Below are 71103 nucleotides of genomic sequence, written 5' to 3'. Positions count from 1 at the left end.
CTCTCCTTTGACGAGGAGCTCAGAGATGCTGAGTCAGTCCAAGAAACATAAACGACAGGGGATGTCATTCCATGGTTGGGTACAAAGATGGGAGAAGCCAGTATGGGCTGGGGAAGAGTGAAAGCAGAGGTGGGAATTTTTCTTTGTTTTTCTTGCTACTAATTGTTAAGTAATTACTATGCACTAGACACTGTGCTAAGTGTGTGATGCACTTTATCACACAGAATCCTCACAGTAATTCTATGAGGTTAATATATGAGCAAACCAAGGTTCAGAGAGGTTAAGTGGTTTACCCAAATTCACATAGCTAGTGAATTCTGGAGCTAAGATTTGGACCTGGGTCTATCTGATTTCGAAGACTTTGCTTTTCATCACTGTGTCACACTGCTTTGGAGTTGGGCCTTGAATGACCAGAGCGGTCATTTTAAGAATGGAGGTCAGGGCTTCCCTGGTGGCGCAGTGGTTGGGGGTCCGCCTGCCGATGCGGGGGACACGGGTTCGTGCCCCGGTCCGGGAAGATCCCACATGCCGCGGAGCGGCTGGGCCCGTGAGCCGTGGCTGCTGAGCCTGCGCATCCGGAGCCTGTGCTCCGCAACGGGAGAGGCCACAACAGTGAGAGGCCCACGTACCGCAAAAAAAAAAAAAAAAAAAGAATGCAGGTCACATGGGGTCTGTGGATGAGCAAGGCCAGGTGGTGGAAAGAAGGCTGGCTGTTCTAGAAAACACCTCCTCCATGCACACGCTTCCTGCTCACTCCAATCTCATTCTTTGCTTCAGTGCCTCCGAGTTGATCAAAAAAACAGGTCTTCTCCTGGGCCTGACAACCCAGAATCCAGCTCCATCCTTAGGCTGTCTTGGCTGGGCCTGGGCAGCCAGGCTCCCGTGGGCCACCACTCGGGGAATGCCCCAACCCCTGTTCTAAAGCCCCTCAGTAAAGGGGCCTCCCCTGCTGCTTCCCCTCTCTCCCACCCACTCCCAACTCTCCCCAAGGCCCATAAAGGTATATGAGAGCCCAGCGTAAGGCTCTGCTGCCCCGCCAACAGGGGAATGTACAAGGGAAAGGTCTGTCACAGTCTCCCTGACAGTGTCTGCCACGGGCTCTGCCTGCGATTGTGGAGACTCTAGCCCCTGGGGCTGGTCCTGTCTCCACTCTCTCCCTCACACCCAAAGGCCACCAGATTCTGAATTACTCCCTAATCCTCTTCCACCGCACCCATTCCCCTAGGTCTCAGCCCTCGCTCAGGCCTCGTTATTTCACGCCTAGAATAGCGCGCGAGTCCCCTCAACGGTCTCCTGGCCTTCACTGTCTCCTATTTTACCCTCCGCACACAAATGTGGGCACAGCCCAGCTGAGAGCCCTCCCATCGCCCTCAGAACATCGGCCAGCTACTTTGGGGGTTAAAGTCTCCTTGTCATCTACACCTGTTGACCTCTGTAGGCTTCCCTCTCTTTTGGCTCTTTCGTGTATAGACTGTAGCCCTGGATTAGAATCTTACCCTCACTACTACGCACAGAATGACCTGGATCAAGTTACCCAACCTGTAAATCTATAAACTGGGGGTCATAACCTTGCCTAAATTTCTGACATCTGAAATCAAAAGATATAATCAAATGATTATTGATTTAAACCACTAAGCTTTGGGATAATTTGTACACAGTATTAGAGAACTGAAACAATGACCAGGGGCTGTCTGGGCTTGCAGAGAAAGTCCCACCACTACTGGTATTAAAATTAAAATACATATATATTATTAAACACCTAATAATAAGATGTTAAAACAAGGTTTTCTTAAATATTTAAACAAGTTATAAACTCAACTAAACACACTTCTTTGCATAAAGTGCAATTACAAATTTTGTAATATATTTTTGAGTCCTCCAAGCTCATGAAACAAACCGATAAAACATACACAAAACAGAATTATTAAAACTTGTGACTATGTTGGCATTTATCCTCATCCTTAAACATCTGTTCCATGGCTTAACTTATTTCTTCATGATTTCTATACTTTGTACCTTCCTAGTTTCTTAGATACTTTATTTTGACACCTAGCTAGGGTTGCAGTAACTTTCCAAATAGAAAAGAAAAGTAATACTGACTCAGACTAGGATCTGGGTTTCCAGCCATTTTGGTTCTTGACTGGGCATGGAGTGTGGTTGCTTCTTCCAAAGGCTTTGAACAAGAGCTGCTGGTCAACAGACTGGCCTCCTTTTTTTTCTTTTGAATCTTCTCTTGGTATATCAGGAGAATCTGTACATTGGGATCTTTCACACAGTCTTCAGTTTTCTTGTAACCCGGTGTCTCTCCTCCTTCATACATTTCAACTCTTACTTGGTTAGCATTACATAACCCCTTGTCCTGTCATTGTGACATGTGGATCTGATCCATGAATGTTATTTAAGACTTCTAGATACTTTTTATTATCTTATAATTAGTGGGGTCAAATAGAGGTTTCACAGGAGTTGAAGGATTGGGCCTGCATGTTTTTTCTTCTCTATAAAACTTTTAGCTAATCCATCACCGTGGGACGCCTGGCAGAATGCTCCCTCTGTTCTGCTATCAGGTCCACGGGCCAGTGGGGCTGGCTCACCTCGAGGTGTCTTCTATCTGATTGTTAGTGAGGCTAGTTGTTTGGGTTCTCAACACAGTTCCTGCCTTTTCCATGGCTTCTTGACTTACTCATGGCTCCCTGTGATTTTTCTTTCCTGTTTATGTAGCTAGAAACAGATACATGACAAAGCTTTATAAAGACATATATTTACTAGAAAAATAAAATGTCCATATGTAAATATTCTCCAACTTATTGAAATGATAGAAATGAATAGAACTCATTACATTCACATTTTAACTACAGCCACCTTTTTGTATACTTTATACTGACTTTTTAAAGTGTCATGAATTCACAGCCTTTCGTTAACTTACCTCGTTCTAATAAACTGTATTTCTTCCTCTTCTTGCCTCCCTTCTTTTTGAAGATCGGTTGATCACAACATTGCCAGTGGAAGGCTCTTGAAGCTGGCCCCTTATCTTTTTAATACTACACTGATATCCTTTATACAGAAACAATGCTGTTTTCTGGCAAAAGCAGGGAGCCCCATATCCATCCGTACTTTTCCTTTTTTCTTCAGGACATAGAACCACCTGTTCTCTAAAATATACTGATTCTTTTTAGTGGAGGGTAGTGTTAGAGACCTGAATGTGGGCACAACGTGGACAGATGTAGTCTTGGTTCTTCTGTGACCCCAGCTCTTCTGTTTGGGTCTCATGTGATGCCGCCACATGGGGACCAGAGGCAATCATGCTTCAGACCCACAGTGCTCTGTTAGGATGTGCTCTTGGCTCTAGGAAGTGATAGACATGCTCTTTCCTTTATCATACTGTCTTAACCTTCTCTTAATTTCTCAAGAAAATCAGAGATTGTCTGCAACGTTTGATTGAAGACTCAGAGATGATGGAGGGGCATTCAGTGAAGAATAACATAGCATAATCTCTACTAACTGTGGCTTCAATTAGAGCCCTAAGGTCTATATCCATTCTAAGATCACTTTCAAAGCATTCCCTGCCTACCTCCTAGTCTGTCTCTGCAGGGCAGAGGCTAGCTCACACCCTGCCAATACCTGTCCCTAACCAGGAATCCACTGAGACGTCTTCGTTAGAATTTTGGACCAAACATCAAAAGGCCTGATGAGTATCGGATGCCAGTATCAGATTCGATGGCTGCCTGGATGGTTGGCAATAGGAATGTCCACTTCCTAGCCTTATTCACACCAATGAGGCCTTGTCCTAAGTGCCCCAAAGACAATCATATCAGAAAGCAACAACTGAACAGCGATCAGCATGTTTGCCAGAGCCTGGGTCATTTAGCATAAGTAGCCTGTGGAGGACATCCATAATTAGTTCAGCTTGAGCTCTGTCTAAGCCAGCCCGGATAATCGTTACCACTGGTCCTGCGAGTATCACATCTGGACCTCTCTGTTTTTAGCTTAGACTATCTAGCCAACTATTATCGAATAAGAATATGCACGCACACAAGCACAATGAAGTCTAACTCATACAAAGCAAAGAAATATTAATCATTTTTTCTATCTTTTTGTTTTTTAAAAAAAGGACAATAAAATCTACAGAAACACAGCACTCACCATAACACTTGTGACAACTGACATGACCAAATATCTACTTCAAGCTACTTAGACGTTCCCCACAAAAGGAATTGGGAGTATTTGCTTTATAAGATGTTACTAAATGGCTAGTGCTAGCGTTTTCCCAAAATAATTGAATATTCTGCCCCAGAATGATACATGGATTTTAAAAATGTAATGCATTCCCATGACTCCAGCTTCAGAAGTTACAAAAGGGTACACAGGGAAAAGTTCCAGGCCACCCGTCTGCACCCACCCAGCCACCCCTGCCTAGAGAACCTATTGTCACCAATTTCTTATTCCCCTTTCTAGAGATATTTTATGCATTTTTAAATGAATGTGTATCCATGGTCTTCCTCCATTCCTTTTCAACACACAAAAGCTCAACACTGTGTTCTTTCTGTACCTCGTCTTTTTCACCTAACAATGTATCTTGCAGATCATTCCATAGTATCTCCTAGAGAACATTCTTATTCTTTTCCATGCCAGAGAATAACATTGATGAATATACCTCAATGTATTTAACCATCCCCTATTGATTAACATTTACTTCGTTTCTAAATCTTTACTATTATAAGAGATGCTACAATGAACAATTTCTGTGCACACATGCTTGTGTATAATTGCATCTGCAGAATAAACCCTAGAGGTGGAGTTGCTGGGACACAGGGTAGGTGCAGATTACTTTGATGTTTCCAAACTGCCCACTAAGGGAGCTGAACCAGTTAACATTCCCTGCCCCCCACCCGACCCTAGCAATGTGGGCTGTTGGCTTCCATATATCTTTGTCAACAGAGTATATTATCAAACTTTTTGATCATGACCAGTCTGATAGGTGAAAAAAAAATCTTAGGGAAGTCTCAATGTGCATTAATTTAATTATGATCATGAATATTTTTTTCACATGTTTAAAAGAAATTTACGGAATATTTCCTTTCCTAGGAATTATTTCGTTTATCCTTTGCTTGTTTTGGAGGGTAGGGTGGGGTGTTGATCTCTATAATTGATTTTCTGAGCTTATATTTTAAAGGCAATTTACTTTTGCCTGTGATACAAGTTGAAAGTATTTCCCCCAGTTGATTATTTGCCCTTTAATATTACATTATGAATAGTTTTGCATGTTTACTTTTCCAAATGAACTTTAGGGTTTGTATAGTTCAAAAAATCCTATTGATATTTCTATTGAGTGTTTTGGTCATGAATAAAATTTATATTTTCATAAAGTCAAATTTATCAATTTTCTTCATTAGTGGTTTCTCAGTTTTATCATATTTAGAAAGTTCATCCCTGTTCTGAGACTCTAAAATCATTCTCCTTCTATGCCTCTTATAGTACTTTTAGTTTTTACATTTAAATCTTCGATCCAGTTGGAATTTATCCTGGGGTAACAGCTTCCACACTATAGTCTCCTGTGTCTGCCTTGCTCCCCGCAACAGACCGTGGTGCTCTGCAGCAGGCACCATGTCTGAGATATGATCCCTGTTGCTAAGATCCAACCATATTGCTAAGCACCCAGGCAATGCTGGCTGAGCCCATGGCAGAGGGCAGACTGACCCAGGTTTCTTGACCTTGAATCTGGTAGACCTTAGAGACCTCAGAACACTGGCTGTTGAGAAGAAATATTTCAGAGACTCCCCAGTCTCTGATGAGGACTCTTATAGGCTATTCAGAGAATCATTTTTATCCAGATTTACTCTTTTTTCCCATTTTTCTTTTCTCTAAGATTATTCTGGTAAATTGGGGGGTTTATTCCAAATACTAAATAAATAAATAATAAACCAAGCTTTTTAGATTTTAGGAAATAAAGAAAAGGGGAAAAAAGGGATCTCCCAGAACAACCTCTAGGAATATTTCAGTCTTCTCTCATAATCTTTCCCCATGTATATATTTTATATAGTTGAGATAATACTTCCTACACATGTCGTAATCTGTTTCTTTACCCCAAAATGGCTTAGAAGTATGTCCTCACGTTATGATAAAGCACTGATTTGCATTATTTTTAGTAATGCATGCTATTCAGACACGAGGATGTACCATGATTTACTTAGCCAGTTTTCTATCGTTGGGGGGGTAGGTTGTTTCTACCTATTTGCTTTTATGCACAATGATGCACAAAGAATCTTTGTATATAAAACTCTGTACACATGATGGGATTATTGGAATACTTTTTAAAGGACTTGGTCCAAACTTCCAGAAGAATGCCTGTGTTTTCAGAGAAGAAGAAATGGCAGCTGAGTATAAGTGAAAGACTTGCTTCCATTCACATCGTTTCCCCAGTAGCCCTACAAGTTCCTCTGGTAGAGGAACCCTGCACGGGCACCTAAATAATGTTGTTGCTGATGAACTATTTGCTATATTTTAATAACAATTGAAATTAAAGATAATGTCGAGCAGAGAGGAATACAGCTGGAGAGGGGAAGGGAAAGACAGATCAAAGGTTAGGGGAAGATACCACTTTGAACTGCATCTACTACCCTCCCATATGCTGTAGTTTTCTATCTTTTTTATTTTATTTTTTTAACATCTTTATTGGAGTATAATTGTTTTACGATGGTGTGTTATTTTCTGCTTTGTAACAAAGTGAATCAGCTATACATAAACATATACCACCATTACTCCTCGCTCTTACATCTCCCTCCCACCCTCCCTAATCCACCCTTCTAGGTGGTCACAAAGCTCTGAGCTGACCTCCCTGTGCTCTGTGACTGCTTCCCACTAGCTATCTATTTTACATTTGGTAGTGTATTTATGTCCATGCCACTCTCTCACTTCAGCCCAGCTAACCCTTCCCCCTCACCGTGTCCTCAAGTCCATTCTCTACGTCTGCATCTTTATTCCTGTCCTGCCCCTAGGTTCTTCAGAACCATCTTTTTAGATTCCATATATATGTGTTAGCATATGGTATTTGTTTTTCTCTTTCTGACTTACTTCACTCTGTGTGACAGACTCTAGGTCCATCCACCTCACTACAAATAACTCAATTTCGTTTCTTTTTATGGCTGAGTAACATTCCATTGTATATATGTGCCACATCTTTATCCATTCATCTGTCAATGGACACTTAGGTTGTTTCCATGTCCTGGCTATTGTAAATAGAGCTGCAATGAACATTGTGGTACATGACTCTTTTTGACTTACGGTTTTCTCAGGGTATATGTCCAGTAGTTGGATTGCTGGGTCGTATAGTAGTCCATTTTTAGTTTTTTAAGGAACCTCCATACTGTTCTGCATAGTGGCTGTATCAATTTACATTCCCACCAACAGTGCAGGAAGGTTCCCTTTTCTCCACACCCTCTCCAGTATTTATTGTTTGTAGATTTTTTGATGATGGTCATTCTGACTGGTGTGAGGTGATACCTCGTTGTAGTTTTGATTTGCATTTCTCTAATGATTAGTGATTTGAGCATCCTTTCATGTATTTGTTGTCAATCTGTATATCTTCTTTGGAGAAATGTCTATTTAGGTCTTCTGCCCATTTTTGGATTGGGCTGTTTTGTTTTTTTTTTTGCGGTACGTGGGCCTCTCACTGTTGTGGCCTCTCCCGTTGCAGAGCACAGGCTCCGGACGTTCAGGCTCAGCGGCCATTGCTCACGGGCCTAACTGCTCTGCGGCATGTGGGATCTTCCTGGACAGGGGCACGAACCCTTGTCTCCTGAAACGGCAAGCAGACTCTCAATCACTGCGCCACCAGAGAAGCCCTGCTTTTTTTGATATTGAGCTGCATGAGCTGCTTGTAAATTTTGGAGATTAATCCTTTGTCAGTTGCTTCATTTGCAAATATTTTCTCCCATTCTGAGGGTTGTCTTTGGTCTTTTTTATGGTTTCCTTTGCTGTGCAAAAGCTTTTAAGTTTCATTAAGTCCCATTCATTTATTTTTGTTTTTATTTCCATTTCTCTAGGAGGTGAGTCAAAAAGGATCTTGCTGTGATTTATGTCATAGAGTGTTCTGCCTATGTTTTCCTCTAAGAGATTTACAGTGTCTGGACTTACATTTAGGTCTTTAATCTATTTTGAGTTTATTTTTGTGTGTGGTGTTAGGGAGTGTTTTAATTTCATTGTGTTACATGTAGCTGTCTGGTTTTCCCAGCACCACTTATTGAAGAAGCTGCCTTTTCTCGATTGTATATTCTTGCCTCCTTTATCAAAATAAGGTGACCATATGTGTGTGGGTTTATCTCTGGGCTTTCTATCCTGTTCCATTGATCTATATTTCTGTTTTTGTGCCAGTACCATACTGTCTTGATTACTGTAGCTTTGTAGTATAGTCTGAACTCCAGGAGCCTGATTCCTTCGTCTCTGTTTTTCTTTCTTAAGATTGTTTTGGCTATTCAGGGTCTTTTGTATTTCCATACAAATTGTAAAATTTTTTGTTCTAGTTCTGTGAAAAATGCCATTGGTCGTTTGATAGGGGTTGCACTGAATCTGTAGATTGCTTTGGGTAGTATAGTCATTTTCACAATGTTGATTCTTCCAATCCAAGAACATGCTATATCTCTCTGTCTGTTTGTATCATCTTTAATTTCTTTCATCAGTGTCTTATAGTTTTCTGCATACAGGTCTTTTGTCTCCTTAGGTAGGTTTATTTCTAGGTATTTTATTCTTTTTACTGCAAATGTAAATGGGAGTGTTTCCTTAATTTCTCTTTCAGATTTTTCATCATTAGTGTATAGGAATGCCGGAGATTTCTGTGCATTAGTTTTGTATCCTGCTACTTTACCAAATTCATTGATTAGCTCTAGTAGTTTTCTCATACAGTCTTTAGGATTCTCTATGTATAGTATCATGTCATCTGCAAACAGTGACAGCTTTACTTCTTCTTTTCCAATTTTGATTCCTTTTATTTTTTTCCCTCTGATTGCTGCGGCTAAAACTTCCAAAACTATGCTGAATAATCGTGGTGAGAGTGGGCAACCTTGTCTTGTTCCTGATCTTAGAGGAAAAGGTTTCAGTTTTTCACCATTAAGAATGATGTTGGCTGTGAGTTTGTCATATATGGCCTTTACTATTTTGAGGTAAGTTCCCTCTATGCCTGCTTTCTGGAGGGTTTTTCTTCTATCATAAATGGGTGTTGAATTTTGTCGAAAGCTTTTTCTGTATCTATTGAGATGATCATATGGTTTTTCTCCTTCAGTCTGTTAATATGGTTTATCACATTGATTGATTTGCGTATATTGACGAATCCTTGCATTCCTGGGATAAACCCCACTTGATCATGGTGTATGATCCTGTTAACGTGCTGTTGGACTCTGTTTGCTAGTATTTTGTTGAGGATTTTTGCATCTATGTTCATTAGTGATATTGGCCTGTAGTTTTTTTTGTGTGTGTGACATCTTTGTCTGGTTTTGGTATCGGGGTGGTGGTGGTTTCGTAGAATGAGTTTGGGAGTGTTCCTCCCTCTGCTATATTTTGGAAGAGTTGGAGAAGGATAGGTGTTAGCTCTTCTCTAAATGTTTGATAGAATTCACCTGTGAAGCCATCTGGTCCTGGGCTTTTGCTTGTTGGAAGATTTTTAATCAGAATTTCAATTGTGATTGGTCTGTTTATATTTTCTATTTCTTCCCGGTTCAGTCTCGGAAGTTTTGCTTTTCTAAGAATTGGTCCCTTTCTTCCAGGTTGTCCATTTTATTGGCATAGAGTTGCTTGTAGTAATCAGTCATGATCCTTTGTATTTCTGCAGTGTCAGTTGTTATTTCTTTTTCATTTCTAATTCTATTGAGTTGAGTCTTCTCCCTTTTTTTCTTGATGAGTCTGGCTAATGGTTTATCAATTTTGTTTATCTTCTCAAAGAACCAGCTTTTAGTTTTATTGATCTTTGCTGTTGTTTCCTTCATTTCTTTTTCATTTATTTCTGATCTGATCTTTATGATTTCTTTCTTTCTGCTAATTTTGGGGTTTTTTTTTGTTGTTGTTCTTCTTCTTTCTCTAGTTGCTTTATGTGTAAGGTTAGGTTGTTTATTTGAGATGTTTCTTTTTTCTTGAGGTAGGATTATGTTGCTATAAACTTCCCTCTTAGAGTTGCTTTTGCTGCATCCCATAGGTTTTGGGTCGTCGTATTTTCATTGTCATTTGTTTCTAGGTATTTTTTGACTTCCTCTTTGATTTCTTCAGTGATCTCTTGGTTATTTAGTAGTATATTGTTTAGCCTCTATGTGTTTGTATTTTTTACAGATTTTTTTTCCTGTAATTGATATCTAGTCTCATAGCATTGTGGTCAGGAAAGATACTTGATACAATTTCAATCTTCTTAAATTTACCAAGGCTTGATTTGTGACCCAAGATATGATCTATCCTGGAGAATGTTCCATGAGCACTTGAGAAGGTGTTTTTGGATGGAATGTCCTATAAATATCAGTTAAGTCCATCTTGCTTAATGTGTCATTTAAAGCTTGTGTTTCCTTATTTATTTTCATTTTGGATGATCTGTCCATTGGTGGAAGTGGGGTTGTAGTTTTCTCTCTTAAAGTCTCCACTAGGCACTTAGGGGGTTGGATGAATGGTATGGCCTCACAGCCAGAAAAATGAGGTGTGAGAACCCCAAATGTGCCCGGAACACTGGGTAGAGTTCGCCATGGCAGAGCTGGGCTGGGCTGGACCCGTGGTCAACTGCTCTAGGCTTGGCCCATCTCACAGATGGACTCTAGGTGGCGCTGTGGCTGCAAAAGTTTTGGGCGGAGGAATTTTTGGCAAAACTGTTAGGACTCTGGGAAGAAGGAGGGAAGGGAGAGAAGCAAAGAAAGAGAAATAGTGGACTGGATTGAAGGAGGGTGGAGGAGGAAGAGAGAGAGAAATAGAGAGAGATATAGACGAACAGAGACAGAGAGACAAGAACCAGTAGAGAACCAAAGAGACAAAGGGAAAGGGGACAGAGATACTCCAGCAGGTTCTTGGTCCAGAAGTGATGAGACAGGCGGAGGGCACATTCATTCATTCACTCAACAAGCATTAACCAAGGCCCACCCTCTGCCTTTTGATGTGGTAGATGATGGGGATAAAATGGTGGACCGGGAGGCTCATCCCCAGGGTCACGTTGCATAGGAAAAGTGAGAGTGACCAACATTAATCAACCCACACATAAGGGACTAGTGGCACCGTCTAGATGGGCCCTGAAGATAGGAACGAGGACCTATGAAGGCCTATGATTAAGGAGGTGGCCTGGTTTTGGAGGAAGAGAAGGATTGTCAGAGGTGATTGCCCAGTGGAAGGTACTTGAGGTGAGATTTGAAGGCAGCCAAGAATGAAGAAGAGGGGAGAGAAAGGGGGGCATCCGGACGGGGACAATGACGTGTGCAGAGCTGGTGGTGAGAAGAGATGGGGCGTATCTGAGGACATGAAAGGAGATCTTGGCCAAACCAGAGAAAGAGAGGGAGGAGAAGAGGCTGCAGGGAGGATGGGCCCAGTCCTTACAGCACCTTATTCACACCAGAGGTTTTGGTCTTTATCTTAAGGGCGTGGAAAGGGACTGCAGGGTATCATGCAGGGTGGATGACATGCTCAGAGTTGCTTTTGGAGACCACTCTGGTTTAAGCATGGAGACAGAGTGAAGGGTTTGACTAGATACGGGGAAACTGGTTGGGAGGCGATGAAGCAACCAAATGGGTTGCTTCAGCAAAACAGCGACTGTGGCAATGGAGGGGAATGGATGAGCCCAAAATACTGAGGGGTAAAGGGGGCGAAACACGGTCAGTGAGTAAGATGACCCTACTGCTGAGGGGAATGGATGAGCCCAAAATACTGAGGGGTAAAGTGGGCGAAACATGGTCAGTGAGTAAGATGATCCTACTGCTGACTCCTGGCATGGACGTCTGGAAGGCTGTCTGCACTATCGCTGAGAGAGAGGATCTTGGAAGATAACTGAGATTGAGGAAGAAGATCATGAGTTTGATTCTGGACACATTTGTGGGGACAGCCGACCTCTCTTCCCGGTGTTCCTACACCATGGAGCCCCCAGCCTTCTGGAAGAGTCAGGAAGAAAATCTCCTTCCTCTTCTGCTTCCTCCCTCATAAGGAAGTAGATAGTGACTGATCTGTTAGAGAGATGACAATGACCAGGCGTGACCCTGCCACCTCTTTCTCGCCGGGCTCCACCTGGGGATGGCTGCGTCCTGCTCTGCCCCCTCTTTCGCGTGGACAGCACATGGGGACAGTGTCCCGCCTGCCTCTTTCGCGTGGACAGCACATGGGGACAGTGTCCCGCCTGCCTCTTTCGCGTGGACAGCACATGGGGACAGTGTCCCGCCTGCCTCTTTCGCGTGGACAGCACATGGGGACAGTGTCCCGCCTGCCTCTTTCGCGTGGACAGCACATGGGGACAGTGTCCCGCCTGCCTCTAGAGGTTATCTGGAAGTCAGACCCTCTTTGCTCCCGTTGTTGTGGCTCAGTGTAAAGATGTGATTCTGCAGAATTGCGTTTGCTCAGCTGATCCAAATTCCCCCCTGGGTGGGTCACCCCAAGGACCAGAGTCAGGGTAAGTTTTAGGAAGCAGAGTGGTGGCTGTGTGTTCAAGCAACATTTCCCATCTGGATTCACTAGCACTAAAGCTGCCATTTTTATCTTCACCGACATGATTTCTATGTCTTTCTCTCAGTTGGTTTAGAGTTGAAGAGACAGGTGTGCTTTATTGCCTTAGAGACATCCACGTGCGGATGTCAAACAGGTCTGAAGCTGGGCCATAGAGATAAATATGGTCACCAACGAAGAGGCAGAATGTAGGAGAGAAGAGGCCTTTAGACTGAGTCTTGAGGAGCTACAGCACTTAAATGTTGGGTAGAGAGGGGTGATCTTGCAAAGCAAACAAAGCAGGAAGAGTAGAAGGAAAGTCAGGTGACACTGATGCTTGTTGAGAAGGAGAGAGTGGCCAACGAGGGACATGTCTGTTAGACTAAGTGATGGGGAGGCTACTGGTGACCTTAGTAATCCATGTTTGGGAGGTTGATGGGGGCCACACAAGCCAGATTGCAGTGGAGGGCGGAGGTGGGAGGTGGAAACCACCCTGGAGAAGTTTGTGGGAGCTGTAGGTGTTGACAACTGTCATTCCTTTTGGTTGTCCAGTAACCACCTCACTGCCCTGTGGAGAGCTCCCTACCTATGAATCTTGCTGAGAAACAGAGCCTGCCTCCCACTGGATACGAGGAAGGTGCCAGATACCTGCCTTCCCAGCTGGCCTTGAGCTGGGATGAGCAAAGGACAGGGCTTGCCAACCAGAAGCATCACTTGGAATCAGGAGTTAGTGAAGCACAAGAGGAAGGACACAGAGGGATGTTTTCTGAGAGCAGCAGTGGTCATGAAAGGAAGAGCTCCTTGGCTAGTGGACCAGCGGGGCTTGCTGGTGAGAGTGGCGTGAGTGGGGCTCACCGTGGCACCAAAACAAAGGGCCATGGTGGCGATGGTGGTTATAGAAGCAGACCCAAGCTGGTCTCTCTATCCTCCTGGCAATTCTCTAAACAAACCAAATATCTACCTGCCTATCTATCGTCTATCTATCTATCTGTCTATCTATGTATCTATCATCTAGCTATATTCCTGTAACTTTTAAAGTCAACTTTAGGTATGGTAGTTTATGTACTAAAAATGAGCTTGAAGTACAGTTCGATGAGTTTTAAAAAATGCATATGCCAGTGTATCCGCTACTTGAATCAAGATTTAGGACACTTGCATCACCCCCCAAAATTTCCCCGTGCCCCTCCGTGGTCTTGTTTCGCCCCACCCCTGGTCCCAGAGACGTTTCTATATCTATAGATTAGTTTTCTGTTTTAGAATTGTACACAAATTCAACCAGTATTCTGTCTGGCTTTTTTTCTTCAGCTTTAATGCTTTTTAATATTTGTGCATGTGGGTATATGTTTACCAGCAGTTCATTCCTTTTTGTCGCTGACTAGTATTCTACTCGTTAACATATCACACTCACCTGTTCATGCACTCACCTGTTGGTGACTATTGAAGTTGTGTCCAGTTTTGACTGTTATCAATAAGGCTGCTGTGAACATTTGTGTACTAGTCTTTTTGTGGACATGTGTCTCAATACCCATTTAATCAGTTCCATTTTTGTTTAAACCAGCAAGGGCTGGCTTCTGTCACTTGTAGCCAAGAAATCTGACTGCAACAGAAGGGCAGAAGAGAAATGAGTTGACAGCTGGAAGGGGATATTGGGTCAAGGAGAGGATTTTATTTTTAAGATACAAAAGACTTAAACATGCCTGAATATTGATGCTCATGATCTGGTTGAGAAGGAACTATTGAGAGAAAAGAAATTGATCCCATGAATTTCTGTGAAGGTGGGAGGGGAGAGGCTCTGAAGTCCAGTAGCAGGAATGGCTTGAATGCAGGTGGGGCAGACCCTCAAGTGGAGCAAAGGGTATACCCAGAGGACGGGGTAGGTGGGTATGTAGGTATGGTATTTGGAAGTTCAGGGAGAATTCATCTGAGAGCTTCAACTTTTACCATGAACTAGGAGTCAAGTTAGGAGGCTGTGCTGAAAATCCTTGCCCTACCCCCAGGATCTAACCCAGCACCCTGCATGTGGCAAGTTAAATATTTTTTGAATGGGTGAATGAGTTCAGAGGTCAGGAGAAATTGGAGCTTAACACTGGTCTGGCCCAACTTCCTTATTATATAGAGGAAAAACCTGAAGTACAGAGATGGGAAGGGACTTGGCCAAGGTCACGCAAGCCAGTGGCAGACGTGGGACTTTTCCTCAGGTCTGTCTGATCTCAAGTCCAGTGTTCTTTCCACTAGTGCATCTGTCACTTTGATTGAGTAGACAGAGGTCTGCTTTCAGTTCTTGTCTCTGGCACTGGCTTGCTGTATGACTTTGGATTAGTCACTAAAATTCTGGAAAGCCTTATTTCCTCCATTTTATAGATGTGGGTGCTGAGTCTCAGAGAGGTTAAACCATAAGTGTGAGACCACACAGCCGGGGACAGGTAGAGCAGGAACTCCACACATTCTTTCGCTTAGTCAATATTAACTGGGTATTGGGATGGATTAAGTTATTGGACCCAATTCTTCATTCCCTTGTAATAGGATTATGCATCCATGCTTTTTGACATGCACTTTAAAATTTTATCTATTTAATTTATTTTTATTTTGGTTAAATATACATAACATAAAATTTACCATCTTAACCATTTTTAAGTGTCCAGTTCAGTGGCACTAAGTACATTCACATTGTTATGTAGCCATCGCCACTCCCCAGCTCCAGAGCTCTTTTCATCTTGCAAAATTGAAACTCTGTGGTCATTAAATAATGACTCCCCAACCGCTCTTCCCCAGCCCTTAGAAACCATCACTCTACTTTCTCTCTAAGAACTTGACTACACTAGGTAACTTATAATATAGAATCATATAATATTTGTCTTTTTGTGACTGCTTTATTTCACTTACCATATTGTTCTCAAGGTTCTTCCATGATGTTCCACATGTCAGGATTTCCTTCCTTTTTAAGGCTGAGTAATATTCCATTGTATATATGTACCACATTTGTTTATCCCTTCATCCATTGATGAACACTTGGGATGCTACCACCTTTTGGCTATTGTGAATGATGTACAAATATCTGTTTGAGCTGCTGCTTTCAATTCTTTTGAGTCCTTACCCAGAAGTGGAATCGCTGGATCATATGGTAGTTACTGTATAGAAATACAACTGACTTTTGTATATTGATTTTGTATCCTACAACTTTACTGAATTTGTTTATTAGTTCTAACAGGTTTTTTTTGGTTGAGTTTTTAGGGTTTTCCATATGTTGAGTGTTTTATCACAAAAGGGTGTTGCATTTCGTTAAATGTTTTTCTGCATCAATCAAGATGATGTGGATTTTTTCCCCTTCATTCTGTTAATATGGTATATTACGTTGATTACTTTTCATATGTTAAGCCATCCTTGCATTCCAGGAATACATCCCAGTTGGTCAAGCCACATAATCCTTTCAATGTGCTGTTGAACTCTGTTTGCTAGTTTTTTGTTTTTTTGTTTCTTTGTTTTTGAGGATTTTTGCATCAACATTCATCAGGGATATTGGTCAATATTTTTTTTTTTCAGTGTCTTTGTCTGGCTTTGGTAGCAGAGTAAAGCTGGCCTCACAGAATGAGTTTCGAAGTATTCCCTCCTCTTCAATTTTTGGCAAGATGAGGGGGATTGGTGTTAGTTCTTCTTTATGCCATGTACTTTTGCAGTGAGGGGACTTCCTCCTTTCATTGACACTGGGCATGGTATGTGACTTGATTTGGCCAATGGAAAGTTGGTGAATGTGATGCAGGCAACAGACTTAAAGGAACTTGATTTCTGGTGATTGCCACTAGAAGAACAGCTGTAGAAAACCACTGTACCTTCATCCTGCTACACATGGACCAGACCTGAACCCAATCTGCAGCCTGGAGCTCACCCAGATGACCTTCAACCTGAGCAGATCTACCCACCTAAATCCGGACTAAACAGCCAAGCTGGAGTTGACCTGCAGTCTCATTAGCAGGGGAATAAATGCCTGCTATTTTAAACCACTAAGTTTTGGACAGCTTGTTTATAGTATTATTGTTGCAATTACTAACTGATACAGGACCAGATCCTATGCTAAGTGCAGACTTGGGTTCCAGAAATGAATCAGATACTGTCTCAATTTTCTGGAGCTCACAATTTAGTGGGGGTGAGGATGGCATAACTCACATAATTTTAAAATTAAATTCTAACATCTAAAATTCATATCTAAATCAAAGAGGCAAATACAAATTTTTTCAATACTTCTTTTACGGCCAGCCTTAGAATATACTTGGAAGATAAAGTCAACAAACTAGAAGAGGACTTGCTGAGTATATACAGTATACAAATGGCAGAATCTAATTTGTGATCACAAGAGGCATCCAAGCTGGCAAGGTGCCTTCCTTGAAAGACATCATCTAACAGCACATTTAATGAGCCTAAAGACAAACAACTGGTTTAATGAATTAAGTTAACTTGAATTTTTACCCTTGAGTTGTATGAAAACGTAAGTATTAATGATTTGGCCATTTTTATTTTTTTATTTATTTAGTTTTGGTTGTGTTTTTGCTCAATGTATGATGACATTCGTGAAAACATATTATTTTGCAAAATACTTGAAGCAATTTTCAACAAAACATGAGTCTTTGGTGAAGGTTGAATCCACTGGATGAATACATGGCTGTGTGAACCAGGGTAGACGGGGAGGGAGTGCCTGCATCCAGGCCACTGCATGTGCTCATTCGCTGAGAACACCTCACCTCCGTGGTTCTGCCTCTTAATGTTAATGGTGTCTTTCAAAGGTAGCCCAGAGGATGGATCTTATTAAAATATACAAGTAGTGATTTTACTATTCACTCCACAGAGTAAATTGTAATGAAATTAGAATTGATTCGGAAAGCACAGATGCTCTTTGGAAAACCCATAAGAAGATGTATGTCAATGTTTTCAATCTTAGGGTCAAGTTGTTGTATTTGTTATTCCCTTGATGGCTTGAGTGATGTGCTAGGGTAGAAGGCACTTGAGCCTGATTTTACACTGAAGGAAGGAGCCAAAGAAGAGGGAGAGGCTGAGGATGGAGGAGAGGGGGAGCCTGATGGATCAAGGCCCTGAAGAATATGATGGGAGGGTGTTCAAGAGGAGGGACCAGCTTGGAAATGGAAGATTGATCCCCCATTAGTTGAGACTGGGGCTGACGATGTGGAAGTCAGTTTGGCGTATCTAGGCTGGGTTGGAGCAGGGCAGAAGGTTGAAGAATTTCACACCAAAGGCCTCAGAGAAGCAGGAGGCAAAGATCTCCCCTTGTGAGTGAAGGCCATGGGAGCAGGAAAAAAACAATAAAGGAAGTGGTAGCAGAATGAGACGATTGTCCAGGGACCAGGAGCTGACAGAAGTACAGGTGGAGTGGTGGGTATCCTGATGAGGCTGCCTGAATTTCTAAGCCCCTGTCTGTTTAGCTGTGTATCTTTGTCTTCCAGGAATGCTTATTCTTCAAGATACAGCTTCTACAGCGCCTCCTCCAGGAGACCTTCCATGATTTCATTCCCATACACACACACTCTGATTCCACAGGCTGGGTGGGCTCCCTCTGGGATGCTCTGGAAGCCCCGAGGGTTTCTTTCTGCTAGTAGCCTTCACAAGGCTTGCAGGCCCCCTTAAGCTTTGCGTTCCCAGCCTGTGCAGGACGCAGATGTGAGCCAGTCCTGGGCCCTGGAGAGTCTGGATGAGGAGGCCAATGCACCATGCCCCCCTTCCCTCAGTCAGATTCAGGCTGAACGGCTGATACAGGGCAAGTCTGCTTTTCCTGCCCGCCGCCCCTCCCCCCGCGTCTCTTACCTCTCCCGGGGGGCCCTGTCTACTTTCTCTTCTTTTTGTCTTTTTAAAGGCTTTTTTTTTTTTTTTTTTTGATGTGGGCCGTTTGAAAGTCTTGGTACAATATTGCTTCTGTTTTACGTTGTTTTTGTTTTCTGTTGGTTTGGGGGTTTTTTGGTCATAAAGCATGTGGGATCTTAATTCTCTGACCAGGGATTGAACACATACCCCTGCACTGGAAGGTGACGTCTTAACCGCTGGACCATCAGGGAAATCCCTGCTTTCTCTTCTTATTTTGACTCTCCCTTGGCCCCCATATGAGGCAAGTTCCAGCATTCCTGGAAGGAGCCCAAGTTTTTGTCTTCAGGAACTCAGTTTTCCCATCTGTAAAAGGAGGATAATAACGCATCCTCTTTAGGGTTGTGGGGAGATGAAAATGAGGCTCCAAATGAAGCACAGAGCCTGGTGCTGTGAATGGGGGTCCCAATCCCCTCAGCTGCCTCTCATTCCTCTACCCCCTGCTCTCTGGCGACATCATTAAGTTGCACGACTTTTCCCTCTCTGGGCCTCAGTTTTTCCACCTGTAAATCACCACCCTCAACATAGTTATTTATGCTTCACCAGAGTGTGAACCCCTGGAGGGCAGGGCCTGTGCTTGATTCACCACCCACAGCATCACCAGCACTCATCACAGGGCTGAGCCTATAGATGGGCTCAATCAGTGCTAGTTTCCGTGGCTGTTATTACTGTTTCTGTCACTGTAACCTGGAACTATGCCTTTGATTGCGCATGAGGTGGTAGCCCATGATTAAGAAACCCTGCCGTTAACTGGAGGTCCACTCACATGGGGCCAGAAAGAAAATTCTTCACTTCTGAGTCCGGTCATAGCCTAAGGAGCATGTATTATTTATCTGTGAGTCCTCGGGGTCTGGCCAAGCACTGACACAGAGCATACATCTGACATCTGGCCAATGGGTCAGTCCCTGAATTAGGGCCTGGGGGCCAGGCCTCCAAATTGCCTGTAATTATACGCATCTCTTTAAAAATGAAACCCTAGTTTTACCACAAACAGAGGTTTCAACATTGACACCATAAACATTTTTTGAGAGTGAGCTCTGAGCCGGACAGTGGAGGTGGAGCGGAGAACGTGCAGAGAAGGCGTGAGACATGGGGGACTGATGTTCTAGGCCTCCCGGCGCTGCTGAGTGAAGACATCAGGCACCGGAAGAAATCTGTCACATAAGGTCTGGGAGTGAATATGATATGAAGAAAACCAATATAGGATAAGGGACAGAGAGAGTCCTGGGGCAATATTTTGCATGGATGACCTTCTCTCCAAGGTGACATTCAGGCAGAGACATGAAAGGAGCGATAGGAAGTCAGCAAAGACCTGGGGAAAGAGCCTTCTGGGCAGAAGAAATCCTAACAATTGAAGGATGCTGGGATGTTCCAGGACTGCTAAGGAGACCAATGAGGCTGGTACAGAGTAAGCAAGGAAAGGAGGGTCAGGAATGACATCAGAGAGGCACCCGGGTCAGGGAGGGCCCGGTAGGCTGCGGTCAAAATGGGGATTTCATTCTAAGTCTGGTGGCAAAGCACTGCAGATTCTGAGCAGGGGACTGCCACAACCTAACTTACATTTCAAAGGATCACTTGGCCATGTGGAGTGTAGAGTCAGGCTGGGAACAACAGGGAAACCAGCTGTGAGGCTGGAGAGATGAGGGTGGCTCAGCTCAGGGGGGTGGGAGGGGCCTGTTTCTGTATATATTCTGATTCTGTACATAGTCTGATTCTGTATGTATTCTGGAGTGACAGGATGGCAAAGATATGGGAGATGAGGGGAAGAGACATCGCGATGGACTCCACAGTGTCTCCTCTGAGGGACCAGGTGAGTAATGGCATCATTTACTGAGGTGGGATGCTGGGGGAGAGCAGATTTGGGGGGCAGAAATCACAAGTTAGCTTTTGAATATGGTGACTTGGAGATGCCTTCTGACGTCCAAGTGTAGAGGTCCTGGTAGCAGCTTGATGTCAGTGCAGAGGCTGGGCTGGTGTGTGGCTTTGGGACTCATCACAGAGTATTTAAAGCCTTGGGACTGGCCGAGGTCACCAAGGGAGTGAGTGTGGACAGAGGGGAGGCCCCGGACACAGGGAGCCATTAAAATATATCCAGCTACCTATAAATGGGGTTCCATAATACTGACTGACATGAGTTGTAAGAGGGCAAGCAGTGTGCAGTGATGGGGGTCACGGGAGAAGGAAGATACCCCCAGCAATCCCGGAGGGTGGTCTGAAAGATGGAGTTGGGCTTGGGGCCAAGAGTGTGTAGAGCTGGGCAGGGCAGAGTTCTGGGCTCCAAAAAGCCGGGGCTGGGGCTGGGCCAGCCTCTGGCTTAAGGTAGTTGAAAAAGCACAGATTAGAGTCTTACGGGCCTTAATTCTCATTTTTGCAGCTACTTCCTAGCTCTGAGGCCCCAGGAAAGATCCCTCATCTTTCCAAACCACAGTGGCCTTGGCTATGCAACAGGGCAGGTAGCACTGACTTCTCAGGGCCATTGGCCATGTGGGTGAGAGAATGATACCCAGCACCCTGCCCGGGAACTCCACGAGAACGAGGGCCCTAAGAGAGTGGGTGTCAATGGACGGTTGATACAGGGCTCTTCCGTGTGGGACATGAGCTTGAGTGCCAGGTTTTTAAATCAAGGTCTCACTTTAAGACAAAGAGAAGTCATTTTCAAGGGTTTCATATAGAGAGTCCTTTGACTAAATGTTTTACCGCGCCTGCTAGATGATGGCTTGGTTCTCTTTGGACTCCAGAGTCTGGACTCTAATGGTCTACCCAGTTCAGACTGTCCACACAACAAAATTCACAGGCTTTTTTTTTTTTTTTTAACTTGGACTTTCATTTTGGGAGTGTTTGAGCCATCCCTTGGAATGAAAATTATACACAATCATAATTGGATTTAATGGTTCTGAAGTGCCTCATGAGTGACTTTTGAGATGGGTCTTCCATGCTCCCTTACAAGTGACCTGGAAAGAATAATTACCAGGGCAGCCGAGGGCAGAACCCTGTGATGGTCGGCTTTGGATTCTTTTTTGCCTTGTCCTGCCTGATGCTTCTCGTGTGGCTGACTCCACTGGCATGGTATCCTAATGTAACCTCTGACTGATCTGGTTGGACCCAGTGGGGTACAAAAAGGAAACAAATTTAATATTTTTCCCCAACCACTCCCCTCAACTGGCTCAGTGTTCCCTCCTCCTCCCTGGATGACCTCTTGTGCAGACCCATCCAATAGCTTTCCTATCACTATCAGGTATTAGAAGAGTCTCCTGGGCTTCCCGGGTGGCTCAGTGGTTGAGAGTCCGCCTGCCGATGCAGGGGACACGGGTTTGTGCCCCGGTCCGGGAAGATCCCACATGCCGCGGAGCGGCTAGGCCCGTGAGCCATGGCCGCTGAGCCTGTGTGTCCGGAGCCTGTGCTCCGCAACGGGAGAGGCCGCAACAGTGAGAGGCCCGCATACAGCAAAAAAAAAAAAACAAACAAAAACGAAGAGTCTCCTTTTCACGTATTAAACACTCACACCTGATTGAAATCAATCCAAATTTCCCATCAAATTCACGGTGGAGGCTCCTTCCCTCGCTGGAGGCAGCAATGGCTCCTGCAAGGCTGGGCAGGGAGGCGAGATGAAAGGAAGAGAGACACCAGTGCCCTCTGTGTAGCAGCTGTCCAAATGCTGGCTCTTTCTCTGGTTGGAGACGTACGTGTGGATTTCTTCAGAGCTGCCGAGCTCCTCCCTGATGTGGGCCAAGCCTCCCCTGCTGGCATCTTCCAGCCCCCCTGTGGCTCCTGCTCTGAGAGGCCACTCCTCAGTGCCTCCACACCCCCATCCCCACCCCGAGGGGCCTCTGGCCTCAGTCCTACGCATAGGTGTGTTGGTTGGGGAGGGGTGGTATATGGGTGCTGGGCCAGTTTTGCTATCCCTCAGCAAGCCCTGCTGGGGTGGTCTGGCTTCCTTCTTCTGAATTGGGACACATTGTCTTTAGCTTTGGGGCCTCAGCTATGACTCCGTGGACACCAGGAACATTTCCAAGTAACATTGTATTATACTTTATAGTTTCTTTGTCGCAAATGCTCTAAGAGTGGTTAAGTGTGTAGGCTCTGGAGTCTGACATTGGCTAGGTGACCACGGGCAAACCATCTAACTTCTTGGAACCTCAGTTTCCTCATCTGTAAAGCAGGGACAACGGTCTTTAGTCTCCAGGATGTTGTGAAGATTGAATTGTTCTTTGTCTGTCAGGTGGCACATAGCAAGCCCTCAATAAATAGAAGCAAATATCTGTGCATTTCTGAGGAGTCCTCACTTCCTCCAACCCAGACTGGGTGTCCTTTCTTGCTAATGCAGAGGTGGCTCCCTCCCGCCATCTGCCTGGCCTGCAGGGCTCTCTTTGATAAAAACACTTAGCATATCTTGAGCATCTTTATCTCATTTACATCTCATAACAAGCCTGCAGGATACATATTACGATCGTTCCCATTTACAGATAACAAAACTGAGGCTCAGAGACGTTGAGTCCCTTGCACAGGGTCAAATAGCTTGTAAACAGCAGAGCTGGGATTTCATCCCAGGCCTATTCGATTCCAAAGCCTGCATGTGTTCTACCACTCATTTTACCTCCCTAACCTCCTTGCTCTTTATCCTGTCTCTTTGTTCCCTCTGCCAAGAGCTCTCCTTCGCTCTGTGCGTATAACAGGGCATCCTTCTGAGGGAGGACACTTCCTGCCTGGAGTGCACCCTGGAAATGGATCCCTCCCTGCTCAGTAGAATGACACTTCCTGTGTTGCATGGTAACAGATCCCCATGGCAGCTGCTTAGAGGTAATATTGACAACACCCATTTCCTGTCTACTACTACTGAAGTTACATAAGGTTGCATTTTCATGAAAAGCATCTAGCTGGCATTGACTCAGCATCAAGCTTGTGTCCAACACTGGATTAGTCACAAAGGGGAAGGTGTTTTTTGATATTAAGTCTAGAATCTATTTTGAGAGATTAGATATGTAGGAAAGCCGCCAGCCATGCCAAGATGTATGTGGTAGACCCCTGTGAAGGGGTGGAGGGTGTCAGTACCCCAGGAGCTCAAAGGCAGAGCAATCTGGTGGCTGGGTGGGTGGGGACGTGTCAGGTCTGGGAGAGGAAGTCAAAGAAGGCTGCCTGGCACCTCTGGGGCTGGTCTGAGCCTTGAAATCGGTAGGATTTGTATGGGTGAGGGGAAGGAGACGTGTTTGTGGCAAGGAGCGAGCAGGGGCTCAGGCAGGCAGGAACCCAGCATGGGTGCTGGTACAATTCTTCCAAAGGAGCCTCTCTAGCTTCTCTTTTTTATTTAATTAAAAAAAAATTTTTTTTTTTTTAGGTTTTCTTTTATAACCACGAGCCTCTTTGCTCCCTGCTTGGGGGATTTTTATGACCCCATCCATCTGTTTGCAGTCAGCCTCAGGTTTGCTTTGAAATTCAAAAGCTGAAAGGGAAGTGTTGTGCTGGAGCCAGAGCAGTGGGCTGGGCAAGCTGTCTGTGAGGAGGGAGCGGCCTCAAGGAGCATAACCACAGCAGGCGAAGCACCTCTCCTGCTTGGCCTGAGTCCCTGGGAAGCATGGCACCAGGAGTGCTTGGAGGGGTGCTGGATGATTGTCTCCTGGAGGCACTTCTACCGTGGGTCTGAGCTGGCAACCTGTGTGCCCACCAGCAGGCGGCCCCCGAGAGTGCTAAGGCTAAGCGTGGACATTCTGGGGTCCTCCGGCAGGGACTTCGTGCCCGATCGGGATCGGTTGGACTGTGTTTGTTTCTCTATCCTGCTCTGGCAGACGGGCCGGGGCCCGCTGTGAGAGTTGGCTCAGCGCTCCATGCCTCCTGAATTCCCTGGCCCAGCTGCACCCCCTGCATTCCTCAGGAGCCTCAGTATCCCAGAGATACAAGGTTTTTTCCATCTTCTCAAATAAAAGACTTTTAGTGACAGTCACTGATTAAATCCAAAATCCACAGCAGGGATTTCCACGGCGCGCTCCAGACCCCTTACTCCCCTCAGTTCTACGTCCCCTAAGACTACCTCCTAGCGCAAATCCTTTGCTGGGCCCCAGGCGCCCCCTCTAGCACGTCTCTCTGTGCCCTCCTTCCTTGTCATTTACACAGCCAGCCACCGGGGGTTCAGACCCACCTCTTGGGGAAAAGTCCTCCTGAGTGGTTCCCTCTTACCGGTCCAGTCCCCCTCCCACACCCCCATGGCTCTCCTCGCCTCCCGCTCCAAACACCCCCTGAGTCTGTTCTCCATGCCACAAACAACCATGTCTGCTGGGTGTGCCTTTGGACCTGTTTAAAGATGGGCTCTGCTGGAATGGAGCTGGGGCTTCTCACCAAGCCCTAAAAGGTCCAATGCCCCTTTAAAAGCCAGTCAGGCGGCTGGGCTGGGAGCTGCTAAAGTCAGCATCGAGTTGGTGGACTTTAGCATTTGATGCAAACCAACTTTTTAGAGGGGTGTGGTTTCAAAGCCCAGGAGCTGAGCGGAGAGGTTGGAGGGTGGAGAAAGATCCTGACGTTCCGGCCTTGCAAAGCTAGAAGGCTCTCTAAAGCTCATCTGCTCTAATTCCTGCCTTCCTCAAATGGGGAAACTGAACCTCAGAAACAGGATGCCATTGGCCTGGTGTTATTTATGAAGTCAGTGGCAAGACAGGCCTGGAACCCAATTTGGGCTTGAGTTAAACATAATCCCCATTTACATCACTTAGGCTCCCTGAGTGAAGGTTGGGGGGATTGTGAAAATTCAGGGCAACTGCTTCTTTCCTCTTCCAACAACCACGATAACCTTCATTGATGTTGACCTTACATATGAAGCGCTTCTGATCTGTTGTCTCAGTTAATCACCATTCCAAGCTATGAAGTAAGTTATCTTTATCCCCATTTCCCAGATGAGGCAAATAAGACTGAGGGTTAAGTCACATGCCCAAGGCAAGATAACCAGTAAGTAGCAGAAGAGTCTTCAGCCCAGGCCTGTTGCTCTTGGCAATTTATCACACTACCTCCCTATCCTTCAAAAGGTGCTAATCTCTTGGCAAATCATGCAGAAAAGGCTAGCGTAGAAAATAGGATAAAAGGTCATTAGCTCCAGATTCTAGGGACTGGTCCAACATCATAGGATTTTTCACTTCTCAGATTTGAAAGACACATGTAGAACAGGGGTTCGCAACCAATGTCCCCTTTTATTACAAGTACTTTATAATGCTCCTTCTATACTGAAATGAAATATCTGGATAATATAACACACCTACACATATGATTTTTAAGTTTAATTTAATGCCCTAATTGTAAGGAAAAAGAAATAAAAGAATAGTTGATAATAAAATATTATGTAATTTGTTCTGTTAACGCTGGGTGTAAGAACACTAGCAGATATGATGCAGTAGTCAAAAGCTCTCACCTGTCGACTGGAAAAAAATGCACAACGTAAAAGTTGAGAATTACGTTTTATTCGGCAAACTGAGGACTTAAGCCCGGAGACAGCCTCTCAGCTCTGAGGGGCTGTTCTGAAAAGTTAAGTGGGGAGGCAGGATATAATACGAGTTTCTGCAACAAAAACCAGGCCGTAAGAGCATCAAAAGATTACTGTTAATTAAGGAAAAACCAGACATCTCCAGTTAATGAATTTAGCACTTCTCTCTGTATGGGAAGATGCAAGAGTCTGGGCTCATTCCTTTGATATGGCTGGAGAGATTGGCTAGGTGAACTGGGAAGTATGATTAATAGGGAAGGAGAGGGGAAAGGAGGGATGGAAGGGGGAGGCTCTTGTGCTTCCAGATCAACTGTAAGCCCTGAGGATGGCCCCTGCCCTCAGGGTAACCATCACCTATTGCACTGGTACTCCTCCCACCCACCTCCCCTAAGCTGTAGGCTCTCGGAGAGCAGGGTGGACCAGCTCTCTGGTTGGGAGCTCAATGCACAGCATAGTGTAGACGTTCAATAATCCTTCATTGGGTGAATGAATATTCTTGAACAAACCTACACATGCCCAGTTCTGAGCATAGGGCCTGGCCCCACTGTGGATTCAAGTTTGTAGGGGGGAAGGTTTTAGAGGCTGAGGTGAACCAGACCCTGGCCCATTGCCCTATATCCAGGTGAGCCACAGTGTGCCGAGGCCAGAAGGGCACATGGGAGCCTGGAAACCGAGCGTCTGCTTCCACCTTCAGTGTGCCAGCAGGACTTGGGCGAGTCTGCCCTCGGTGGTCCCCTTATCTGTTCCCAAGCCCAAAGGTCCTCTCCAGCTCCCAAATGGAAGCCTGGCTTCTCCAGGTCACCTGTTCAGAGCCGGAGGTCACAGCCCGAGTAGCACTGTCCCCTGGTGGCAGCTGCCAGATGGCAGGAGAGCCTTCAGCAACCAGCACCATCCGGGTCCCATCCCTGCTGAGGTTGGCCTCGGAGGCTCCCGGTTCTGTGCCTTTGGGTCTGGCTCAGGTGGGCTGCTCCAGAGAGGGTGGGGAAGGAGAGCTCCGCAGCCAGTCGTTGTTAGGGCACTCACAGAGGAAAGTCCCTGGGCCCACGAGACTTCATGTGTCATTGTGTCGCTGGGACCTGGCATAGCCTGGGGGTAGGCGGGGCTCAGTAAATAACCTCCTCCTTTGTCACCTTCAGCAGCCTCATTCACCACCACCACAAAGCACGCAGAGCACTTAGGTTCTACGAGCACAGACACTTTATCTGAAGTCCTCATGGGAGCTCTGCGGGGCTGAGGTTTTCTTCTCCCAGTTCGCTGATGGGAACAGAGACTCAGTGGGAGGAAGCGATCAGGCCCAGGCCATCAGGCTTTTACACCACATCGAGGCACTTTGTCTTAAAGCTTCCCATGGCTTCTGCTGCCCACAGGGCAAAGTCCCAGTGTCTTGCAGGTTGCAGCCCCTCACACCCGACCCCAGGCCTCGCCGGAACCCAGTCTCCTGCTGCAACCTTCCCTGCATCCTCCAGGTCCGAAGGCAGTTAGGTCTCCTCAGTTAGGCCCCCGAGGCCACCGATCCCTGTGACAGTGGGCACATCTCCCACTCCGCATCTGAGAGCTTAGGGTCAGGATCAGTCTCGGGGTGAAAATAGACTCCCGAGGGCCAGACTTGCCCCTCCACCGACCTCCCCCTTCCTGCCCTAACCCAGGGCACACGCACCCTTAAGTCTCCTCCACAGGACAGCCAGGGTGATTTGCAAAATCACAGATCCACCAAATACCATAATGCCAGGGGAACAGAGAACTTAGGTGACGTGCTCAGGGCCACACAGCTAACCTCAGTGGCTCCCATTGCCTTCCTGATAAAGAACCAACTTCTAAATGTGTGCAGCGAAGTGGCCCAGGCCTGTCCCTGCTCACCACTTGGGCAGGCAGTCGCCATTGGCTGTGCCTGGAACCCGCCCTCCGGGGCTGAAATGCTTGCTTCCCCCTGCGGGGCTGCTTCCCAACCCTCCACCTGGCTGCTGGTCTCCACTGTCTGCAGGGGCAGAGAAAACCTCTAACGTGTGTCGGGCCTTGGTTCCCAATGCATTTTTACATCCACTATCTCATTACAACCTTACTGCAACCTGTGCCGGGGCTATTTTTATTATCCCCATTATAGTGATGAGGCAAATGAGGCTGAGAGAGGCACGGGACTACTCGGGGGCAAAGCCAGGGCCAGGCCCCAGGACCCCTGACAACCAGCCCGTGACTTGGGCTGAGCCTGGAGAACCTTTGTTGGAGGATAAAGGGTAAGGGACTGCTCTAGTGAATACGGGTTAGCCAAGTAGGCAATTCGTGTTTTCAAGTTCCCCTGGGAGGGGGAGACTGCTTTCTCCCAGGTGTGCCCCTAGAGGCCCGTCCAGCAGCCTGTGCTGGGAACCCACTCTGGGGCCGTCTCACTCTGGCCGAGACCCTGCTGTGTCCTGACTCCAGGGGGTCCTGTCCCTCCCCCTGGGCCCTCTGTCATCTGTGTTTTTCTTTCTCTCCACCCAAGCCTCTTCTGACTACTCTTTCATTCTCCTCTTCATCTCTCCCCAGCATGGTCTGTCTCTCCCTTTTGATCCCTCACTCCTTCTGGATCTTCTCTCCGTCTTTCTGTACTATTTTCTTTCTTGTTCACCTATCTCCTCCTGCATTCCTCGGTCCCGTCCCCATTACCATCCTGCTCGGCCCCCTTTCCATGCTTCCCAAGTCTCAGGGAAGAGGAGGTAACGGGGGAGGGATCGTCTGGGAAGCCTGTGAGTCTCCAGTCTTTGTCTGGGGACTTGTGTCTTCAGGTTGGAAATTTTCATTTTTTGTGGCTGATCAGGGAGGAAGAAATGGAAAATACAAAGGGAGAAAGCACAGGATCTGTTTTGCAAGCCCAGAACTGACATAAGACAGGGTTTTATGAATATTTTCTGAAAATAATTTCTTTTTATGATGCCGTGTAACAGGGGCTGGCCCACTTGCCTGGCCTCCTGGCTGCAGCGAGCTGCAATTGGAGGCCCCCAACTCTCACGCCCCTCCCAGGACCATCCACCCAGGAATCATCCAGGCCAGCGTGTTTCCTCCACTGCGGCAGCCCTGGAAGGTAATGATGACGTGGAGGTGGGGGGCGTGGGGGCGGGGGAGGTCCTCGACGGCTCAGGGAGCCCTGGAGCTCCCCAAACTCTCAGCTCATGGGCTGGAAGGTCTAAGCTTGTGATTTCTGTCCACTTGCAACACAGACATGGCCGGGACATTCTGGCTCCAACACCCTTTGTTAAGATGGCCCTGGACACCAGCTCTGTGGCTGGAGTCCAAGCCCTCCTAGAGTATGTGGATTCCCTGGGGCTCACACTCAGGTGGTCTTCTTGGCCTCCAGCTCCCTGTCGTTGACCTTGCCACTTCCGCTTCACCCCCTGTCAACTTGGCAGTTGAAAATCAGCCCCTTCCGTGCCCCCCCCATCCCCAGTCTTCACAAGCAACGGAGAGTGTCCCGGGGGTCAGCAGAGAAGATGGAGTTAGGGTTCTCACTGCAGCCAGGAAATGACTACTACCTGCAGGTTCTCTCCCCACCCAGGAGGCGCAGTTCCCACCTCCCTTAGTTTCTCTATCTTCCCAGCTCCTCCCGTCCCTTCCTTCCTTCTCTTGATTCCTTCTTTCTCTTGCCCTCCCTTTCAGAAGCAAAATGACAAAATTCCTCCCCCTGGTCATACAGACGATCTTCCCTCCACCTCCTCTGACGTGGGAGAGGGTGGTGATTTTCCTTCCTACCTCAGGCGCCCAGGAGTCAGCCCTCCAAACGAAGAGGGAGGTTGCTCTTTCTCAAAGGAATTTTAGTGACTACAATTGACTCCACTTCCTTTCGTGCAAAGAAGGAGACAGGTCTGAGAGGGGCAGAGCTTGCCAGAGGCCACAGAGCCGGCAGGGGTCACAGGCCACAGCAGGGATCTTCACACTATTGATGTCAACCCTAAAGACCATCACGGTGGGGAGGGAAGCAGGAGGCTTCTTCTCTGGAGCCTCTTCCAGAGCTGGTGGGTGGGACAGAGGTCTGGGCCGGATCCAGGACATGGAAGAGGCTCATCGCCTTGGGCCTCGGATGGTACCTAACCTTACCCACCTGGCCTGTGAAATGGGGATGCAGAGGCCTCCTTGCCCACCTCACAGGCTGCAGTCCACACATGACAGCGCAGCATGGTTGAGTACAGGTTAAGAGAATAGTCCTGGAGCTTAACCACTTGGGTTCCAATCCTGGCTCCAGCATTTACAAGCTGTGTGATTGTGTACTAGTTACTTAACCTCTCTGTGTCTCAGTTACTTCATCTGTAAAATAGAGTTAAGGAAGAATAGTTGTGAGAATAAAATAATTTAAGACATGACTGTGTAGAATGTTGTCTGATGCATAATAGATGCTCAACCAACGTTAGCTTCCAGCTGCGTCACCACCTTCACCTGGTGGGGATGGCACCCATGTGCAGTCCGCATTACTCTTTTTTTATTTTATTTTATTATTTTTATTTTTTAAAATTTATTTATTTAGTTTTGGCTGTGTTGGATCTTTGTTTCTGTGCGAGGGCTTTCTCTAGTTGCGGCAAGTGGGGGCCTCTCTTCATCGCGGTGCGCAGGCCTCTCACTATCGCGGCCTCTCTTGTTGCGGAGCACAGGCTCCAGACGCGCAGGCTCAGTAGTTGTGGCTCATGGGCCTAGTTGCTCTGCGGCATGTGGGATCTGCCCAGACCAGGGCTTGAACCTGTGTCCCCTGCATTAGCAGGCAGATTCTCAACCACTCTGACACCAGTGAAGCCCCCGCATTACTCTTGTAGGAGCCAGCAAGGACTCATTAACTACGGCCAATGAGTTGCCTCTGGTGAAGGCTCCAGGGTTTCAGAACTAGAGACTTCGCCCACTCCAAACCTCTCAGTAACCTGCCCCCCTTCCCCCACCAAGTCCCAGGGGCTATGTTTTCTTCCCCGGTGGACCCTGCAGCACGGACCCCTTGTGCAGATCCCAGCCCGCTAATGCTTGAAATGTGATGTCTGATATGATATAAAAGCTCATCTATATTTTACCTGAAGTCTTCCCTCCCATTCTTCTTCCTTTCCTTCTTCATTGACTGTGCCTTTCTTCCACGAGCACCCACTAGATGTCAGATCCTGTGCTTTGACAATACAGAGATGACCAACCACGGTGCTGGCCCCTGGAAGCCAAGGCGAAGGACAGGCACACGAAGGTCATTTCCGTACAACCCAGGTACACAGCGGATGGGGTGCTGTGGTGACGGAGGGGAGGAGGGGCTAACTTGGCTTAAGGAGTAGGGGAAGCTTCGCGGAGCAGATACCACTGGAGCTGGGTTGCGCAGGATGTATACGAGTGATGAGCGAGGGGTAGAGATGCAGAAAGACAAGGGGCGCTGGGGGAACAGTGTGTGCAAAGGCAGAAGATGGGGACAAGCAGGACGAGTTCAGGAAACACCGAGGCAACCAGCAACCCTGGAGTGTTGAAAACCAGGAGAAGAATGGGTAAGATGGGAATTTCGTGCTGGGGACATGGGCAGGGACCTGGTCTCAGAGCACCTGGTGTGACCTTGACCTTTGTCCTGGGAACAGTGAGGAGACATGGATGAGTTTTAAAAAGCCAGGGAGGTTCGTGGTCATTGCTGTGGTTTACAGAGCTCACTTTAGCTGCAGGGGAGAGAGTGGGCCGAAGGGACACAGCTGTAGGTGGCAGGGGAGGGTGAGGAGACCTGGAGCAGGGTGGAGAGAGGTGGAGGGATTAATGAAGCTGAATCAGTAGGTGTTGGTGGGTGAGGATAGAGAGAGAGAGGGGGCCCCGAGGGCGAAGCTAGGTTCTAGGTTGGTTGCTCAGGTGAACATGGCTGGAGAGGGCTCTCCAGACCCCACTTGGCATGGAGCCTCTTGAGCCACTGGACCCCTGCCCAAACTACCCTCCCAGCACCTGCCTGTGTTTTTGCGTGGAAAACGGGCCCATGCCAGTTCCTCTGCATCACCACCTAAGGTCCTGGCCCTCCCAGTAAAGGCGATTTCCCACACGTTCCCCGGCAGTAGGAGGGGAGACATCGGCATGCAGAGACACCATCACGTTAAAGTCATCATGTCTTTTATTAATATATTATGCTACAAAAATATTTTTGGCAAAATAACATTAATAGCATCTTTCTTTGTCTTCTATTATATTCTTAAAGAACTCTTCATGAGAATTCACAGAGGTGAGGGGAAGAGGTGATTGAAAGGACAACAGCACGAATACCTTTCCAATACATTAAGATTTGAAGCTTCTGTCACACAGTGAGAGTCAGGCCAGGACGTCCTGCAGTCTCTTTGAGGCCCAGGAATGGGGCAGGGGCTCTGGCTTCCCCTGCTCTGGCCTAGGACATCATTTGGCCAAGAATCAGTGGGGGCCCAATGGGGGCCCAAGATGTCTGAGAGCCCCGCTGGAAACTTCTTTGACTTGGGTCTTGTTGAAAGCCCACTTTCCTCGCAATGGGACTTGGGATGCAGGGGCCCTTTGAGGCGTGCTACTCTTTACCTCCCTTTCCTGCCACACGCTCCCTATCCCGTGGCGGCCCACGGATCCTGGGAGGAAAGCCGAGCACTGGGCCTGGGGAGGGAGGGGCGGCACCTCACCTTAGCAGAGCCTCAAGACTGTGGAGCCCCAGTGCTCCCCCAGACCCCTAGAACAGTCCAAGCAGGAAACAAAGTCTCTGCTTGACAGATGAAGAGATAGAGGCTCAGAGAGGGGCAGGGACTTGCCCCAGGTCACTCAGCAAAGTGAAGGAGTATCTTGACTATATCTGGTAAGGAAGAGCCACGTCTGGAGACAGAGTAGGAAGAGCTGAGGGTGTGCTGATGCCCCTGGGAAAGGGCCAGGCAGGGCTCAGTCAGTTCTCATATCCCCCTTTTCTCTCCCCCAGGGTCGGGGGTGGGGGGCAGGGAGGGAAGGAGCTCTGGGCTGGGAATAGGTGCTTAGGTTCCGGTCCAGCCCTCCCCCACTGCCTAGAAGTCCCCCTGCCCCAGGGCAGCAGGTGAGCCTGCCAATTCTTGTCAGGCCCGGCTGCGCTGTTGAAGAAAGGGGGTGGGGGGGCGGGGAGGTGAGGCTGGACTGATTTCTGAAATGTACTGGTTTAGACAGCCAGGCCGGGTGATTTTTTTGGCTGCTTAGATGAATTTTGGGAAACATAATGTTCAAAGAACCTGAGCATTCAAGAGCCAGGAGGGACCCTACCCCACTCCCTTGCCAAGACTTCAACTCTCCTACCACATCTCCAGCCAGTGTGCCTACTGCCCCTGTTCATACACTGCTCCTGACGGGAAACTCAACACTTCTAGGGGCACCTGCCATCTTCCGACAGCTTTGCCTTTGCAAAGACTATTCCACTAGCAGAGTTAAGGTCTGCCTCCTTCTTTCTTTCCTTCATTCCTTTCTTCCTCCGGTCCCTCTCTACACATCTCTTTATGTCTGACGAGGACACAAAGATGAATTCACATGATCCTTGCCATTGAGGAGCTCACAGTATGATAGGAGAACAGAGGCATAGACGGTCTCAACGCAGAAGGCTTCCTGTAGGAGGTGCGATCTGAGTTGATCCTCAAAGTATGAGCAGTTAAGGGTAATAGAAGGGCGTTTCCAGGCCTAGGAAGCAGCATGTGTGAAACATCCTGTCTATTCTGGAAATGACAAATATGCTTCAGTCTGGCCAGGCACAGAGTGGGAGAGATGAGAAGCGAGGCTGGCATGGTCAGCAGGGTCTGATTGTGGAGGGTGTAGAAAGCCAGGCTGAGGAACACGTCACCAGCCCCTGTTCTGTTCTCTACCACACAGGGTACCAGCAAAACTGCAGTTCCCAGGTAGAACCTCTCTTGTCCTTCGTGGCATTTTCCTATACTTTCCCTTTGGTGGAGGACCTTTCTTTGGGACCCCTTGTGATCATGGCCCCAGGATGGAGACTGGGCAGGTGGGACAAGGATCCTGAGTCCCTAGGCTAGCCCAAATCCAGCTGAGGCCAGGAATTGGGTGACACAGCATTTAGTGTGAGGAAAATCCGGTCATGGTGTTTCTGTGCAAAGGCAAACTTGCCAGTCGGCACAAGCTTCCATGCTTCATAGACTCTAGATCTTTGACTGTCAGAGCTGGGGGGCCCTCAGTGGCCCTCTGCAGCTCCCTGCAGCTTGACTTATACACCTGTACTGTCCCTGCCTTCACCGGGCTGCTGGTGCTCAGAACATCCCAGAGGGAGATTAGGAGACAGGGCCATTCTGAGCTGACCCAGAAAACCCCTTGGTCATTTAGTCAGCCATCCTGAGAGACGGAACCCAGGGCCACCACTAACATGCTGGCTCTCAGTCCCTGATCTTCTCTGCCTGCCTCAAGGTCAAATGTAAAAGTCTTAAGACATGGACACGATGCTCTCAGAGCAACAGGGGTATTTTATGAGGCGAGGCACACAGAATGTGCTGGAAAAAATGTCAGCAGTGGTGGATAGATCATCCAAAGCACATGAGTGGCTGTGGATGGGATGATGGTTCCCGGGCCCAGGAAGAGAGAATTCAAGGGCCCCAGCCATGCAGATTTTTGTACATGTGCCTCGGGTCTTCTGCAACATACGTCAGCAAGTTCAGTTCATTTCAAACCCTGGCCAGCGGGTGGTCCTCAGGGACCAGTGAACTTAGGCTACAGATGTCTGTCTAACTCACACTGGCTCTGGCTGTCCCATCAGCACATGTCTACCTGATCAATTGGCCCGTCCATCAGCTACCCACGTGGCTTTCTTTAAACACTCAAGTGCTTGGTGGAGGGAGAGTTTGGGATCTCCCAACCTGCCCAGAGGAGGGATCTGGGGGCTTCTGCCTGTGATCACGGACCTGGACAGAATGACTTTGAAGGTTCCTTCTAAGAACCTAGGATTAGGCTGCTTGTTGCATCTTGATGAGTTCCTCTAGGCCAAGGAAGGTGGCTATATTTGGCCCCAACACAGAGCCTGGCACTGTGTGTGTTTGATAATCACACACTACATTAATTTACCTCTTTGGCCCCGTGCCTGGTACAGATCTGGGCATGCGGTCAGATGCGTGGACTGTTTACCAAATGCTTCATCTTTAATTAACCTCAAGCTCCATCTCAATACGTCTCATGCCACACTCTGCCCTGAACAGCGGGAAATCTGGCCTGTGTGTTTCTGATTCCTTTACATTTATCTCATCCAAATAGCACTCTGCACAATGTATTTGATGTCCAGCAGGCCTTCTGAGTCTGCTTTATAAGTCAGCTAAGCCCTTTCCTGCTCAGAAATAGGAAGTCACATTTCTGCCAAGGATAAACGGACTCCAGCCTTGGCTGGGGTCAAGTTCAGTTTACATTGTGGTACCCATGGGGCTGGCTGGACCCTCTGAAGCAGAGCTCAGGGCTCCTGCCAGATCTCAAGTTCAAACACATCCATCTGGGTCAGAGCTAAAAAGAATTCAGCTGCCTGCCAAGATGCCTGTGGGACTTCTGACTATCCAACGAGCTGCCCAGAATTCTACTGTTTCAGAAGGGAGACAGCTGCCAAGCTGGGCACAATGGCCCTGATGCTAATCAGACACTACCAGGCCTGCCAGGGAAGCCCATGGCGCAGTCATGCCGGGGAGCACTGAGCTGGGAGTCAGCAGACCTGTTCAGCTGTGCAGCCTTGGGGAAATGCCTCACCTCTCTGGGCCTTATTTTTACTCTCACTGTTATTATTTGTCAAACGAGGGGCCCTTTCTGCTCTTGGGTTCCAGGACTCTGTAATTGATGAGCTGCCAGCCCAGTGAGGGTTCAGGGCTGGGAGACAACCAACCTGCGTCCTGTGGCTTCTCAGCCACCACCTTGAGGACAGAGGAGCTGGTCAGTTTCTCTGAGTCTCCCTGGCCTGCTTGCCCCTCTTTGGCTGCTCTGCCTTACCAGGCCCATCACAGCTATCCTTCAGCCTCTCTGATTTGGCAAGAAAGCCTCTCATCGGCTTCAAGATAAGACAAGTTGGGACATGGGACACGTGGGAGAGCCTGTTGCCAGAGCCCGTTGGCTAGAGGGACCAACATGATTACTGTAGCCAAGTGGTCTCTTTGGTTGGAGTAAGAAGTGTGAGCTGGCCCATTTGGGTGAGACCTGCCTCCCTTGGAGATTCCCTGTGCAAAGAGACCACAACAGACTATGGTCTAGGAGACAAGCATTGCTTTTGAATCACACTGATCTAAGGCCACGTCCGGGCTGGGTGACGTTGAACAAGTCCCTTTATCTCTTATGGGGGTTCAGTTTCCTCACCTGTGAAACGGGGCCAATTATATCTCACAGAACTGGCGTGAGGATCTGTGATAAAGTGAATGTGCAAAATGCCTGCCACACTGCAGGCTCCGGACAAATGGCAGCTCTCATTACAAGTATCATTACTGTGGGATTCCTAGAGGCCTTGTCTCTAAAACTGCCCTTCAGTGCCCACTCCTGTCCTTCGGTTCAGCTCACCCCACTTGGCCGTGACTTCAACAGCCTCTCCTGTAAGCCAAGCTGGATTAGCGATACCAGAACAGGGAGGTCTGGACTCATGGCCCGGATCTCCCACTTGCTTTGTGACCTGGGGCAACAACCTTACTCTCTTTGGCGAGTTTAACCATCTGTCACATGGGGCTGTGGGACCACTTCCTTCAGCACCAACATCCCTTCCCCCACCCAAGAGCTTTGGCTGGAACACATACCAAGAAGTCTGGAGGGCCAGTTCACAGACACTCAGGGTTTTCAAAATAGCAGCATTCTCTTTCGTAAAGTATCTTCCCAGCCCTAGGATGCATCCAGGGGAAGGAAGGACCGTTAGCGTTCACATCTCTGGCTCCCAAATCCAGCTTCACAAAAGCTAAGCCTGTCTGCCTGCCCCTCCCTCTGAGGTCCCTACAGTGGGAGAAGCCAAACCCGGATGCTGGAGGCTTCCGCTGATCCAGAAGCAAGCCAGTTCGAAGCCACGGTCCCCATGAGGTGGCAGACGTCCTGGCAACGTGGGTTCACCTCCTGGGTTGGCGATGGGGCTAGTTAAAGTGTTATTAACATTGGCCACATAAAAATAGTTTTATCAGTAGAATAAATACATTTTCCTTTTTTAATATGGACACATATTTTACAAAACAGCCCCATAGCACTATGGGAAATTAAGATCCTTCTACAAAAAAGAAGATGTAACTCGGGTACAATAAAGCTCTAGTGTTCTAACGGATCCCGTCTGGACTACCCATGAGGTGTCTGGCACCCCTGGAGGTGGTGGCAGGGGCTGTGGGTGTGGCCGCAGACCCTCCCATCGGTTTCTCTGGCTTCTTTCTCTGCACCCGGCAGGGAGGTGGGCGGCCGAGGTCAGGAGAGCCTGAGGGTGTGCAGCAGGAAGGGGGCTGTGATGCTGGCAGCGATGGCGGGGAGGAGGCCCAGGGTGGGCTGCGAGCGGCTGGGCGCTGAGCTGCTGGCCAGCCCTGGCTCTTCCTGCTGCTGGCGCGGGTCGGAGAGCTGGAAGGGGGGCTTGGCTGTTCCGGAGCTCTGCGTGGTCTGGAAGGGCAGTGGTGGTGGCGAGGCGGTGGTGCTGGGGGGAGAAAAATACATGGAACGTGGAACAGCCTCTTAGCAGCCTTGTCCTGGGCTGTGGTCTTAGGGTTCAGATCCAACTTTTTATTGAATCTGTTTTTTTCCACATAAAATGGAGAAGGAAACAAAGGGCTCAGACAAGGAAAGTGAGCAGCCCAGAGCCACACAGTCGACCTCAAGGGTGACCACTCAAGAGTACTGGGTCCCAGGCAGAGAGAAGTGAAGTGTTTCAGAGAAGATCCATCTGGGGTCACGCTGCAGCAGGCAGCCCTCTCACCTCTGTATGCAGGTGCCCCTGGCCTCCTGCTGCCCTCCCCTCCCCAGTCTGAAATAAACAGAAAACAAAACAAAACACACAAACAACCACCCCATCTCACCCTCATTATCACGGCTATCGTTTACTGAGAGCCCACTGGGAATCCGCACTTTATAAGAAGCATCTCTGGTCCTCAAAACAAACGTTCAATGCGCCGCACTACCCCCTTTCACCAGATGAGAAAATGGAGGCTCAGCGAGGCTCCCTGGGCCAGGTCACAGAGGGAGTGGGGCGGCGCCTCGGAGGGCAGGCGCCTCTAGGGGCCTCACTCTGCCTAATCACAGGGAGTGTCAGTGAAGGTGGTCCCTCATGAACTTATAAAAATAGAAGCCAATTTGGAGGTCATGGGTGAGGTTCTTGGCTCAAGGAAGCCTACGTGAAAGAGAGGGAAGTACTGAGACAGAGAAATAAAAAGAGATGAAGTGCAGAAGGAATTGGCGGGTCAATGTCAGCACTTGGTGGCATCGGGAAGTCGAGGGGAGGGCAGGGGCCAGGACCAGGTCACTGGCTCAGGTCCTGGAGAGAGAGATAGGAAATGATGAACAAAGAGAGGGGCAGAGGGCAGGACAGGGACTGGGGAAGAGAGTTGACAATGACGGAGGCATAACAAAGAGAGACCAAGGGGGAGAAGGCTCTGGGATGAAGGAAAGGGCTGGGCCCCAGAAGCGATGGGCTCACACCTGCCCTGTGCAGCCCCGGGGGGCAGGAGGCAGAGGGAGATGCAGGGGGAGGACCCGACAAAGCCCATCACCCCAGAGGGTCAAAGATGGGAGGGGAAGGCCAGGGGCAGGGGGCACACAGAGGGGCCCCAACCCAGTGTGGAGCCCGGATGGCCTCCAGGAAGAGGTGACACTGCAGTCAGCTGTGAAGGCCGCGAGTCCAGCTTGCACGTGGCTGAGGGCACTCCCGGCGGCGTCTGTGCCCAGCATGTAGGACCCGTTAACATCTAATCCTCATGACAACACTACGAGGCAGGTAAGACTATTATCCCATTTTACTTGTGAAGAAACCAAGGCACAAAGAGGGTAAGTAACTTGCTCCAGGACACACGGCAGGGACAGGGTCTGAACCGGGCACCCAGTGGGTGCTCACCAGCAGTTGATGGCGGGGCAGGAAGCTTGCCCCTCCCTGGGCATCTGCAGAGTGGGCAGCCTCCTCCACGTGGGACACTGCAGTGCTTACCCTCCCTCCCTGATGGGCCGTTCACTCCCCAGGTCAGCTGGGATCCCCCCCCCTCCCCGGTCCCACACTGGCCACGTTTCCACATGCTGGGCATGAGGCCCTGACAACTGGCCATATCACCACGGTGAGCTCTGTAATCACCACCACTGCAGCCCAGCCCCACCTCTGTCCCAGCCGGACCCTCTCACACAGCCTGGTTCGGCCTCGGGGGGTGGTGGGCAGGGCAGCCCGGGGGTCACAAGCACATCCCTGCCTGCACGGGGTCTGGGACACCTGCTCTGGCATCCGTGTCCGTGTGCCCTCAGAAAAGGAGAGGCTTGTCACTCCCTGCCCTGTCCCTCCCCCTCTCCTCTAGTCCTGGTCATGCTGTGGCCACAGGAACCCACACATCCTTGTGTGAGGTCCTTCTCACCCTGGACTCTATAGTTGTGATGTGTGTGTTCCTCTGTCTATAGAAATTCCCATAGAACTAATCAGGAGAGGAGGGAGCAAATGCTTGTCACACACCATGGGTGGCGGGAAGGTGTTCCTGAACAGAGGTTGTGTGGGAAGCACCGGAAGGGAGGGGGCAGACCAGGCAGCTTTGAACGCCCCTTATGACTCCCCCAAATCCGGCCCGTTGTACCTCCCACCCCACGCCGGCCTTCAGAGCACCCGAGACCTCTCACATGGCCTGCTGCGGGCTGACCTCACCTTTCTGGGCTCTCCCAGCACACACCACCATCCCCAGTCACACCTAATGTCCTGCTGCCATTTTCTGACTCACCTTTGAAGGCCTGATTCAACAGTCTCCTCACCTGGAGGCCTCTTTGATTTGTCCTCCTGCCCCTAAGGCCACCTGGGAGAGTTGAGGCTCCCATGAAGCCTTGCGCATTTCTCACTGGTCACACTGTGTCATTGACACCTATTTATGCGCACGAGGTTTGAATGGGTTTCATATGTAAGGTGCAGAACATTGCCAGGCGCACCGGAAGTGCTGTATGGTGTTGGCTATTTTTAGCACTATTATTATGTGTGTGTCCTTGTCTCTCTCACTAAAAGCATCCTCCATTTATGGAGCACTTCCTGTGTGCCGGCAGACACTGTGCTTGATGCTATACACGTGTCATCTTATCATTATTCCCATTTTCAAGATGGGGAAACTGAGCCTGAAGACGTGCACCAGGCTGTCTGCCTCCCCGGCCCCAGCTGGGCTGTGGTGCCATCCCTAACTGCGCAGACGGAGAGCACGGGAGTGAAGCATGGTTCTTCCTGCCGAGACCTCGCACACCCGTGGGTGGAGGCTTGCCAGGGTCAGAGAGGAGGCCCCCAGTGGCCTCAGTCCCTGGAGGGTATTGTGCCCACGCCCAGCAGGATCACTACCACAGTCCCTTCCCTCCCCTTCTTTGCTAATGAAGGGTTCCTCCCAGCTGCTGCCCCCATCTTTCCAGCCCGAGCAGCTGGGAGGCCAGGAAGGCTGGCCTCAGGAGAGAAGGCTGAGCTGCCACTTGGGGTGCCCAGAGAGGGGCCCAGCAGCCCCCGCCGTCAGAAGAAGGACCAAGTAGGAATCATGAAAACCATGTCTCACAAGGTGCCCAAAGGCATTTGCTTTCACACTTTGAAAACCAAAGATGCAAACTCCCCCTTGGAGCCTGAGTGGGGGAATTATTGCTTGGAAGGCGTCCCAGGAAAACGGGGTGAGGTTAGTGGGGTGTGGACAGAAAGCCCCTCCAAATGCCCCCACCTCTTGGACCCACTCTGCTCACAAAGCCCAGTCCAGATCCCAGCCCCACCCCCCCAGGCCCTCGCTGGGGAACAGCGTCTCATGGCAAAGTGGCCTCGAAGCCAAACCAAACACTCTGAGTGTTCCTCTCCGCAGACGGCTGGCACCAAGGGCCGAGTGCGCTCGGAGCCGACAGGGCCCCTTGTGTGGGAAGGGCCCCTCTGCCTGGGTGGAAGGCAGAAGCCCGATGTCCCCGTTTGTTGCGTGACTTTGGGCAGGTCCTGCCCTCTAGGCCTCAGTTTCCCCGTGTGTACAACGAAGGAACAGCATCAGACCCTCGGACTTTAAAATGTTTTCTAGCAGCAGAAGCCAGAAGTGAGATCTTAGGCAGAAGCCCGGGTATAAAGCACAGGAAAGCAGGGCTAGTGCCTGAGATGTGTCAGCTGGCTGCCCCAAGGCTCATCTGTAGGGCTTCCTGGAGTAGGGCCCCAATCCTGCACTAGGGGGTCTCTAAGAGCCATCAGGGCTGGGGCTGGGGAGTCCTGGGGCTGTGGCTTTCTTGCGATACAAAGGTGGTGGGCCGCTCAGTGGATTCCGAGGAGACAAAGTGGAGATGGAGCTGGGGGCACGAGGGCCTGGCTGACGGGTGGCCCTGCTGGCCGGAGTGGAGCTTGCGATATGACCCAGCTGGAACTGTCTGGGCAGACCGGTCAGACGCAGGCAGAGATCTAAAGGGACCGGCTTGCCCACAGCTCCCTGTCCTGGTATCTAAGGCCCACGCCAGCCTCCAGGCCTTTGGCCACATGGTCTTCTCTGCTGGGAATGCCTTCACTCTCCCCTCACTGGGTCACTTCGACTTTCAGGGCCCTCAGCCCTCCATCCCCCGCTGGCTGGATTCCTCGCCAGGCAGAGGCAGAGTGGCCGTGACTCCAGGGCTCTTTCGGCTGCACCACAGCAGGGAGCCGTCCCTGTCCAGCCATGACCCACGACTCTTCCTGCTCTATCCCCACCAGCACTGGACACGGGCTGGGCACCCGGCATGTAGCCAACTCGCTTCTGTTTAATGATGTGCTCACCCAGGGGCTCATTTAAGCCTAATATGCACTGAAGGCCCAGGAGTCGCTTCCTGCTGGGAGATGGGGCGTGTGGCATCCTAGACCAGACTCTGAGAGTCAGCCACCAACACTGGGGACAGCTGTTACTGAGTGTCACCGGTGGTCTGAGGCCAGCTCACCGCTTTACAAGCACCATCTTTTTATTCTAAGCCTCCGAGTGAGTACGAGGAGGGGCTGGGGATTCTGCCTGAATTCCTCTGTGCTTTTATCCACTGAGTGACCCTGTTCCCCATTTCTCCTGGGGGCATCGTCCTCTAATCAGACGAGGTCCTGGCCTCATGCAGAGATGCTGAGCACCCTGTATGGTACCAGGAGAAAGCCTGGCTGTGCTGGGGGAAAGGTGAGCTGGAGAAACTCAGGGCAGGATGGTAGGTCAGTGGGAGGCGGGCAGAGCCCTCCCAGGGGCCCAGGGGGAGGGGAAACGGTTCTCTTCCCCTCTGCGGGGGCTCGGGCCATCTGCTCAAACCTCTGGAGAAACCAAGGCCCAGGAGGACAATGACCCTCTGTGCACGTGCGTCCTGCACCCCCGTCCCTGCATGGTGGCACCTACAGGGCTCTGCAGCCACCACATACAGACGCCCACCTCTGCACCTGGCCTCCGTCCATGCCCGGAGCCCGGGAAACGCTCTCTTCCCTGCACCTGCCCCCTCATGACTGTCCTTCCCGATGGCCCAGTGCTCTGCTCCCTTGTTTATCCAACCCACTGGGGGACTGGGGGAACAACAGAGCTGGCATGACCCCCAGAGGCCAGTCAAGGCCCTAGCTGTGCAAAGTACAAACCAAGGATTGTCACAGATCCAACTGATTGGGGCAGTGCCCTGCACACAGTTAGCGTGGCAATGGTCTCCTCCCTGGCGTGCCCCCTGGCCACAGCCCTGCTGCCTGCTCCTGGCTCTCAGATGCGGGGGTTCCCTGAGACCATTCTGCCGCTGCTACACAGCCATCTGCGGACACATGCCGGGCCCCTTTCACAGGTCCCCATAAATCATCCTGCCACGGGCTGCTGCTTCTCTAAACTTCCTTCGATGTGTTTACATCTGGAGTAATGAGGGGCGAGGCAAGGCCAGCCTGCTCCAGGTGGCACTTCGGCCCTCTCTCCGCTCGCTCCCCCTCTTCTCTCACTCATGCATGCAGTCGACAAACCCTCAGCGAGGCCTCCGGTGACCCAGAGAAGTCCACCCCAGCTCTGGTCCCCAGGGCCTCCCGGCCTAGAAACACAAGCAAGCGACTGCCATCTGTGGACCTGTGCCAGGACAGGGGCACCCACGGGATACCCACGGTCGGCGGGGGGAGGCTATGGGATGCAGAGGAGAGGGGCACAGGGAACACGCTGTGGGGAGGATGGGGAGAAGGGAGGAGACGCTTGCCAGGCGAGGGCAGCAGGGGCGTCTGCGTGGTGCTGGACGAATGTGACCCCCAGCATCAGACAGCCCTGATTCTGTAGGTTCTGACTCCATACCTGACTTGCTGCAAGGTCTTGGGCAAGTTACCTGACCTCGCTGAGCCTCAGTTTCCTCCTTGGTCAAGCGAAGCCTACTTCCTGGACTCTTGACAGGGCTGGGGGATGTGAGGGATGTCAGTGGCTGGCACAGCAGGAGCTCAGCAAGTGTCCACTCACATCCACCCCCCCGCAGAGAGAGAAGCAAGGACAAAGGTGGGGGTGGGCCGTGCATGGTCCACTGCAGGGCAGCACACAGCTTGGCCAGGACGGGTCCCAGGTATCCCACAGGAGGAGGGCCAGCAGGTGAGGCGGGAAGGAGGCAAAGGCTCTGCATCCAGGCTGAGCAGCAGGAAGTTTACCTGGTGGGGCGGGGCGAGGGAAAGCACTGGGAATCTCAGGCTGAGGATGGTAATGTGCTGGGACACGGCTAGGAGCCAGAGACCCGTTAGGGCCCCGCCGTAAGATCACAGGTGGGAGATGAGCTGGGAGAGGGGATGGAGAGCAGGGGATGCATCCGGTGGGATTTAGGGGGAAGCAAATGAGAAAACTCTGAACGGAATTAAAGCTCCAAGGAAAACAATATTGTCAGAAGGGCTACAGATGGGCCCCAGGTCTCCCTCCAGAGAGCTCTCCTCTGCTCCCTCTCGGAGAACCGGAAACTTGGGATTGCTAGGAGGATGGGTGGGCTGAGACCCAGGAGTGACGGAAGCTGTGCCCTGCACCTGGGCCCCTCTGGGACCTCAGGGCCGGCTTCCCTGCGACGCAGAGAAACTTTCAACAAATAGGCTGCCTGTTGGTGGAAATTTCCTTCTCCAGCCCAACCAGATGGAAGAAAGTTATCCAGCCACAATTTACCTGTTGGGACTGAAAAGGGGTCCCTCTTGCCAAAGAAAAGCTGTTTTCTTCTCCTGAAACCAGGTTCTGTGTTTCAGAGAGACGTGTTTCCTGTGTTTCAGGAAACCGTGTGGAGTCATTTGCCGAAATTTACCTTTCAGACGTGGTTAGGGGTTGGGGGTCCGTGGCTGGAGCTGGCAGCCCAGCCTCCTGTCACCCTGTGGGCTGGGCCCACTGCTGGCCGGGTCTGGTTGCCCGGCGGGTTGATCGGGGCCCTGGGGGAACGGTCTGATTGCAGTTCTTTATGGGCCGCCAGTGCCTCCCTGGCAGCCTGCGAGCCTCCCCAGGACTGAGAAGTGGCTCTTGGTAACTCTGTGCCCTCACTCCCGGTGGGAAAGAAGCAGCCCGTGCCGGGCACACGAGCCAACTGTGTCGAGGCCAGTATAGCTACAGCGGTGCCTCCATCTTGGGCAGGCTGGGCCGGTGGGGCCTCTGCAGAAGCACGTCTCCCGGGAACCCAAGTTAGGCGCTTTGAAGCCAACACAGGCCCAAAGGAGGAATGGACTCTTACTTTACTTGCTGGAAGTCTTTTTAAGACAGCGCACACCCTGCAGTTTAAGACAGTGGGTTGGACTCTGTCAACTTTTTGTCTATGACTCAGAGACCTGGCTGAGGGAAGGTCATGAAGGGGGTTCCTGTACGACCCTGGACAAGCCCCCATCCCGGGCCTTGGTTCACCGTCTATAAATGCAGAGCTGGGTCCGCGTTTCCCCAAGCTGCTCAGAAGGCTCCAGTGCGCATTCAGCACGTGGCTTCCCCAGCCCCTGTGCCACACATTCCAATACACGGGGTCTGTGGTGGGGCCTGGGGTATTATTTAACAAGTACCCGAGGTGATTCTTTCTGGGGATGCTGAGCAAAATCCCAGATGATGATTTTTAGGGTTCACGTGGAGACTCTTGAGTCTCCGAAGGCCCAGTGCTGGATCACAATGTCCAGGGCAGGGCTACTGCAGTGGGCAGGGCTCTGTCCTTCCCTGACAGTCACTCCCTGGGTGCTCTGGTGATGCTGTTCACCAGATGTGGAGATTTCTGCCTAAAAGTGGAATCAAGGGAGACCGCTCTGTGCTGAGCCCGCAGGTGGAGGTTGGAAGACGGCATCTGGGTTACAGCAGGAGTTTTGGTGACAGACAGGCCAAGGGAGTGGTGCAGGCAGACACACAGGCAGAGGACAGACAGGTATCAGTACGGTAGGACGATTTCTGCACCAGCCCGTCTCCAACAAGGTTTTATCACAAACCCCCCAGCCCCTCCCAGGACAGAGCCCACGCCATCACCCGCCATGTCTCTCCTGCACGCGGGATACCTCTTGCAGCCTCCCTGCCAGCGGGTCGGCTGCTCAGGCCGTCCAGGCCCAGAGAGCTCACAGCTTTCTGGTTTGGCCGTCCTGCTTTCACCTTCTGGCCCATGGGACAAACGGGGTCTGCTTCGCACCCATCACGCATCCAAGAAAGCTAAGGGCGAAGCAGACTTTTGTCCACTGCACCTGAAGGAAGCTTCTATTCCTTCACCTTCAAATGGAGAAAACTGAAAGGTCAGGTGTAAGCGTGCTCTACAAACCCCGAAGCATGAACAGAAGGATCCTCTGTGAACAGGGACAAGCCAGTTTCCGATCGAGTACCCACCTGCCACGCTTCCTTAGAGCCGCGCACGCGGACAACAGAGTGTGTCCGGCCCTGGGTGGGTCTCAGGTAGGCAGACCAGAGAGAGGCCCAGCTCCCGGTAGACCTGCCCCTCCCAGCTCACCTGTCCTCGATGCGGACCCAGAGGTCATTGAACTGCCGTGGCCGCTGGGGTTTGTTCTGTCTCTTGTGCCATTTCTTCTGTCTCCCGAACTCCTCCAGCTGGCTGAGGCTGTCGGGTAGCAGGAGGTGCGGGGACAGGGCTGGGTCCTCCTCCTCAGGCGGGGCAGTGGGGGCTGCCGAGGGGACCGCAGGGATGGCAGCAGCTGGGGTCGCCTGGGCGGGGCTCGCCGAGGTCCCCTCGGGTGGAGGTGCCGGGCTCCGGGCAACAGGGCTGGAAAGGGGCAACCGCACGTGAGGCACGCGTGTTGGGGCGTGTCATTCAGGTGCGACGGGGCACGCAATTCAGTGGGAAAGTTGTCACGGCAGGAGAAGATGCCAGGGTGCCCGGCTGAGGGTCACCCAGGAAAAGCATCTCCTGGTGTTGCGAGATAGAGCTTTGGTTCGTCCTTTCATTTATTGATTCAGTAGATATTTATGGAGCATCTACCTGGCACCAGGAACTTTTTAGGTAATGGGTATTAATAGCGAACAAAATAGACAAAGCCCCCGTCCTCTTAGCACTTACATTCCGAAGCGGGAGACAGAGAGTAAGATGGGCCGGATGTCAGATGGTGATAACTGCTGAGGAGAAAAATAAAGCAGGGGCAGGAGGGAGAGCGTGGGCCGTGGGGGGAGGGGGCGTTGTTGGCAGGGAGGACAGTCTGGTCCCTGTTGGTGACATGTGAGCCCAGACTAGCAGGAGTGAGAGGGTGAGCCCTGGGCAGGTTTCTGGGAGCATATCTGATCTTGGTCAGGGCCTCGTTCATTCAACAAGCTCTGGCTGAGGGACTTGAGGTGAGTTACCCAACTTCCCTGTGTTGTGCCTCAGTCTCCTGCTCTGGAAAATGGGGATATTACAGCTGGTACTTTCCTAGCGGCATCACGATGATTTTGTGAGTTAACACAGGCAAAGCACTCAGAACGGTGGCTGGCAAATAGCAGCTGAAACATTTCAGTAATTAACTGGCTTAAATATGATATATTAACATTATTGCTGTGCCATTCGTCCAAGCATCCACTCATGCATTCAACGCTGGCCTCCTGAGCAGCTTTCCAGGGGAGGCAGGACTGTGTTGAGCACGTAGAACTCAAGGTGGAGGCAGACGGACACGGGTTCACATCCTGGCTCTGCACCTTCCAGGCTATGTGACTAAGGGCAGGGACACAAGTGTCCAAGAAACAGCTGGCTATAAACGGAGTTAATACTACTCACTTCATAGGGTTGTCATGAGGATGAAGGAGACGAGGTCTTAACATAGTGCCCGGCACAGAACCGGCCTCTCTTTAATGTCACCCTCGAGCAAACAGAGCTGTCTGCAGCAGGCACTGACGTGCGATTAAGTGTGTGGCGTGGACTCCACATGCCATACGGCGGTGCGCAGGCACCCCTCAGCCTGGGAACACCCTCTGCTCCTCTCCCTTTTATTCTTCCCTCTCTGTGGTCCAAACGGAATTCCTTCTGGGGACATCTGACCCTGGGGGAAGTTGGTCCTGGTCCCGAGAATTGTAAAGGCAAGCCGGCACCCAAGGGAGGCTGTCCCCCAACTCCGCTCCCGCGTGCACGATGTCCTTGAAGGACAGAAGGCCATCAGCTCAGCCTGTCCTCCTCCAGCCCTCACGGCAACCCCAGATTCCCAGGGTCCAGGAGACGCCGCAGCTGCTGGGGAGATAATTCAAAACAGGCAGACAAAAAGACGGGTCCAGGAAGCACCTGTGGCTGATGACGGCTTTTATTGTTGGGGCCTCCTCGGCATCCCCACCCCCCTCACCCCACCCACAGGACTTCAGCCTGCACTCAGAGACTCAGGCTGAGAGCGGGGCCTGCGGGGAGTGGGGGGATACCTGTTCTAATGCCTGGGCTCTGAGACGAATAGGAGCGGAGGCAGCCCCGCCGGCCTGCCCGCCCCCCGCGCTGTCCGGACCCACACAATGAGCTTTGAGGTGGAGGTCCTTGGGGCTGTGAGGAGGAGCTTGAGGAAGGTCTTGTCCCCGAGGCTACCTTGGGTCCCTCGTCCCTCCAACTGACGCCTACCCTTGGCCCGGTACAAACTGATCTGTGCTGGGCTCCGGTGGTCAGGAAGGGCGCTCAGGTTAGGCTGACTCAGATGAGAAGAGGGAGGAGTCCGAGGTGAGAGCGTTTAAGTTCCTCCAGAAGTGCCATAGAGACGGGGGAGGGCATCAGCCTGGAGCTGGGAGACCAGAGGCTCAAGGCCCCAGGCCTCATCTTTGCAGAGTGAATAGCAAGGCTGCAATCATTCCTGAGCACTCCCACCCCTGAGCCTCGCCCCCAGCCCCTGAGGCAGTACAGGTTGTGGTGAGGACCTTAGGAAGGCCCTAGAGCTAGACTGGCATTAACATGAGCTGTGTGTCCTTCTGCAAGTGGCTTTGCCTCCCTGGGCCTCAGGTTCCTCAGTTTTAAGGTGGGGCTACTCATAGTTCCTGCCTCACAGGGTTGTTGTGAGGATTTAATGAGTTGAAAGCGCTTAGAGCCCGACACGGAGTGAACAGTCAATAAGCATTAGCTGGGACTATTCAAGCTTCTTTTGGACGCTGGGTTTTATAACGTCATGGACAGGGGCCGAAATCCCACTCCGGCCATCCCTGTGAGGACGGTTCCTGCACAGGTTGGTGCACAAGTTGCATGGAAGCCCTGGGTTTCAGGATCCTGTTGTTGTCTTCTAGGGCTGCCCAGCACGTGCCGACACCTCTCCGTGCCCGGCCTGGTGCTGGCACTGTGGACCATGGGTGAACCCAGCTGGCCTCTGCCCTCAGGCATCTTCCAGCCTGAGGGGGGCAGAAAACCCACACAGGAAGCGAGGATGGCCACTGTGCGCAGTATATGTCTCTTTGGGCGGGGCGAGTGCGCCCTGGCAGGGAGGTCAGGCGAGGGAATTGCTGCCAAGAGGCAGCAGTGAGGAGGTGTGGTCAGAGGAAGGTGAGGACCAGGTGTGGGCAGGGCTGGGACACAGGGAAGAGGCCTGGCCAGGGCTCGTCCTAAACGTGGCTCCATCTCGATTCAGGGCCTGGGCATCCACCAGGTCCTCTAGGCAGCAACCCGGGAGTCCTACAGAGTCCTTGCGCCCCACCGATCGCCAGTCTCTAAATCCTGAACATCTCTCAAAACTTAACGCTCCTCCCATTCCCACCTTCACTGCTTTCCCACCGCCCTGACCTCCTGCCACTACTGCACACCAAGCTCCTTCCCGGTCTCCCCACCTCCAGCCTAGCCCCCACTCTTGGGTGCCTGGCGAAGGCCAGTCGCTAGGAGGCCCCATCTCACCAGAGGCTCCTTCAAGACTCTGCCCCGCAGGCCTGAGCGGGAAGGCGGGGTGCAGCCTGCCATACAGCACGTGGTCAGCAGGGCCCGTGGACCAGCATCAGTGGGCCAGCAAGTCCCACGACCCCAGATGTCCCAGCTGCTTACCTGTGGATGGTCTGTCCTGCAGGCGTGTGCTCCACCTCCAGCCCTGCCTGCCGAAGGACGTCGATGACTGTGTTGTTCCCCAGAAAGTGACCTGGAACACAAGAGACAAAGTGGGCTCAGCCACATAGCAGGTCATCAGCAACTGGGGACAGCCTCAGGCCAACGACCTACACCAAAGTCAAGGGCAGGCCTCCCTGAAAGGCAGTATGGAGTAGCTGGAAAATGGGCTGGTGCCACCCTGCCTGGGTCCAAATCCTGGCTCTGCTGCTCATTGGTTGTACCACCCTGTGCCTCAGTTTCCCCATCTGTAAAGTGGGAATGTCTGTATTAGCAGTCTCTAGGGCTGTTGTGAGGACTCCGGGAACGGTGGCTGGCATGCAGCAACGGCTCACAGTGTTTATTTACTGTTGCATCACTGTGCCCCACACCATCAAACTGACCCCAGCCCTGGACTGTCCAGGCAGGGACAACCTCCAGTAGTCAGACAAGGTCCAGCTCTGAGGTCTATGGCTCATCCTTGTCAGTTCCACCAGCAACTTGAGGCTCCCTGCCTTAGCATGGGAATGGGGTTCTGTGTGGGCATGTCTATCTCCTCACCAGGCTCCATGGGGCAGAGACCGCATGGCTACTGCCCCACACGTGCTCAGTATGTGTTGGCTGGATCTAAGACTTCGAAGATTCATTTGTTCACCATCTATCCAACATTTATGGATCACACACTTGACCCAGGCCCTGGGGCGGGCCCTGAGGACACAATGAGGTGTAAGATTCTGGGGAAGGAGTAATAGGACCCTGTGTGGGGCGCGGAGGGGGCTGGTCTCCATCTCACACTCCACCCCTAACCATTCATTCAACAGACGTTTATGATGCGTTTGCTCTGTGGCCAGCCCTGGGCTAGACACTGAGAATATAGAAATGAATCATTTGGTCCACAGCCCCAGATGAGACCAGGCACGCCCTCTGGCTGGACGCAGGCTCGAGGTCTGAGAACACGGTGGAGGCTCTCCCAGGCTCCGGTTAGGGGAGGCCAGTCGCTGTTGGGAGTCAGCCCCGGACAAGCCCCTCCTCCTCGCTGGGCCTGTCTCCCCACTCATTCAATGCAGGCAAAGTGGTGGTGGCCCCTGCGCCCTCCCAGCCCGTGTCCTTCCCCCGAAGCCCCACTTCCACAGGCAGTTCACTCCCCTCCTGCTCACCATTCATCCCAGAACCTGGGGGGAATTCCTGCACTATTATTCTAATTGCCTGTGACGGGTGGTGACAGGTGGGAAGCTGGAAGGTCAGCATGTTGACAACCCCAGGGTGGTGGACGAGCTTTTTGGAGAGGCTCCGGCGCAGAGGAAGTGAGGCTGGGAGTGCACAGTGGCTGGAACAGGGGGGTGAACCCCATAGCCCACAGCCGCCCAGCCCTGCACACCTCTGGGCTGGTTTCAAGACTCCCCAACAAGTCCCCCACCCAACAGTCTCTCTCTCGGTGAATTGTCACAGTCCCTGAAATCCCACCTCTGGATCACAGCAAAAAAAAAAAAATCACAGGTCTGGGAATGGGAGACTTGGACTAGAACCCACCACACTCGCTCTGAGACCTTGGGCAGACCCACCAAGAGCCTGTATGCTCTTGGTGTCTCTGTGTACAGGGAGGGATTGGGCTGCACCATGGGCTCCCCTCGCTCTCACATTCATGGGGAAGGCATTAGCTTGACTCCAGAGACCCTTATGAAATTGTACTCTCCCTCCCTCCCTCCCTCCCTCCTCCTCTCCCTCCCTCCCTCCTCCTCTCCCTCCCTCCCTCCTCCTCTCCCTCCCTCCCTCCTCCTCTCCCTCCCTCCCTCCCTCCCTCCTCCTCTCCCTCCTTTTCTCTACCTATTTATTGCATTTATCTGACGAACACTGATTGAGTGCATATCCAGTGCTGGATGGTGATGAACAGGTAGGGGCTTGTTCTAGGCACTCACGGTCTTGAGAATCAAGGTCTTTTGATCCAGGGTAAGTACTATGCCGAGGGAAGCACACAAGGTGGTGAGCGTGCACAGGAGGCCGCTAATCTAACCTGGGGGCAGGGTGGACTCCCTGGAGGAGGCATCCCTAGCTGAGGGATGGGATCAGAGTTAACTAGGTGAGGATGAGAGTGGGGTGGCACAGGGTGGGGCGGGGCATGTTCTAGGTAGGGGGAACAGCATGTGCAGAGACTGTGAGGTCAGTGAGGCTCACCTGGGAGCCAGTTGCAGAAGACACATGGACAACGACCTCGCAGCTCTGGCCCTGACCCAGTGCTGGCTGTAGAGGATGGAAGACCTAGGCTTCTGCCAAGGCTCTGAGTCTCCCGTACGTGATCCTGAGCAATCAGCTGCCCTGCTGCCAGCCTCAGTTTCCCTGTCTGTCAGATGGGCCTGGATCCCTGTGGCTGCCTCCCTGGGGAGGCTGTAAGGTCCCAACGAGGCAGGAGGAGTGAAAGTCCTTTGGAAAAGCCCAGCATGCACACTTGAGTGAGGGGCTGAGCCATCCCTGGCTGTGGCCACAGAGTCGACCCCACTCTTGCCTGCCCCCCGAACTGATCAGGCTAGAACTGGGCGTGGTGGCCTCCAGCGCACAGGCTGCAGGAACTCCCTGCCCACAGCTCTTGGAATGCACTCCTGGCAGCAAAGCAATTCCTTCCCTGCCTCCATGGAGACCCATTTAAAGACAGGGGCCTCCAGGCCCAGCCGTGGTCCACGCAGATTTCAAGAGCCGTAGGGAAAACAGGCCACCTCAGGCTATACCGGAGTAGCACGAATATTTACTGATGGCCGTGTGGCCACTCTAAAAGGAGCATTCCAGGAGCTGGCAGAGGGGGCATCCGGAGGAGCCCAAGCCTTACAGGATGCTGGCCGGACCCTGAGCACTGCCTGACAACGTTTCAGTGTCTGGTCTGCACCCTGCCCGTTCCCTCAACCTCAGTGGTTCCAGGCCCTTACTGTGTATTTTAAGACCCTAAACAGAAGACTTCAGATACTTGGAGAAATGAGAAGCAATCAGCAATGATTTTTCCAAATTCCTATCCCCTCCTTCTCTAAGCCACACTGGCCTTCACCTCCTTCCCTCCAGGGTGGGGAGGTGTCCGCCCCCTGCCAGGGGCAGCTCCTGCAGGAGGCCCCTCCCACGGGGTTCCTGCCCCAGGACTGTCCAGAGCAAGCCCTCACTCCCGAGACCAGGTTCCCATCGCGACCCCCTCTTTGCCCTCTTTGGGGCTTGTTTTCCTCAGGACCCCACGACACCGTTCTGTCCTGTTTTCTTCGTACTCCTCTCACGGCTCCCTCTCTGTCCTCCTCGTAGGTTCCCCTTTCCCTTGCCCGATGAATGTGGGTGTCCCTGGGAACCCTTTCCACAGCCTTCTTTTCTTCTCACTCTATTCACAATCGGTGGAATGTGAATCCATCCATTCATATGGCTTCAGTTACCACTCTGGACCTGCTGCCCCAGCCCAGACCCATTTGTCCAGCAGCCTCCTGGGCATCTCCACCCAACATCCTCCAGAGCCTCCCCCTCCCCTCCTGGATGTGTCTCAGCTGAGTTCCACCATCCAAGTCAGATGGGCGCGTCTCCACTCCTCCTTCCCTCTCTTCATCCTCATCCATTCGGTCACCAGAATACCCTGGATTTTACCTCCTAACCATGCTTGGCCCTGGCCCAGGTCACCATCACCTGCCTGAATCACTGCAGACAGCAGCCTCCTTGCTCTTTCCGGTTCACCCTCTTCACCATGGCTGGAATGAGCTCCCCACACCCTGGAGCTGCCTCTGTCAGAATGTGTCCCCAACAAGCCACTTGAGGGGAGACCAACAGCTTTTCGAGGGCAGGGGCCACGCCTGATCCAGCTTTGTCCCCAGGGCTAAGATCAAGTCTGGCACAGGGCGGTAGCTTCATGAATGTTTGTTGAATGAATGAATGACAGAATCTGTTACTCCCTGTCCTTTCCATGATCTCGTCTTATCCCCAGGAGACCTGAGCTTGAGGATCCCTTCCCCTCACAGCTGTGGCCCAGCCCCTTGGTGATCCTCCTGCAGATCCCACCAATCCCAGGAGCTTGGCTGTCAGAGCAGCCCCGCAGTCAGGGCCCAGTGCATGTCGTCCCCAGGGGCTGGCAGACAGGGCTTGGGCTTGCCTCCAAGGTCACAAATCCCGAAAAAGGCACCACATCCATCCTGGAACCTGCAGGGAAGGTGTGGAAAGTTTCCAAAGGGGCCCCTCGCTGTCACAGCTTAGCCTACATGGCTCGCCCAGGCTCCCGGCGTCTCCTGGCCACTGTTCAGCAGCTCCTTCCAGCATTGACGGCTGCTCTCTGGCCAGCTGTCTTCAGGAAGGAACATCCCATTTCATCTGCTGAGGCCGTGTGGACCAGGAGAGGAGGGAAGAGAGGGAGGACAGTGGGGGCGGGGCACACAGAGCCACAGAGCGGGAGAGAGGGACACACGGAGAGAGGCAGAGAAAGAAGAGACGCTCAGAGACAGACAGGGAGGGGGAGAGAGCTCCAGAACACAGGGAGCCAGAGAGAAGAAAGAAGAGAGGAGGTGACAGGGGCTGGGAGACAGGCTGCAACAGACACAGAGACACAGAGGCAACAGGAAGGAGAGAAGGAAAAGGAGAGATGTCGGGACAGAGAGAAAGAGATACAAGGAGACACAGGTAGAGAAGGAAGGAGAGGAGGGAGAAAGAGGAGAGAGGAGAAGGAGAACCCAGAAACAAAAACAAAGGGCACGGGGGCTTCCCTGGTGGCGCAGTGGTTGAGAGTCCGCCTGCTGATGCAGGGGACACGGGTTCGTGTCCGGGTCTGGGAAGATCCCACATGCCGCGGAGCGGCTGGGCCCGTGAGCCATGGCCGCTGAGCCTGCGCGTCCGGAGCCTGTGCTCCGCAACGGGAGAGGCCACAACAGTGAGAGGCCCGCGTACCGCTAAAAAACCAAAAAAACAAAGGGCACGGAGGAGAGATCCATACACCAAAGACACCAAGGAAGGCTTCCTGGAAGAGGGGCCCAGGAAGGGTGGATTCAAGCAGATATATTGGAGGGGGTAGAGTTGGGAAACAGGCAAGGGGAGGAGCAAGGGCCTGGAGGAGGATTATAGGTTTGACAAATTGTAAGGCTGGTTTGGTGACTGTGTCCCCTGACCACGCAAGCCAGAGTGCCACTTAAGGGACATCATATACAGGCAGGGGAGGTGTCCTGATCTGAGTGGGCGGAGCCCCGTGATGTTGTAGTGCAGAGACAAAGGCTCCGCTTCTTCCAGGCACAAGCAGGCCTGTGCTAGGGCACAAGGCTCATCGGCTGGGCATAGCCCAACAGCCCCCATTTACCCTCTGACATGAAAGGCGGGGTAGGACAGAGCTAAGAATCCTGTCCTGAGGTTAGGACAGAAAACCTGGCTCGACAGCCAACCAGCTGTGTAACCTCAGGCAGTCTCCTTCCCCTCTCTGTCCCAGTTTCCCTACAAAGGTCTCATGGGTCCTCCCACCTCTGTGATTCCATCATGTGATGACCTGAAGGCAAACTCCTCCTCAGTGAGTCTCCTGGGCACAAGATGCTTTTCAGATATTATTTCATTTCATCTTCACAAAAGCATTTCCAGGTACTGCCAGTTTGCGATGAGGGAGCTGGAGCTCAGCTAGAGGACGGGACTTGCTGAAGGTCACACAGCCGGTAAAAGGCAAAGCTTGGGCTTCCATCCAGAGATGTCCTAGTTGGCTGCATGGCCGGTACATCTACTCTGAAGTACTGGATGCTGCGAGCGATCCTGAGCTCACGTTCTGGGGGCAGCGAATCGTCAGAAACATGTGTCCCCTCCAGGTTTCACCAGATCAGAGAGGAGAGTGTGTGAGTATTCAGCTCGAAGAATATGCCAGTTAACAGGGCAATTTCAAGACAGTACTGGGGGGCTTAGTGGAGGGGAGGAGGGGAGAACCAGATGTTCCCACAAAAGCTCCAAAGTAACACGGGCTCCCCTTGGCCAGCACACATGTTTTCTCTCCAGTGAGTCCAATGGGTTTCCAGTTTTCTCTTCCTGGAAGAGGGAGTCCAAGCCCATATTTATGTTCCGTCTGAAATTAATGCAAGGGGAACTATCAAGTGTTACTCTCGCTGCCAGGATCAGCCGCCAGGTATCAAGCAACAGCGGTGTTTGTTTACCCGAGGAAGTGTGACAGGAGAGCTAGACAGATGGACAGGTGGATGGAGAATTGGGGGGTACCTCGGGGCTTCGAACCTCCCAAGGAGGGTCCGTCTGGGAAACTGGCAGAGCCGAGCTTTCGTTCTCCTGCTCTGCCGGCCAGGCAGGGCTGGACTGGGGCCTTTTCAGTTCAGCAAGGACTGAGATGATGTCTCCCCTGTACCCAGTTTTGTGCCAGGAGCTGAGACACATGGTCCCCACCCTGGAGGACATCACAGGGTGGAGGTGAGACAGACACGCAAACAATTACAGGGCAGTGTGAGCTATGCAGTGAGGGAGGGACGCCGGGGCTACGGGGCTGAAGAGGAAGGGACAGGACACAGACTAGGGGTCAGCCTCCTCCTTGGGCCCTGCCCTTGTCCCACAATGAGGACATAAGCCCTGGGGGTTTTGAGGAACCTGTACCCTGGAGGGGTACAGGCCTGAAGCCGCAGAGCCTCCTCCACAAGCCTTCACTGGGACCTCCTACATGTCGGGCACGTGCCAAGCCCTGGGGACCCTGAGATAGGTTAGACGTGGGGCCGTTCCCTCCTGGGGTCTCAGGCAGTGACCACGCAGAGTGGTTTGAGGTCAGCATGAGGCACTGTGGGGAGAGCCCTGGAGATGGAGCCTGTGATGGGTTCTGTGAACTGCAGGGGGCAGTGCCCAGTGCAGGGCTCGCTGCGGTCATGGTTACCACTCTATAACACCCAGAGGCTCCTTTCCCAGAATGTCAGCACCCAGCACCCCAGGAGAGCACCGTGTTGGCCAACCATGCAGGCAGGGACAGGGCCCAACGTCCTGAGCCTCACTGTGCCTTGGAGCTGAGACCGGCCGTGGGGGTCTCCCTGCAGGGTCCCAGCTGGGTCCTCAGAGGCCACCGAGCACTTCTGCCCCATCCCCTGGACAGCCCTGCTCTCCCCTGGGTGGGAGTCCCGTTCTTGGAGGACCGTGGGCTCTGAAATAATACTGACAGCGCAAGAGCTCACGTGCACCAGGCCTGAGCTGCACGTGTGCTGCCCACTGATGCCAGGCTCCTCTTAGAGGGACCCTGAGGGCCAAGAGAAGCCAAGTACCTGGTCTGCCCAGGCTCCTTCCTACGAGGACAGGCGCTGAGGTCCTCACGCAAGCAGTCAGGCTCTGAAGCCCATGCCCTTCACCTAGGACACTCTCTCCTCCCCCTGCCTTCCCCACATGCCCAGCAAGAGTGCTGAGCCCTTAGCTGACATTCCAGGTGCCCTAGCTCACAGACAGAGGTCCAACCTGGTCCAGAGGGCAGGGCTGGCTCCAGTTAGGGACAAGCTAGCAGATGGGATGCTCCTCTGGCTGGCTGGATGCTCTGGGCTGAAACAGGAAGGGTGACCCTGGCCAAGGATCTCAGCCTGGAGCAGGCGTGCCAGCTGCCAGATGTGTACATGGTGGGGCGGCCGGGCCCTTTGAAACACCGTCGGAAAACTCTGAAACACTTCTGGATGCTGTGGCCTCATGTTCCAAAGTGGGGAGAATGGCAGGCCGTGCGCATTTGCCCGGGAGGAGAGAAAGTGGCTGGGCATGTGCTATTTGCTGGGTCCCTCGTTCTAAGGTTACCAGGGCCCTACATGGGCTGTGGCTGCTCTTCTGAGCTCAGCCATGAGCTCTGAGGAGTTTTTGTTCCTGAGGCCCCTGAGTGGAGAACCAGCGGGGGAAGGAGGTGGCTGGGGTCTTGCCCTGAGGACTGTAGGGATGAAGAGAGGAATTGGAAGGCAGCTGGACATGCATCAGGGAAATTTCAACCAACCAATTCTCACCTCCTCCAGGAAGTCTTCTCTGACCTACCCTCTCCTTCCTAGACTAGGAGATGACAAATGTGCTCAGCATGAGCAGAGCTGTGATAGGGAAATCCTGTGGGACTATGGGATCCCAGAGAAGAGGTCACAGAAGGCCCAGGCAGGAGAAGGGAAGGTCATTCTCAGGAGAACAGAGGGCCCAAGTAGCAGCTGGATGGCTTTTTAGGGAGATAGGCATCAGAAAGAATGGCCTAATCAGTGTTGACCATTGTTCCACTCCAGTTCTAAGATTCTCTCACTTCTCATCTCCACCTTGATTTACCCATCTGCCAAATGGGATAATAAATACAATCCTGTCTCCCTCCAGGAGGCACTGAGGACGTGAAAGCCACGTAAGCTGATGGATATGGGTGTTCTTCAAGCAGGACGGTGCCCACTCTCCAAGGAGCAATTGCTGTTATTAATTTTTAAATGTTGCTGGTGTTCTGTGTGTCGGCTTCTATCTCGCCCTTCTCTCAAGCCCGGGTCTTCACCATGAGTCGACTTCTGTGTCCCAGCCCCACAGGAGTGTTCCTGATTATGGGCCTGTGGCACCTCAGCTGGGGCTCAAGAGAGGCTGGCGCAGCCTGGAGGCTGGGTGTGCTGGATGGGCAGGTGCTCGGGGTAACAGCTACAGCAACTCTGTCTCCGATGCTCACACAGCCTGGCTTTTAACTCGTCAAATCCTGCTTTATGCTTGGACTTCTGCTTCCTGTGGGTGGGTGGTGTGGGAGACAGGTGGCAGCAGTCCTATGTGGAGGAATTTCCAGGCCCTAGCGGGCTCTTAGCTCCATACTCCTCCCAAGGAATCCAAGAGAGACTGAAGCAAACTCTGCTAGAGGGTTAGAATTCTATGATGATGGAAGGCTGGAATATCAGAACCACAGTCTTAGAACAACAGGCCGTTAGGGTCAAAGGACTTTGTAAGGTCAGAAGTTAGAATTATATTCAGGCTGTAGCACACTGGGGTTACAGAATATACCAGTGGCTCTCAGAGTTCAGAATGAATGGGCCCTGCAGGCTAACTGGTCTACCCTTGAGTCTGGCTTGTGTCTCCAACCCAGCTCAGCCAGCCCCCACATTATGCATTCTGTTCCAGATCTCAGGATGGCTGAACAAGTGAACACAACCTGAGAGCCCCTCTCCCTCCACCCCAGAGGCCTGGGGCCCAAGAGATACCATGTGACTGAATGGAGTGAACTTGTTTCTGGGTGATTTGGTCTAGTATGTCTTTATAGAACATCTCCTGGGTGTTGGCAATTCTGCGGAGATATGGGCCTGCCCGGGAGTAGTTCACAATCAGCGGGATGCTTATTGAGCAGTGGGTGCTAGGAAGAAATCAGGAAAAGGCCTGGAGTGTAGATGCATCTACCTTTACACCCTGGATGTCCAGTGTTGCTGTAGAAAATCTTACAAGCTGTGATTTGGGACTGCTGCAGGTTCACAGGCCCTCAGTCACCAATCAGTATGGTCTATGTTCCCAGCAATCAGAGCAGATATGGGGCAGGCATGTGGCCTAATCCAGGTCCACAGCAGACACCCCTAATCAATCAGACCTCTTCTCTGCTGAGCTTCAATATGGTCTTGTCATCCTTTATATACCACACTCCAGGCCACCATACCAATCAATCACAGTTGGCTCATGATATGAAATTCATTTAACTTCCTGTCAGTGTCAGTTCTTGTGGCCAATCTCTCTTACATTTACATCAAATGTTCTCCTGTCTTCAAACCAAGAACCAGCTCCCAGGCCCCTCTTTCTCCGCACATGACTTCAACCTCTGCTTTACAGAGTGGAGCTCTGATTAGAAGCCATCAGGTCACCTTTCCACCACCAAATTACCTTCTTGCCAGCCTTCTCCCTTCTCCAACTATAGGTGAGGAAGTGCCCTTTTCTATCCAAGGCCATATCCTCTACCTGAGCTCTGGCCCCCACCTTTCCTGCCTTCTTGGAAACTTGGGCTAGTCATTTCCCCCAATTTCTCTCCTGTATCATTGGCCTCACCCCTCCTATTGTATGCTTTTCAGCATGTTTTAGGCTTGCTCGATTCTCTCCTATCTGAAGAGAAGGCGGGTGGGTGGGAGAAACAATACAGTTACCAACTTTTAATTTTGCCAAATAAGGGCTCTGAAAGCCCTGTTTGTCTCATATCACCACTATTTTCTTTTTAAAGAGAAAGATATTTAACTTCAAACACAGTAGAAGGAAGATAATTTCAGAATATAAGCCTGTAAATTTAATACACTTCATTAATAAAAAAATTCACCATGTTGTACTTATTTTTCTCAGTTATTCGTAGGCCAGAGGAAATCCGAGGACGCACTTAAGATCTCTGAGGACACGTAGGCTCAGCTTGTCAAACTGTATGGGCCTGGCAGTCTGGAATCAGCCCTCCCCTAACCCTGGGCTGGTGCACCCCTCCATGGCAGTGGCCTGGCTCCTTCCAGAACATCCAGGTTTGCACACTGGCCACAGTCACCTCCCAAGGAGGCAGGGCTTCCATCTGGGCCCCCAGCTGTCACCCAGGCCTGCTCAGAGTTGTCACACATGTCCACACCCCAACTGCCCTGGAACCTGCTGAATAACTTCCAGAGGAGGTCAAACAGCTCCTGAATACAGAAACAGCCCAAACGCTAAGGAGAGTACTCTTCTGTGGGATGTACCAGCTAAAAAGACACTCTCCTACAAAATCGTCAACCTTTCTGGAAGTATACAGCAAGGGCACCATGTACGGGGGGAAATGGCCAGGACCAGGACCCAAGAGGCCAGGATTCAAGTTGAACGTCTGCCTGCAAGGCCTTGAGGAAGCCATTCATCTGCTCTGGGCCTTAGTTTTCATCTGCAAAATGAGTATAATAACCCCCTTCTCGTGGGCTTATTGTGAAGATCAGAGGTAATGTAATCTAAGAGCCTGGAATGGTGGCTGGCCCACAGGAGGGTCTCTATGATAAGGATCCCTCCACCACAGTAGAGAGTGTAATGCTATTATCTAAAGTACATCTAGCACAGTCTGATGAGGCAGGTGTATTATCCCCATTTTACAGATGAGAGACTGAGGTCCTTGGAGGTGAAATGGCTTTCCCAAACTCTCTTAATTAACAGTGATGGAACCCGGCTTTATGCCCAGGCATCCTGACTGCAAAGCTCTGACCCTTTGCATCAAATCTCCCTGTAGAGCAGAGCAGAGGAGGGACCAGTCAGCCTGCAGCACTGGGAATCCCAGTCTGTGCTTGTGGACTCTCAGGAAGGGGTTCTGGAGCAGGGGTGGGCTGGGGAAGGATCTGGATGGGCACGGGGGGTGGCCAGGCAGGTGGAGGCTCTTTCTCTCCCTCACCCTAGTGAGCCTGACGCTGGTCTCAGGCTGGTAAAATGACAGAACCTCAGGCTATAGAATGACAGGATGGGCAAGGCCAGGCTGTGGGTGGCTGGGAGTCTTATAATCATATTTCTGTCCTAAGCTATTTCCTAGAGACATTCATGAAACTGGAGCTGAGAGACTGATGCACGAACAGACACCCTCTGGGGGATGGCGAGGTGTATTTCCAGGGGCACAGACCCTCCCTCCCTCCCTCCCACAGTGCCTTCTTTGAGGGCCGGACAGGGGATGGGCAACGAGTCAGGCTGACTCAGGTCCCCAGTGCTCGGGGGTCTGGGAAGGCCTGAGTTGGAAAAGGCACCCAGACGGGAACGTGTGCCATGGAGCCTGTGCATCTGTAGGTTGCATGCTGCCGAAGAGTGCTGGGCCTGTCCCTGCATGTACGTCCTCAGACTGCCTTTGGATGTGGGACTCAGTAGCTATGTGGCCATAAGGACACAGCAAGGCAGGCATGGACTTCTGTCACCACGAGTTGTGTGTGGACATGTCCCATGCTGACACACTGTTACAGGTCCTCTCAGCTGGCTCCCTGAACGCACATGAGAACAGAGCCCCTGGCCACAGCTCTGGGCCACGGGGACCAGTCCTGGCTCTGTCCCCAACTCGCCATGAGCTTCACCCACGTCCTGGCGTCTGTGGAACTCAGTCTGCCCATGGCTATGATGAGGTGGGCAGGCTCGAGCTTGGAGGCTGAGTCCAGCTTTGAAATGCTCAGGTCGAGGGTAGATGTGCAGCACCGAGCAGGCCTGCTCCAGGTGTTGCTGAGCCAGAAGTGGCAGCTGCTGGCAGGACATGCCCACAGCCCCGGGCCTGTTGCCATAGGACAGACGGTCTCTAAGAGCCAAGGTGGGGCTCCCATTGCCCTCACTTTACTGCTGGGCTGCTCTAAGCTCTCCAGGCCAGGAGACCAGGATTGGAGGATCTGGTCAACATTCATTCATCTGTTCCTTCCTTCACTCATTCATTCTTTCATACCTTCACTGAGCTCGAAACATATTACACATGACTGAAAAACACAGGCATGATGAGGTGAAGACTGCCTTCCTGGAGCTCAGGACGCTGGCAGGAGACAGAGCCAGCACCCTGCACTGGCTCCACCATGGGGAGCAGCCTGGAAGTGGGGAGAGGACCAGGAGGCTGGAGCTGATGGAGGCTTTGGACCAGGACAGTGGCAGTGGGGATGGACAGAGTAGACAGTGGTGAGGTCTTTTTGGTGGTCTGTCAAAAAAACTGACCAGGCCCGTGCTCTCCGACTGCCAGCGATGGCGGGTCTGGGCACCACGCTCCAGCGCCATCCATTTTCAGGGCTAGTTGATTCAGCAGAACCTCCAGAACGAACATGATCCTGCCAACATCTTGATTTCAGCCCAGTGAAATCCATTTCGGAGTTTTGAGCTCCAGGACGCCGTGTGGCTGACAGGGTCTTGGTGCTCCGGCCTGGTGTCAGACCTGAGCCTCTGAGGTGGGAGAGCCGAGTTCAGGACATTGGACCACCAGAGACCTCCCGGCCCCACATGATATTAATCTGCGAGAGCTCTCCCAGAGATCTCTGTCTCAACGCTAAGACCCAGCTCCATCCATCGTTCAGCAAACTACCAGTGCTGGACGCCCCATGCCAAACAACTAGTAAGACAGGGACACAACCCCACCCATTAGCAGAGAGGCTGCCTAAAATCATAATAAGTTCACAGACACCCCAAAACACACCACCGGACGTGACCCTGCCCACCAGAGAGACAAGATCCAGCCCCACCCACCAGAACACAGGCACCAGTCTCCCCCCACCAGGAAGCCTACACAAGCCACTGAACCAACCTCACCCACTGGGGTAGACACCAAAAACAACAGGAACTATGAACCTGCAGCCTGCGAAAAGGAGACCCCAAGCACAGTAAGTTAAGCAAAATGAGAAGACAGAGAAATATACAGCAGATGAAGGAGCAAGGTAAAAACCCACCAGACCAAACAAATGAAGAGGAAATAGGCAGTCTACCTGAAAAAGAATTCAGAATAATGATAGTAAACATGATCCAAAATCTTGGAAATAGAACAGAGAAAACACAAGAAACATTTAACAAGGCCCTAGAAGAACTAAAGAGTAAACAAACAATTATGAACAACATAATAAATGAAATTAAAAATTCTCTAGAAGGAATCAATAGCAGAATAACTGAGGCAGAAGAACGGATAAGTGACCTGGAAAATAAAATAGTGGAAGTAACTACTGCTGAGCAGGATAAAGAAAAAAGAATGAAAAGAATTGAGGACAGTCTCAGAGACCTCTGGGACAACATTAAACGCACCAACATTGAATTATAGGGGTCCCAGAAGAAAGGGTCTGAGAAAATATTTGAAGAGATTATAGTTGAAAACTTCCCTAACATGGGAAAGGAAATAGTCAATCAAGTCCAGGAAGTGCAGAGAGTCCCATACAGGATAAATCCAAGGAGAAACACACCAAGACACATATTAATCAAACTATCAAAAATTAAATACAAAGAAAAAATATTGGAAGCAGCAAGGGAAAAGCAACCAATAACATACAAGGGAACCCCTGTGAGGATAACAGCTGATCTTTCAGCAGAAACTCTGCAAGCCAGAAGGCAGTGGCAGGACATATTTAAAGCGATGAAAGGGAAAAACCTACAACCAAGATTACTCTACTCAGCAAGGATCTCATTCAGATTTTTTTTTTTTTTTTTTTTTGCGGTACGTGGGCCTCTCACTGCTGCGGCCTCTCCCGCCACGGAGCACAGGCTCCGGATGCGCAGGCCCAGCAGCCGTGGCCCACAGGCCCAGCTGCTCCGTGGCACGCGGGATCTCCCTGGACCGGGGCACGAACCCGCGACTCCTGCATTGGCAGGCGGACTCTCAATCACTGCGCCACCTGGGAAGCCCTCTCATTCAGATTTGATGAAGAAATTAAAACCTTTACAGACAGGCAAAAGCTAAGAGAATTCAGCACCACCAAACCAGCTTTACAACAAATGCTAAAGGAACTTCTCTAGGGGGAAACACAAGAGAAGGAAAAGACCTACAAAAACAAACCCAAAACAATTAAGAAAATGGTAACAGGAGCATACATATCAATAATTACCTTAAATGTAAATGGATTAAAGCTCCAACAAAAAGACATAGACTGGCTGAATGGATATAAAAACAAGACCCGTATATATGCTGTCTACAAGAGACCCACTTCAGACCTAGGGACACATACAGCCTGAAAGCGAGGGGTTGGAGAAAGATATTCCATGCAAATGGAAATCAAAAGAAAGCTGGGGTAGCAATTCTCATATCAGACAAAATAGACTTTAACATAAAGACTATTACAAGAGACAAAGAAGGACACTACATAATGATCAAGGGATCAATCCAAGAAGAAGGTATAACAATTGTAAATAATTATGCACCCAACACAGGAGCACCTCAATACGTAAGGCAAATGTTAACAGTCATAAAAGGGGAAATTGACAGTAGCACAATAATAGTAGGGGACTTTAACACCCCACTTTCACCAACGGACAGATAATGCAAAATGAAAATAAATAAGGAAACACAAGATTTAAATGACACATTAAAGAAGATGGACTTAATTGATATTTATAGGACATTCCATCCAAAAACAACAGAATACACTTTCTTCTCAAGTGCTCATGGAACATTCTCCAGGATAGATCATATCTTGGGTCACAAATCAAGCCTTGGTAAATTTAAGAAAATTGAAATCATATAAGGTATCTTTTCCAACCACAATGCTGTGAGACTAGATATCAATTACTGGAAAAAAAAACTGTAAAAAATACAAACACAAGGAGGCTAAATAATATGCTGCTAAACAACCAAGAGATCGCTGAAGAAATCAAAGAGGAAACCAAAACATACCTAGAAACAAATGACAATGAAAACATGATGACCAAACACCAATGGGATGCAGCAAAAGCAGTTCCAAGAGGGAAGTTTATAGCAATATAATCCCACCTTAAGAAACAAGAAAAATCTCAAAAAAACAACCTAACCTTATACCTAAAGCAATTAGAGAAAGAAGAACAAAAAAACCCCCAAAGTTAGAAGAAGGAAAGACATCATAAAGATCAAATCAGAAATAAATGAAAAAGAAATGAAGGAAACAATAGCAAAGATAAATAAAACTAAAAGCTGGTTCTCTGAGAAGACAAAAAAAACTCATAAACCATTAGCCAGACTCAGCAGGAAAAAAAGGGAGAAGACTCAAAACAACAGAAATAGAAATGAAAAAGGAGAAGTAACAACTGACACTGCAGAAATACAAAGGATCATGAGAGATTACTACAAGCAATTATATGCCAATAAAATGGACAACCTGGAAGTAATGGACCAATTCTTAGAAAAGCACAACCTTCCGAGATGGAACCAGAAAGTAATAGAAAATATAAATAGACCAATCACAAGCACTGAAATTGAAACTGTGATTAAAAATCTTCCAATAGGGGTTTCCCTGGTGGTGCAGTGGTTGAGAGTCCGCCTGCCGATGCAGGGGACACGAGTTCATGTCCTGGTCCGGGAAGATCCCACATGCCACAGAGTGGCTAGGCCCGTGAGCCATGGCCACTGAGCCTGTGCGTCTGGCGCCTGTGCTCCACAACGGGAGAGGCCACAACAGTGAGAGGCCCGCGTACCGCAAAAAAAAAAAAAAAAATCTTCCAACAAACAAAAGCCCAGGACCAGATAGCTTCACAGGCAAATTCTATCAAACATTTAGAGAAGAGCTAACACCTATCCTTCTTCTAAAATATAGCAGAGAGAGGAACACTCCCAAACTCATTCTACGAGGCCACCATCGCCCTGATACCAAAACCAGATGAAGATGTCACAAAAAAAGAAAATTACAGGCCAATATCACTGATGGACACAGATGCAAAAATTGTCAACAAACTGCTAGCAAGCAGAATGCAACAGCACATTAAAAGGATCATATACCATGATCAAGTGGGGTTTATCCCAGGAATGCAAGGATTCTTCAATATATGCAAATCAATCAATGTGATAAACCATATTAACAAATTGAAGGAGAAAAACCATATGAGCATCTCAATAGATGCAGAAAAAGCTTTTGACAAAATTCAACACCCATTTATGATAAAAACTGTCCATAAAGTAGGCGTAGAGGGAACCTACCTCAACATAATAAAGGCCATATATGACAAACCCACAGCCAACATCATTCTCAATGGTGAAAACTGAAACCATTTCCTTTAAGATCAGGAACAAGACAAGGTTGCCCACTCTCACCATGATTATTCAACATAGTTTTGGAAGTTTTAGCCACAGCAATCAGAGAAGAAAAAGAAAAAAAAGGAATCCAAATCAGAAAAGAAGAAGTGAAGCTGTCACTGTTTGCAGATGACATGATACTATATATAGAGAATCCTAAAGATGCTACCAGAAAACTAACAGAGCTAATCAATGAATTTGGTAAAGTAGCAGGATACAAAATTAATGCACAGAAATCTCTGGCATTCCTATAGACTAATGATGAAAAATCTGAAAGAGAAATTAAGGAAACACTCCCATTTACCATTACAACAAAAATAATAAGATACCTAGGAATAAACCTACCTAAAGAGAAAAAAGACCTGTATATGGAAAACTATAAGACACTGATGAAAGAAATTAAAGATGATACAAACAGATGGAGAGATATAGCATGTTCTTGGATTGGAAGAATCAACATTGTGAAAATGACTCTACTACCCAAAGCAATCTACAGATTCAGTGCAATCCCTATCAAACGACCACTGGCATTTTTCACAGAACTAGAACAAAATATTTCACAATTTGTATGGAAACACAAAAGACCCCGAATAGCCAAAGCAATCTTGAGAAAGAAAAAAGGAGCTGGAGGAATCAGGTTCCTGGACTTCAGACTATATTACAAAGCTGCAGTAATGAAGACAGTATGGTACTGGCAAAAAACAGAAATATATATCAATGGAACAGGATAGAAAACCCAGAGAAAAACCCACGCACATATGGTCACCTTATTTTTGATAAAGGAGGCAAGAATATACAAAGGAGAAAAGATAGCCTCTTCAATAAGTGGTGCTGGGAAAATTGGACAGCTACATGTAAAAGAATGAAATTAGAACACTCCCTAATACCATACACAAAAATAAACTCAAAATGGGTTAAAGACCTAAATGTAAGGCCAGACACTATAAAACTCTTAGAGGAAAACATAGGCAGAACACTCTATGATATAAATCACAGCAAGGTCCTTTTTGACCCACCTCCTAGAGAAATGGAAATAAAAACAAAAATAAACAAGTGGGACTTAATGAAACTTAAAAGCTTTTGCACAGTAAAGGAAACCATAAACAAGACGAAAAGACAACCCTCAGAATGGGAGAAAATATTTGCAAACAAAGCAACTGACAAAGGATTAATCTCCAAAATTTACAAGCAGCTCATGCAGCTCAATAACAAGAAAACAAACAACCCAATCCAAAAATGGGCAGAAGACCTAAATAGACACTTCTCCAAAGAAGATATATAGATTGACAACAAACACAAAGGATGCTCAACGTCATTAATCATTAGAGAAATGCAAATCAAAACTACAATGAGATATCATCTCACACCGGTCAGAATGGCCATCATCAAAAAATCTAGAAACAGTAAATGCTGGAGAGGGTGTGGAGAAAAGGGAACACTCTTGCACTGCTGGTGGGAATGTGAATTGGTACAGCCACTATGGAGGACAGTATGGAGGTTCCTTAAAAATCTACAAAGAGAACTACCATATAACCCAGCAATTCCACTACTGGGCATATACCCTGAGAAAACCATAATTCAAAAAGAGTCATGTACCAAAATATTCATTGCAGCTCTATTTACAATAGCCAGGAGATGGAAACAACCTAAGTGTCCATCATCGGATGAATGGATAAAGAAGATGTGGCACATATATACAATGGAATGTTACTCAGCCATAAAAAGAAACGAAATTGAGCTATTTTTAATGAGGTGGATGGACCTAGAGTCTGTCATACAGAGTGAAGTAAGTCAGAAAGAGAAAGACAAATACCATATGCTGACACATATATATGGAATTTAAGAAAAAAAAATGTCATGAAGTACCTAGGGGTAAGACAGGAATAAAGACACAGACCTACTAGAGAATGGACTTGAGGATATGGGGAGGGGGAAGGGTAAGCTGTGACAAAGTGACAGAGTGGCATGGACATATATACACTACCAAACGTAAAATAGGTAGCTAGTGGGAAGCAGCCGCATAGCACAGGGAGATCAGCTCGGTGCTTTGTGACCACCTAGAGGGGTGGGATAGGGAGGGTGGGAAGGAGACGCAAGAGGGAGGGGATATGGGGATATATGTATACATAGAGCTGATTCACTTTGTTATACAGCAGAAAGTAACACAACATTGTAAAGTAATTATACTCCAATAAAGGCGTAAAAAAAAAAAAAACCAGAAAAAAAAAAATTGACCAGGAATCAGCTGGATTTCAGAGATGGGGAAGAAAGTGGAGGTGGTAGGAAGCCTGCGTGCTGGCCTGGTGCCTGAGTGGACATTTGTGCTGCAGTGCACTTGGGGTTTCAGTGTCAGTGGTTGCCTGGGCCATTGTGATTTTCGTCTCTAGGCTCTCCTGTTTCTACACCCACAGGAAGAAGCAGGTATTAGCTACCCTCAGCCCCTGGGTGACTGGTCCTGAGCCCTGCAGCAGGTGGGGCAGGTAGAGCATGCAGAATGCTGGATCCCTTACTGGCCTCTCTCAGTGACCGGGCTCTCTAGGGGCTCACATTAGAGGAGGAGCCTGAGGGCTAGTTGAGTTCCCAGTGGTGCCCCTTTTGTGGTCAGCTGTGGGCCGGTTTAGCACAGGATACACTGCCCAGATGCCCATAGGAGGGAGGGCTGGGGAGCCTGCTGGGATGGAGCGTGAGGGAGAGTGCGTGTTGGGGAGCACTTGCTTCCCTGCATGGTCTCCAGATCTGTTCTGACTCATGCCAGGTCCCCAGCAGGTGTCCTGCAGTCGAAGTCCTGCTTGTACTGGCTCCTTCAGGCAGCCCCTCCCACCGCTACAGGAACCCCACTCTTCTCAGAAATCTGTTTGAAGAGCTCCTAGAATCACAGATGGCCCAAGTGAGTCCTGGGTCTTTCTGCTCAGATGAGTGAACTGAGGCTGCCAGAGGGGAGGGAAGAGGCCACATCAGGCCGTGGCACAGCTGCAACGTGAGCCCAGAAGTCTCCGTCCAGCTGCAGGTGTGGTCTTATAGAGGCTGTCCCAGAGGTCCCGTGTTTCTGAGGCCCTCCCATACGCCTCTGCCGTGCTGAGAGCTGAAGGGGAGGGAAGACAGGTGCAGACACACACAAACCCTGGATCTTGCCCTTGAAGTATTTGAGGTTGAACAGTGGGGGGTGGGTGAGGCAGACCTCCAGCAGTGGACACGCCCTGTTATGAATCAGGATGTCCATACAGGCCCTTCTGCGTTAGACAGGCTGCTCGGCTTGATCCAACTCAGCCTGACGCAGGCAGCCAGCGTGTGGGTAGCAGGGCAGGGAAGGGAGGGGAGAGAGAGGACAGCGCCAGTGAGCACAACGCCCACGAGTGCGACGCCCGCCAGCCACCTCAAGGTGAATTCGTTCAGCCCAAATTGCAAGCAATGTGAGCAAGAAATACGTTTGTCATTGTAGCACCGGAGCAAAAGCCGATAAATAAAGGAGGCAAATGCAGTATCTTGGTCCCAAGGTGGACAGCACTGTCATCAGGAGAGACAGCCATGGAGAAAGGAAGACAGTGAGGGAGAAGAAGCAGGAGAGGAACAGGGAGAGAGACGCTGAGCAAGTCCTGTACCTGTACCTGCGTGTCTGGACTTCCCAGAGCCCCAGAAGGAGCATCAAGGTCATGGTCCATATGGTGGTGATAAAATTGGTATTAATCTTCATCGTCATAATGATGCCGATCGTTGTGGCTGCCATTTTGAGTCCCAACTATGTGGTACTAATCTTTGCAACTATTCTACAAGGTAGGTCTTCTCAATTCATCACATAATTATTGTTATCACTGCCCATTCATAGCAGAGGGACTTGAGCCCTTGAGAAGGTCCCCTCCGAAGCCATGCAGTCTGGAGGCGGTTGGGCTGGGATTTAGAGCCAGGGCTGTGGGATGTCAGAGCCGCCTTCTCCCCACTGGGCCACGTGGCCCTCACTGATTTGGCCTTGGCTCTGAGGGGTGGGCCCAAGCCTGGGCTGGACCCTGGGAGCTGGCTTCAGTTCTGGGCTCTCAGCATGGCCTCCTGGGGCATGAAGGAGCCACAGAAGTTATCCTGGTTTTGGCAGTGGTCACTGCCCTTGTCCATGGGGACTGTCACAAAAGAACCCTTGACCAGAAGCAGGGGACCTGCTTTGGATCCCAGCTCTGCTGAACACTATGTGGCTTTTCCTGCTCATTCGGGGCCTCAACTTTTCCCTTTATGAAGTAGAGGTCAGGAGAGGGTCCAGCAACCCTCCCAGCCCTTAAGGATTTGGCAAACAATCCCTTCCCCACTCCGGTCCAAACCTGCTCCGAAGGCAAAGAAGCAGATCTTGTCTTCGTTCTCCTGCAGAAGAGTCATGACCCTCTTCCCCATCCGCTCATTCCTCTTGTAGATGAGCTCCTGGCGGAAGTAGCTGTCGATCTCCTGGGCGGTGACCTGCTCGTGCGGCGGAAGGGTGGTGTTGATAAAGTTGGGTAGCTGTAAAGGCAAGACAGAGACCGCTGCCTTCAGTTCTTCCTGGAGCAGAGTGGCTTTCAATAAACACACGCAGCCCAGTGTGGGGCTGGGTAACTTACCTTTATTCAGGTAATTGATGCTTTTCATCAGTTCCCAGATGCTTTGAGATGAGTGTTGTTATCCCAGTTTCACAAATAAAGAAAGAAGAGCGAAAGATCCAGAGATAGGTGGAGAGCCACACAGCTAACTAAATGGCAGAGCCAGGCTGGAGCCCTTGGACGCCACCCTCACACACGTATCACTCCCGCGTCTCTGCCTTGTTGAACCTCGGCTTCCGGACACAGAGGTCCTGGGAGGCTCTCACTGTAGCACTGACCCTGTCACTGGCACGTACAGGGAATCTGGTTCAGCAAGCAGGTGTGGAGGGTCTGCCTGGTGTAGCGAAAAGGCTGACCTGGGCTTCAGGCCCTGTTCTGATGCTGTGTGACTTTGGCCAAGTTACTTAACTTTTCTGAGTCCAGGTTTCCTCATTTATAAGTTGGGGCTGATGGTATTGCGGGGGATTGCATGAGATGATGGGTGTTGTCGTGGACACCTTTCAGCCCACCCCACCCTACAGAGGTCAGAGGAGGGTCATAACCTTTGGTTCTCCCAGGGTATCAGCCCTGGTTGGCCACCACTATCT

General features: G+C 50.3%; 1 protein-coding gene across 1 annotated transcript; it reads right to left on the bottom strand.

The window, feature by feature from the left end:
* Positions 1–36848: 36848 nt before the first annotated feature.
* Positions 36849–62005, bottom strand: LOC111175785 (metalloprotease TIKI2). Its single transcript, XM_089912333.1, has 5 exons — positions 61946–62005; positions 59814–59943; positions 49355–49445; positions 45893–46204; positions 36849–37496 (listed from the first exon to the last, which is right to left on the bottom strand). The coding sequence occupies exons 1-5, from the start codon at positions 62003–62005 to the stop codon at positions 37277–37279; spliced, it is 813 nt and encodes a 270-aa protein (XP_089768459.1). The 3' UTR covers positions 36849–37276.
* Positions 62006–71103: the final 9098 nt, after the last annotated feature.

Source organism: Delphinapterus leucas, chromosome 1 (genome assembly GCF_059928025.1).
Source record: "Delphinapterus leucas isolate spDelLeu-1000000601 "Yukka" chromosome 1, BTC_Dleu_Yukka2, whole genome shotgun sequence".
Taxonomy (NCBI): domain Eukaryota; kingdom Metazoa; phylum Chordata; class Mammalia; order Artiodactyla; family Monodontidae; genus Delphinapterus; species Delphinapterus leucas.
The sequence above is the reverse complement of the archived record's forward strand: the minus strand, read 5'-3'. Positions and strand labels throughout refer to the sequence as shown.

Excerpts from the sequence above, each read along its gene's own strand:
- LOC111175785 (XM_089912333.1), bottom strand. The coding sequence starts at position 62,005 with ATGGCGCTGGAGCGTGGTGCCCAGACCCGCCATCGCTGGCAGTCGGAG. Across the intron at positions 59,944-61,945 it reads AGTCGGAGAGCACGGGCCTG|GAGCTGTTTGACCTCCTCTG; the intron begins GTCAGTTTTTTT and ends TTCTGTATTCAG. Across the intron at positions 37,497-45,892 it reads TGGGTCCGCATCGAGGACAG|CACCACCGCCTCGCCACCAC; the intron begins GTGAGCTGGGAG and ends TTCTCCCCCCAG.